The 62,056-nt window shown below is 52.0% G+C and overlaps 6 long non-coding RNA genes across 6 annotated transcripts; 1 reads left to right on the forward strand and 5 right to left on the reverse strand.

Annotated features, from left to right (window-relative positions):
- The first annotated feature begins 5,134 nt into the window (after positions 1 to 5,134).
- Positions 5,135 to 7,254, forward strand: LOC135307051 (uncharacterized). Its single transcript, XR_010367792.1, has 5 exons — positions 5,135 to 5,313; positions 5,515 to 5,586; positions 5,674 to 5,772; positions 6,217 to 6,330; positions 7,013 to 7,254. It is a non-coding gene; the product is annotated as an uncharacterized LOC135307051 (long non-coding RNA).
- Positions 7,255 to 27,291: 20,037 nt separating this feature from the next.
- LOC135307039 (uncharacterized) lies at positions 27,292 to 28,118 on the reverse strand. The gene is made up of 3 exons (XR_010367781.1): positions 28,035 to 28,118; positions 27,850 to 27,948; positions 27,292 to 27,405 (listed from the first exon to the last, which is right to left on the reverse strand). It is a non-coding gene; the product is annotated as an uncharacterized LOC135307039 (long non-coding RNA).
- Positions 28,119 to 46,331: 18,213 nt separating this feature from the next.
- Positions 46,332 to 47,397, reverse strand: LOC135307040 (uncharacterized). The gene is made up of 3 exons (XR_010367782.1): positions 47,284 to 47,397; positions 46,884 to 47,141; positions 46,332 to 46,439 (listed from the first exon to the last, which is right to left on the reverse strand). It is a non-coding gene; the product is annotated as an uncharacterized LOC135307040 (long non-coding RNA).
- Positions 47,398 to 48,448: 1,051 nt separating this feature from the next.
- LOC135307471 (uncharacterized) lies at positions 48,449 to 49,412 on the reverse strand. Its single transcript, XR_010368193.1, has 4 exons — positions 49,338 to 49,412; positions 49,178 to 49,249; positions 48,989 to 49,090; positions 48,449 to 48,541 (listed from the first exon to the last, which is right to left on the reverse strand). It is a non-coding gene; the product is annotated as an uncharacterized LOC135307471 (long non-coding RNA).
- A 316-nt stretch (positions 49,413 to 49,728) lies between these two features.
- LOC135307041 (uncharacterized) lies at positions 49,729 to 50,736 on the reverse strand. The gene is made up of 4 exons (XR_010367783.1): positions 50,633 to 50,736; positions 50,464 to 50,544; positions 50,275 to 50,376; positions 49,729 to 49,845 (listed from the first exon to the last, which is right to left on the reverse strand). It is a non-coding gene; the product is annotated as an uncharacterized LOC135307041 (long non-coding RNA).
- Positions 50,737 to 51,356: 620 nt separating this feature from the next.
- LOC135307290 (uncharacterized) lies at positions 51,357 to 52,485 on the reverse strand. Its single transcript, XR_010367994.1, has 4 exons — positions 52,385 to 52,485; positions 52,112 to 52,183; positions 51,923 to 52,023; positions 51,357 to 51,464 (listed from the first exon to the last, which is right to left on the reverse strand). It is a non-coding gene; the product is annotated as an uncharacterized LOC135307290 (long non-coding RNA).
- Positions 52,486 to 62,056: the final 9,571 nt, after the last annotated feature.

A 62,056-nucleotide genomic window follows, 5' to 3' on the forward strand; every position in this document is an offset into this window, starting at 1 on the left:
AGTGGATTCAATTTCATATACTTTTCAGCTACTTCATTAAAATTGCTGCAACATTTAATTTGCTTGGTTTTCTTTCATGATACAGTAATTGGAGAAATATAACAAAATTTTTGACTGTAATTCAGTCCTAGCAGTCAGTTTTATACCCCTCCCCTTATTTTCTATTGTTATAGCATATTTTATTAGCAATGGGTTGCTCCTTTCCCCCCTGTGATGTTGGTTTTGCCCCACTTGTCCATCTCTCCAAAGACCTGCCCTTTTGTTCACTGTTCCTCCTCCCATTGCATGTCAGTCCCTCTCCAAGCCTGCCCCTTGCTCTAGAAACTTCCCTATCAATTTTGTATCCTTCGGAACCCCATTGGTTTGTTTAAGTTCTTCCCCTCCCCTGTAATCCCCAATTGGTTTAAACCTTGTATTCCCGGCCTGGTGTTCCACCCTCAGTTTCTCCCAATTGGCTAAAGATTGTATCCTCCCCTGGGACCCTGCCAAGTTTGGAAGTTGGTGTATGCCTTTAGTGCAGTGTTGGCCTGCCCCTGATGGTCTGTAGAATAATCACCTTAGGAAAACATAGAGCAGACCTCACCCTGTTCCTTGTCCCTACCCTCAGGGCAGTCCTACCCCCAAGGCAGTCCACCTGTGCTGTAGAGCAGCTGTGCCCTGCAGCCACAGCCCAGATTCGACAGTTTTCTGGGGGCAGCCCAGTGCCACTGTGGGTGTGGGCAGCTAGTGGGGCTGAAGAAATGGGGCAGCACAGCACTTCCCAAATCAGCTCTTCTGTTGCAGTAGAGAGATGCAGCTGTGACCAGATTGTCCTGGTGGTAGCACCAGCAAAGCCCACCCGGCAGCAGCAGTGGCTGAGCTCCATGCCCAGGAGCAGCCGTGGATGGCCACGGTGTGGGCAGGCAGGAGCCAGGCAGGGGCTGCTGTGCAGGAGGGCCCCGAGGGGATGGGGGAGCCCATGCTGAGTGTCCCTGGGCTGAGGGCACATTTCCTTCTTTGGCATCAGCTGGGCCTGGACCTGAAGAGGCACAAAGGGATATTTTGAGGTCCCTGATGAGGGTTCCAGGAGTCCCGGATGTTTTAAATGAATTAGCTTTTTCTGATTAATACGGAGAATTTATTCCATAATTAAAATTCAGTCGTAGAAAATCTAGAAGCAAATATCAGATTGGCCCTGAAGCAGGCTGACAGCGTCAGGTGAGACAGGTGGGGCATTTCTCTCCCCTGTGCATCACGAAGGGACAGCTCTCTCAAAGTCTTTTTTGTCCATTTCCAAGCTCCAAGTGGTGTGGAGGGCAGGAGTTTTTCTGCTTTCTTATGGTTGTTTTTATCCTTTTTGCATATTCTTGTATTTTTTCCTTTCTTGCTGCAGCTCTTGCTGAGAGTTTCCCCAAAACTGGTAAAAAATTCACTTTGTTAGAGGAAAATCTCCTGGAATATGCATTCTAGGAGGCACACATTTATCTTATAGATGATGCAAATTGAATGCACATTGCTGAGGTTTGGTCAGAGAAATAATCTTCTGGAATCAGCATTTCTGGGGACGAATATTCAGGCTAGGATTTTGGTGCATGTTGATTGCCCTGAACCCTCCTTTGTTATGCTAGGATTTTCATTAGGCGAGATTACTGTAGTCTCAGCATGAATTTGTGCATACAATCTATCAGAATCCCTCCCTTTCTCTATTAATTTATTAAATTTGTACTTTTAGGATACACTTTGACAAAGCTTACTTATTTTCTAATTTTATGTTTAGTATTTATAAAACTTAACAACTACACTTTTATACTACTAGTCAGGGTATAAAATTAACAGCTCTTCTCATAAGGTAGATTATTCCAAATCTTTAATTTCTTTTCTTTGGATTGTCAATTATATTTTTTTATATCAATGCATGTGCTTATTGTACTTTAGATATATTTTGACTCCATAGTCGTTTAAGGCTGGTAATATTTGTAAAATAAGTTTTTCATGTTTTCTTATGTTGCCTGCTAAAATGTGTCTTTATAACTGTCTCATGTTCTTGTTTTCTAATTCTTGAGCAATTTGCTTTATTCTACTCTCAGGATTTATTTCTTCTCTAGCTCTTCCAGAAGAAAAAGTTTTAATATATTGCTTACAAATTTTGCCATTTTCTTCTTTTTGCTCTATTTCACATTTTCTTTATTGCAGTGTCTTTTACTACTCATAGTGCACCTTCTGAATTTGTTAAAATTATAGCGTACTACACTAACTTGGGAGTGTGCATATGGCTCATTCTTTTTGGGCTTGGATGACTAATACAGTGACAATAATCCTCTGCAGTTTTAACACTCTAGCTCTCTCAAAGCCCCTTTGGGTTGCAGCCAAAGGGCCAAGATGTGTATCTTCTTGGTAGCAGAGCTTACACCTTGGGATCTAGTCACTGGTGTCATTCGTCTCATTCTCAGTATTTACTTCATAAGATTTATAAGAGCCTTTTAAATTGTTTTTCAGGATTTAGGATAGCATCTGCTTATTTCTAATTGTTATAGTTTTATTTCTTTGACATTTTAGCTCTAAAGTTGTAATTAGTCTGTACACTTCTCTTTCTTTCAGCTATACTTGGCTTTTTTCCTTTATTTTAATTTGATCCTTATTAAATATCTAACGGCTTTTGTTATATCCTGTCTGATTTAATGTTACTTTTAGTGTTTCTTGGAACTTAAATCTGGTTTGTATCTTATATACTTATTTTTTTTTCCGATTTTTCACGAATCATATTATTGTTCTAATATATTCTTTACAGTGTTTCATTAGCTTTTACTTCTATTAATTTTGTCTGTTATAACAAAAGCACTAAAATATTTTATTTTTTGAAATAAATTTGCATATCACACCTTAAATATTCAGTTCACTTAAAACAACTTCATGAATAATACAGTTTAAAATAAAATATTTTACTTCTCATAACAATGGGTTTTACAGCTTACAAGCTTAGGTATTAACATGCATCAGTCTATTTTACTTCAAGGAGTAGTGGTGACTTTTTAGTGAGGTTTGGCTGGTGTTTCTGTTGGTGGATTTACAGGTCTTCTGTCCTGCCTTTCTTTGCAGCTGAACCTGCTGGTGAAGGTGGTGCAGCTTCCCAAGCCACGTCCAGGACTGAGGCACTGGGAGATGCTGAGGGTAGGTCAAGGCCTTTCCCCTGGGAGAGCTGCCAGCTCAGAGCCCAAAGCTGGGCCAGGGGGGCATCGCTGCAGGTGCCAGCACAGAACCATGCACGTGTGTGCCCTCGCCCTGTGTGATTCTCCTCACCGCTCCTGCGGCTCAGTGGTGCCCGTGCAGATCAGCAGAGATGGCAGAAGCTTCTGTGGCTGTTGAGTTACAGGTGTGTCTGCAGGGAGGACTTCTCCAGCTCCTTTGCTGATTCCTACACAGAAGCCTGGCTCCCATCGCAGGGGTGAGTAGTGTGTCCCTGCTGACCCCACAGGCTGAGCCTTGCTTTTGTAGGATCCATTCCTGGGAAATGGAATTCTGTTACTCTAAGGTCCTCCGAGGGGGAAGGACCAAGCTACAGAACACCCGAAACCCCTTGATGCATCCGAAAACATGAGGCAAATGCTGAAGGAAACGCAGCAGGCAGGAGAAGGTGGGTGCATTTCTCTCATGCTTCCCCTGGGACTCAGCAGCCGGGGGCTTTGGCTGCACATCTGGACACGCCGTGCCTGGCACAGCAGGAAGGGATCCATGGCAGCCTCGCTGCCCCGCTGCTGCTTTGACGCCCTGCAGGGCTGTTTCCCAGCCTGGCCTGGCTGCAGCTTGTGCCCAGCCCCTGCAGGAAGGCATTTGGCATCAGCTGACAGACAGCCCCAATTGCACCACAGTCCATGCCCACCCTCAGATCCCCTGCAAATTCCTTCTGTCCAGGCAGATCAGATGTTGGGGCTGTTTCTGGAAGGAAGCAGTCTTGGGTTGTCCCAATATCCTGGGTGTTTTCTGATCCTTATCCATTCCTTTCACAAGTGATGCCTCACCTTCCCCATTCCCAGTCAGGAATGTTTCCATCTGATCCAGCTGTCTCTTTTCCATTCTCCAGAAATGAAAGGAGAGCCTGTGCAGAAGGAAGCATTTGCCCGAGGAAGCAGTGGTTGCATGCCAGCCTCAGCTCCAGGAAGGGAGGCCATGCCAGGCACAGGCACAGGAGGTAATTGCTGTGCCTCTGGGCCTGAGCCCTGCTGAGGCTTGAGCTGCCCTCTCTGCTGCTTGGCAGTGCGGGCACAGCCTGGACTAGAGCGGCACAGCCCAGGGGAATTATCCCGAGCAGGCTCAAGGCACTCGGGTCCTGAGCAGTCCTGCTGGGGTCCCTCCATGGGAGACACGTCCTGAAACCTGGCAGTGACTGCATGGGGTGCCCATAGTGGGGAAAGGACAGAGGGGGAGAGCAAGGCTGCAGTGTGTCCTGAGAGGGCCTGGCTGTTTGCCCTTGGGATCTGGGAGCTGTCCCAGCAGAAGGAGGGCAGGAGGGAGTGTAGGAGGGAGGGATGGATAGCTGTGGCACTGCCTGCTGCAGTTTGCCCCAGGGCTTTAGGGAGGATTTTCTGTGAGTTTGAGGGAGAGAGCCCCAGGGCCCTGGGCTACTCCAGCCACCCCTCCCAGGGATGTTGCTGAGGGCAGGGAAAGAGTGTGGAGAGTGATCAGGAGCCAGCCCAGAGCTCCCCAGGCCCCTGGGCAGGTTTGGCCATGTCCATTCCCATCTGGGTCCCATAACCTTACCCGACCCCCTTGCAGTGCCCTTTTCCCTGTAGCATTAGGGGTTCCCAGCATGCCACAGATATGGTTGTGATCTCTGCTCCCTTTTAGACTGGAATCGTGACATGGTTTCAGGAAGTCCTGATGAAGGATGGTTTGAAGTTCCTGGAGGATGCTGGAGGCAAGTTTTCATTCTGCCTTTCCTGAGTGAATAATCAGGATCAATGCAACAAAAGCTCATTTATAGACCCTTTCCCTTAACATTATGTAAGGGCTGAAGGATTCTGAGAATCTTTCCCTGCTCCCTTCTGGAGGCCTGAGGAATCCCACAGGATCGCTGTCAGTGGGAGGAAGGAACATTGATCTTTCAGTCCTCCTCCCGTGTGCTGTGCCAGTGTGTCCTTCCGTGTGCTCTGTGCAGTCAAAGAGAAGAGCAGAGAGGGAAGGGGCCGGGCCCAGGGCTGTGCCCTTGGGCTGAGCCTTGTGGGCAGCCTGAGGATCTCCTGCAGTGCCACAGGAGCTCTTCTGTCCTGCCTTTCTTTGCAGATGAACCTTCCGGTGAAGGCCCCACATCCAGGACTGAGGCTCTGGGAGATGCTGAGGGTAGGTCAAGGCCTTTCCCCTGGGAGAGCTTCCAACTCAGAGCCCAAAGCTGGGCCAGGGGGACAGCGCTGCAGGTGCCAGCACAGAACCATGCACGCGTGTGCCCGCACCCTGCACGATCCCCTCACCGCTGCTGCGGCTCAGTGGTGCCCGTGCAGATCAGCAGAGATGGCAGAAGCTTCTGTGGCTGTTGAGTTACAGGTGTGTCTGCCGGGAGGACTTCTCCAGGTCCAGGGCTGGATGCTTGGCCCCAACCCAGCTCCCATGGCAGGGGTGAGTAGTGTGTCGCTTCTGACCTCACAGGCTGAGCCCTGCTTTTGTGGGATCCATTCCTGAGAAATGGAACTACTTTCTCTTAAGGTCCTGCAAAAGGAAAGACCCAAGATACTGCAGCCAAAACATCTCATGAGGCAGATGAATTCCTGAGACAAACACAGAAGCAAGCACCCCGAGGACAAGGTGGGTGCGTTTCCCTCATGCTTCCCCTGGGACTCAGCAGCCGGGGGCTTTGGCTGCACATCTGGACACGCCGTGCCTGGCACAGCAGGAAGGGATCCATGGCAGCCTCGCTGCCCCGCTGCTGCTTTCACGCCCTGCAGGGCTGTTTCCCAGCCTGGCCTTGCTGCAATTCCTCCCCAGCCTCTGCAGGATGGAATTTGGCATTAGCTGATAGGGTGCCCCAACTGTACCGTGGGCCTGAGATCCCCTGCCATTTCCCAGTCTCTGAGAAGATCAGGAGGTGCAGCTGTTTGCACAAGGGAGTGCACTGGCCCAGCCCCAGTTACCTGGGCTTTTTCCTGATCTTTACCTGTGACTTAGACAAGCATTGCCTCATGAAGGTGCCACCTCCCCAGTGGGGAATATTTCCATTTGATCCAGTTGTCCCTTTTTTCCTTTTTCAAGTGATGGACCAAAAGGCTGTTCAGGAGGAGGAACACTCAGGGAGAAGCAGTGGCTCATTGGCAGCCCTAGCTGCAGGAAGGAAGGTGATGGCAGAGACGGGCACAGGCACAGCAGGTAATTGCTGTGCCGGGCTCAGCCGTGGCCGGGGCTGTGTGGCAGCAGCTCTTCCCCCAGGGCCTGCCCTTGCCCGGCCCGGCAGCAGCCAAAGCTGGAGGCGCCTCGGCTTCCAGGCCTCTGGAGGTGGTTCAGAGCCCCGGGGAAATGGGACTGGTGCAGCAACATCCCTGGCGCTGCAGCTGCTGCGGAGCTGGCCCTGAGTGCCCAGAGGCCCAAGGCACAGGAGCAGCCCCGAGCGGGGGGCTGCAGCCAGAGCTGGCTCCCGACTGAGGCTGCCTGGCCAAGAGCAGCCCCAGGGGCACAGGACAGAGGCAGAGGGAGGTGGGGAGGAGAAAGAGCAGGGCCGAAGTTGCCCTTGAAAGGCAGAGGCGCTGTGGGGCCCGCTCCTGGCCAGGGATCCTGCCCAGAGCCGTGCCCTGCTGGCCAGGGCCTTGAGGGGCAGCTGTCCAGCTGGGCCCAGCTGTGCCAGCAGCTCCAGCCGTGCTGGGGAGCCTTGCCAGCTCTGGGCCCTGCTGTGCACGAGGGTCCCTGTGTGCCACTGGCAGCTGGGGCCTCAGCCACCTCCTCTCTGCACAGGAGCACCTCTCCCACTTCACAAGACCGGCCTAATACCTCAGCCATGGAGAACTTGGCCTGTCATCATGCATCTCCATGCCAGTATCCGTTGTCCCTTCCACAGGTGTATTACCAGCTCATAGCTGGAAGTATGCTACAACCACTGCCTAGAACAGATCCGTCTCTCCCTGAAGGGAATGACCTAGCTGCCCATCCAGGATAGGAGGTGCAGCCCTCTAGCCAGGGAATGGATTATTCGAAAAGTTATATTTACTTGTAAAAATTTTAGATGTTTATTAAAAACCTTATTAGAAATATAACAGGACACTGAATAAAGACAATGTTACTGTGCCGGGAGTAGAGGATTTTTCCCACCACATTCTCATGCACGCAATGGAGGTCTCACCTTTTAACTCTTTTGCTCTTCTTAAAGTTCTGTCTATCGACTCCTTCTTTGATGTCCAGTGCTGGAGTTTACTTCCTTACATCTCGATTGGAGGTCAGGTGCTGCTGTCGTAGCAAGGTGACCCTCTTAAATGTCTCAAACTCAGGTAATCCCAAGATAACAACACAACAGGGGGTAAAACATATCTATATATATATAAAACTTCTCTTAACATATATGCATGATATTTATCCTTTAATTGTGAGAGTCAACTGTCACTTTACTCATCTATCACAGGCTTGAGTCCAGCTTCAGCTCAGGTGTCTGTGTGCTACCACCAGCACTGGCGGAGCTGCTCGTCTGGGCACAGCCAGGCATGGGCAGGCAGCAGCTGGGCATGGGGCTCATCAGACCAACAGCACCCTCATGTTATCTTTGTCTTTCATTTTAAAACATTTAGATATATTTTTCCTTTGTAGCATTGAGAAGAGTTTTTCATAGAATACGGACACCAGATATTTGTTCCCCTTTCCTCCAACAGTTCTGCATTTGACAAAGTAGTTTTACAGTTAAGGAAACCTAGAATCTTCTGAGACTTGGGCAATAAAAGTATAATTGCCTTTAATTCTTAATGTTTAGTCTTACACAGCCCAGACAAGACCAGCACAGCTCAGGGGAATTATCCCAAGCAGGCTCAGGGCACTCGGGTTCTGAGCAGTCCTGCTGGGGTCCTTCCATGGGGGACACATCCTGAAACCTGGGGAGTGACTGCATGGGGTGCCCATGGTGGGGAAAGGACAGAGAGGGAGAGCAAGGCTCCAGTGTGTCCTTAGTGGGCCTGAGCCTGTCCCCTGGGGCTGGGGGAGCTGTCACGGGGCAGGGAGGGCCAGGGGTGGCAGTGGCTGCTCAGGGATGGCTTTGGCCCGTGTCCCTGGCAGCAGCCACTGCCCAAGCAGCTGCGCTGACCCCGGGCTCTCCTCCCGGCCTGCTGGGCTTTGTTGGCTGGCACAGCCTGTGCCAAGGGCCGGCAAGGTGCCTGCAGGCCCCAGCTCTGGGGGAAACAGAGGACGTCCTGCCTGTATCCGCCGTGCTGCCAGCTGAGCAGTGCAGCACAGCACGGGCTCACGCTCCCCATTGCTCCCACAGATGCAGCCGGCACCACAACACGTCTTCCCCATGCCCAGAAGGGAATTGGTTTCTGCCAGGGAACTACTCTGCCACTGCTGGCTAGAGTTAATGACAAGCCAGGCTTTTCTATGGCATGCCGGGCATTGGCCATGCCATATAAAAGCCTGTAAGGATGGCAGTAGGCCAGGGTCCCTCATGTGGCACACCAGCTGGAGGGGGGGTTTTGTAGGTGTTGGGTTTTGCAGGAAGGCATGCAGGGCTTTGCGTCCTTTGTAGAGTGGTGCATGGTGCTGGGGTTCCTCGTGAGGTTCTCAGGGGATTTGAGATCTCTTCTGTGGCATACAGGGGACTGGAGACATCCGTAAGGCTGGCAGGGGCTTGAGTTCCTCGTGATTAACGTGGTGGTTTAGTGCTTGCCGTCAAGGCCTGGAGAGGAGCTGAGTCCTTCCTAAGGTGGGCAGGAGGCTGTGGTCTTTTGTGAGGCACACAAGGCTGTCCTGGGGTCTCTGCATTGGTGTGCATGGATTCCCTGTGAGGCACACAGGGATATTTTGGGGTCTCTGCTGAGGGGTGCAGGGATCCCTCAGGAGGCATAAAGGAGTCTTGATGGTCTCTACGAAGGTGTGCAGGGATCCCTCATGAGATGTGCAGCGGGGTTTGTCAGTCTCCTCAGTGCAGCAAAGGGCCACTCTGGGTGGAGGCTGTGCAAAGTGGGCAGAAAGCTTCCTGCCAAGCCTTGCGGCCGGCGGGCGGAGCCCATCCTTGGGGGTCGGGCGGGGCCTCTGGAGCCGCCGCACCCTTGTCGGGCAGGTCCCGGCCCCGGCGGGGAAGGGCCGCGGCCCCGGGCTCCGGCGGCGCTGCCGAGCAGCGGCGGAGGCACAACAAGGGCCCCGCTCCGGCCTGGCCCTGTGCTGCAGCCGAGCACAGCGACAGCCACGGCCGCTCCCTGCGCCACAGGCGGCACCGGGCCTGCAGCTGAGGCCGTGCCTGCTGCCACTGAGGAAGGAGCTCCTTGCAATGCCCACTTCCCTAAAGCACGTGGGCAAGCCAGCACAGCATGGAAACGCTTCTGAACTGTGCTCCCATGGATACTGGGATCGAGAGATGGATTGACTGGAAGTCCTGGTCCGTCACTGTGTGGAGATCACGCTGCATGCTGGAGGCAACTTCTCGATGCCCCTTTGCTGAGAGAACAATCACGGATTAGCAGTTGTGGCCAAGAGCAGCCCCAGGGGCACGGGGCAGAGGCAGAGGGAGGTGGGGAGGAGAAAGAGCAGGGCCGAGATTGCCCTTGAAAGGCAGAGGCGCTGTGGCGCCCGCTCCTGGCCAGGGACCCTGCCCAGAGCTGTGCCCTGCTGGCCGGGGCCTTGAGGGGCAGCTGTCCAGCTGGGCCCAGCTGTGCCAGCAGCTCCAGCCGTGCTGGGGAGCCTTGCCAGCTCGGGGCCCTGCTGTGCACGAGGGTCCCTGTGTGCCACTGGCAGCTGGGGCCTCAGCCACCTCCTCTCTCCACAGGAGCGTCTCTGCAGCTTCACAAGACCGGCCAAAGAGTTCCATCAGGGAGACCTGTACCTGCACCTGCGCCTCTCATCAGCCATCCCTAAGCCATGTCCAACATCCCTGCCACAGCTGCATTATCAGCTTGTTGCTAGGGACATAGTGCCACCACCCTGAACAGGAGCCTCTGTCCCCAAAGTGCTGTCCCTGGTGTCTTTTGCAGTGAGTAAGGGAGTGAGGGAAGCCATGACAAACATTAGCAATGTCCGTTGCTTTTACTGTGGCCAACTTGGACATTTCCAGAAAGACTGTCCTCACCTTCCTGTTGGGCAATTTATTAACTATGTTCCACCTCCTAGGCCTCCTCCTTTCCAACAGCCCTATCGGCCCACATACAACTTTCAGCAGCAATATTATCAGCCGACCCAGGGAAATGCTTAGCAGAGCATGGGGCCACGCCGCGCGACAACAGCAAATTACCGGCCTTGCCTGCAAAGCCCACCTCAGCTGCCAGCCATCCAGGAGTCCCCCGCCCCAACAGGCTCCTCGCAGAGGACCGCAGTCATGAGGACGGACTCCAGTTGTTCCGCAGAACCCGGAACTTTCCCCAAAGCCTCCGACCAATGTTAGTAAGTTCTGTCCATCTGCTTTTCCCCAACGAAGATCTAGTTTGAGTTCCAGCTGGGTACCTTGAGCCCCCTTTTCACCCTCAACCAACTACAGTCCTGCTGTTTGGGGACAGTGAACACACTCCAGATCAGGTAAGTATATTACCAGAAGTTGTGACTGTAAATCCAGGCAATGAAATTACTGTGTCAGTTGTTTGTTACAATCCACCATTTACATTGTTGAAATTTGCACCTTTTGCACAAATGTTAATTTTAACCGGCCAGGATTCAGAGGTTGAACCTGATTCAAATTTTGATGCGTTTGCATGTCACTAGATTTGTAAAGACAAACCCCTGATTGATTCTTGTATTTCCAAAAATGGGAAATCCATTGAACTTCGTCTCATGGCTGACACAGGTGTGGACCTTACTATCCTCCCCAGGGCAAAGTGGCCCCGCGACTGGGCACTGGTGTCCCCTTGTGGCACAATCTCCGGTGTTGGTGGAGCTGTCAATTCCATGCAAAGTCCTCATCTTGTAAGCGTAGAGGGGCCTGAGGGGCAAGTCTCCACCATCCGACCATTTGTCGTGTCATCCAATATCTCCCTATTTGGCAGGGATGTTTTATCCCAGTGAGGTGCCTGCCTTTATATCCCTGACCCCAAGTGGGATTTTTGGCATGGGCCACTGCAGAGAGAATTTCCCCACCACTGAATTGGAAAACCGATGTTCCGATGTGGGTGGATCAGTGGCCCCTCCCATCAGACAAATTAAATGCGCTCATCGAATCAGTCAAGGAGCAAGAACAACTCGGGCAATTAGTTCCATCAACTAGCCCGTGAAATACCTCAGATTTTGTCATCCGAAAGCTGGCAAAAGCAGTTGGCATCTGCTCCAAGACCTTCAAAAAATTAATGAGGTTATTGAGGATATGGTCCCCTTCAGCCTGGCCTCCCCTCCCCTTCTATGCTTCCCCACGATTGGCAGCTTGCTGTCCTTGCTATCAAGGACTGCTTCTTTAACATCCCACTTTACCCAGGAGATGCCCTCAGATTTGCATTTTCAGTACCATCTCTGAACAGAAGTGAGACTTTTAAAAGGTATCAATGGGTATCAATCCTCAAGAATTGAAAAACTGCCCCGTGTTATGCCAAATGTAGGTTGCTCAGGTTTTATCACCTGTCAGGAATCAGTTTCCTGAAGCTATCATAGTCCATTACATGGATGACATACTTATTTGTGCTGCCACCAAAAGTTACCTTAGTGCCGCTCTCGAAAAGACTGTTTCTACTATTGAGAAAGCAGGTTTTGTAATTGCTCAGGACAAAATACAAATGTCAGCACTGTGGACATACCTTGGGTATCTCATCACTGGGAGAACTGTAACACCACAGATTTTTTCTATAAATGAACAGCCACAGGCTCTAGAGCACATTCAACGCATTTGTGGGATCATCACTTGGGTCCGGCCTTTGCTCGGCTTGACAAGGCAAGAGCTGGCTCCACTGTTCTCCTTGCTGAAGAAAGACACCGACCCCACAGCCCCACGGACCCTGACACCAGAGGCAGAGGAAACATTGCAGAAAGTAGCAGAGGCAATGAGGACACGACAGGCTGAACAGGTCAGAAAAAACCTTACGATTGAATTTGTCATCCTGGGAAAGTGCCCACACTTTCATGGGCTCCTATTTCAGTGGGACACAACACAGAAAGACCCACTCATCATACTCGAGTGGTTGTTTCTCCCACATCAGCCTGCGGAAACAGTGTATACACCATCAGAGTTGCTAGCAAAATTAATTGCCAGAAGTCACCATCGCCTCTGAAGCCCCGTAGGCTGTGATCCCTCATGCATTTACCTGCCTTTGAAGTTAGGTCAATTGGACGCCTTATTAAAAACAAATGAAAACATCCAAATTGCTTTAGATAGCTATCTCGTGAAAGTCTCAATTCACTACCCAAAGCACAAATTATTCAAAGATTCGTTCCATGTAGTTCCAAAAACTTTCCAAAGTCATCTTCCTATTAAAGGCGCTGTCACAGTGTTCACTGATGGGGCTGGCAGGTCCCACAGATTGGTATTTACCTGGAAAGACATGAACACTCAAAAGTGGGAATCTGATGTTCAGACCATCAAAGGTTCCCCCCAGATTGCAGAGCTTTTTGCAGTTGTGAGTGCCTTCAGGATATTCCAGCAACCATTTAACTTAGTGACTGATTCATCTTATGTTGCCGGGATAGCTGATGGAGCAGAGCATGCTCTGCTCAAAGACGTGCAAAACAAACAGCTGTTTTCCTTGCTTTCAGAATTAATCTGGCTCATCTCTCATGGAGAGCAACCCTATCATATTCTACATGTAAGATCCCACACTGACATGCCTGGCTTCCTTACTGAGGGGAACCAGAGGGCAGATGCATTGGCAATGACAGTCACCACCACAATTACTTCACCAACTTTACCTGACATTTTTAAACAAGCACAATTGAGCCTCCTGTTCTACCACCAAAACATGCCAGCCCTGGCACGTCAGTTGAAATTGTCACAAGAACAAGCCCGTGCCATTGTAGCCACATGTCCAAATTGCCAATCCCATGCCCTTCCAACAGTATTAACAGGTATCAGTCCTAGGGGACTGAATGCATTTGACCTGTGGCAGTCAGACATTACTCATTACCCATGTTTTGGGAAATTAAAATATATTCACGTATGTATACATACATTTTCTGGTGCAATCTTTGCATCTCTGCATGTAGGAGAGAAAGCCAAAGATGTCACCAAGCACTTTTACATGGCCTTTGCTACCCTAGGAGTTCCAAAAAAGATTAAGACAGATAATGAACCAAGTTACACCTCCAAAGCATTTCAAAATTTTCTCTCAGCTTTGGGAAATCCCCATCCCACCGGCATTCCTCGCAACCCTCAGGGACAATCAATAATAGAACGCACACACAAAGAAATTAACAACCTGTTAGGTTTACAAAAAGATTCTGCCCTTTTAATGACACCTCAAGAAAGACTCTGCAAAGCACTATATGTGCTCACTTTTCTTAACTGCCATTCAAAAGAGCCAAATCCTCCAATCCTTTGGCATTTGCATAACAACACATTTGCCCATCTCAAAGAACACCCACCTGTGCTCATCAGAGACCCTGAGTCCCACCAAATTAAAGGTCCTTTTCCACTAATAACCTGGGGCCAAGGGTACGTGTGCGTTTCAACAGAAACAGGGCCGAACTGGATTCCAGGCCACTTTGTCAAAACCTAACAGGATGCAAATCAGCCTGCTGACCCACCCAGGAAAAGCCAAGCTGCCTGATCTGATCAGCCAGACACCGCAGCAGATGCAGTCGCTTGGAAGCATCGGAAGAAGAAGACCAGAATTCCCAAAATTGTAGCACGAACTCTCATCACAAAAAAATATTTTCCCCTGTCATACCTTGCTGCAGAACCCCTCCTTTCCTCCCCAACTATCCCTATCCCTTTTCCCACATACCTTGCCCCCAACCCATCCCACAAGTCCCCACGCCTCTCTTTCCTGCTTGTGTCCTACGATTATTAGAAAAGGGGGAGGGTGAGGAGAGTGACTGAAAGAGTGTACAGAAATTTAATGTCATATGTTTCTCTTGCTATTTGCTACAGCAAAATCACCCTGGAAGGCCACCCTGGAAAGAATGAAATTCAAACAAGTGCTTTTCACTGCAATCACCATTCTGCTCCATCCGTGGATAGCAGAAGGGTGGGTGGTGCAACAACCAACAGAAAATGTATGGCAGAATCTGGCGAAAACTCTGAAACAAGATCTGCTTGTCAATGGGCAGCGTGGACAATCCTCTGTCTACGTGCCTGGTGGGAATGCCTCTGTCGCAAAAAGATTATCCATATGCGGGGAAGAAACCAAATCCGGTTGACACCTGGGACACCTGGACAAAGATTTGACCACATGCCAGACAAGAGCCTCAGGAGTTAGATCTCTTGGGCTCTGCTCCAGCTGCATACTGTGTTAGGTTTTTCTATCTACAAAACACACCCATTTGGCATGACTCTGCAGTCTCAGGCACAATAACTCAGAAAGATGTAACACCTAATAGCAGAAAGTATAATTCAGCCACATGGTGCAACTATACCTCTAGCACACCATCTGAGTCCAGTAATGTTCCCAGAGTGTCACCGAGAGGCGTGTTTCTTATCTGCGGCGACAGAGTGTGGGCAGGGATCCCATCAAAGATCAAAGGAGGTCCCTGCAGCCTCGAACAGCTGACTGTCCTCACCCCAAACACATCACAAATTATAAATTGGCAGAATCAAGAACGATTGGCATCAAAAAGAAATCTTACAGTCAATTCGACCCAAATTGCGATGACAAAATTTATAATTGGAGCGAATCCAAAAGAGTCTCTGTATCCATTTTTCTACCTTGGTACGCAGCTGCAAAGGCTCTCGGTGAAATTTCCCACCTGGGGTGTTGGCTCAGCCATCAGGCCAAAGCTGCCTCCGCAGCCCTGTCAGATCTGCTCACGGAAGAAGAAACCACCAGGCACGCCACCCTACAAAATAGAGCTGCCATTGATTTTCTCCTTCTGGCGCACGGTCACAGCTGTCAGGACTTTGCTGGTCTGTGCTATTTTAATTTAACATCTAAAAGCACCTCCATACATGGCAGCATTCAGCAAATTCGAAACCAAGTGCAAGACCTCATGACGGAGACCAGAGACATCAATGTAGTAGGTAAAGCACTCACACAGTGGGGAATCCCCGGGTGGCTTGTACCAATTCTCAAAAATTTGGTGTGGATTTTAGTTGTCATTTTCATGATAATGGTTGCCCTGAGTTGTTTGAAAAGAGTAATAGAAAAGTCACTTGGAAAAATTTATTTAATAAAGAAAGAAGGGGGAGATGTGGGGGTCATGGGTGAGAAAGCTATCTCAGGAATGCCCTGGGAAAGCACCATTGTCTAAGTCAGGGAAAATTCATTCCTTTCCCATGGTTCGAATGCTGTACTCCCTTTCCCACCACACTCATCCTGTACCCTTTGTATCTTTCATTAGTTACTCCCGTGAAAATTTTCCCCTCCCATCCCCCTCCATGTAGCTGTGCACAAAATCTGTAACTTTCCCCAGAGATCTCGCACTCGCCCTGGTATCCCTCTGCTGGTGTTACCATCCCTGCTGTCCCTTCGACTCACTGTGTGTCCCTCAGCCTACCCTCCATGTTTTCCTATCCTTTTTGGACCCTGCAATAAATCAGTTGAAATTATCCAGGACTCAAGCTGCCCTCCTTCTATCTAGTGAAGAGGAACATCTAGCCGGGGTCGAGCGGGTGAAAATCCTGACCCCGGCAACCTTGTTCTTATCAATTTCTATGACATCACACACACAGTCCTTAAACACACACAGCCATCACCTATATACACTAGTACCGTTTCTTGGTTGGTATCTGGGTGGATCTCAAAGTGGCAAATGCCTTGGTCATTGTCAAGGCATATGTCTTGAGCACTAATCACATTACTGTCACAGATGAATCCCTGTTGTTCTTGAGCAATGCAAGGTTCCAAGTTTACGGTTTGCCATCTCCCCTGGATTTTCCAAGCCCATACCCTGTATTCTGAGGGGTATAATGCTGGCTGCTCGTGACTGAGCCCTAAGGCAGCAATGGCGTGAATAGCGTGAACTGTGCCATTATGCAGAGTGAGCACGAAGGCTGGAGCTGTGTTAGTGGAGGGATTATATGTAAAATTACCATGGTCCACCAAGACTGGAAATCTTTCTCAATGTCTGTAGCACTGCCCCAGACCACCTTTTGCACTTCAGTGGGAAAGACTCCTTCACTTCCTTCTCTTATGATTAAAGCAGCTGTTGACTGTACCCATAATTGTGTTTGCATATAGCTGAGGGCTGAAGATATGTTATCCTGTGCCCCCTTTAATGTGTCTGCTAGCAAGCTATGGTCTTGATCTTCAATATCTCTCCATTTCGGCAGCACCCTCAAGACTTGCCACTGACTGTTTTCCTATGCCAAAAGAGATGACTGTAAAGGCTGTTTTAATTTTATTGGATGGCTAGCTGCTACAGCTAATTTGTTCATTAATATTTCTGAGTCAATCCTATTCAAAACCCCTAGCCCAGTCCCTAACATCTTGGTTAAATCCCTTTGCATTCTGTCTCTGAAGTGTGCGTGTTTTTGTAGCCATCTTGTCCATCCCTCGAAGGATGACCTTATGAAGGAGGAACAAGCTGGCTGAACTGTCGAGATAGTAGTTTGCATTAACAGTTCGAAATGTCATAATCCTGGATTAAATAACTGTTGTTGTTGACCCATATTCCTTATTATGTATGGGCCAATTTCATAAACTCTAGGTTCAAGCTTCAATGGCATATTTTGGGTTTGTCCTTGAGTGCTGGCGTGGGTTGTAACAGGCTTAGCTATAGCATTTATTTTAAATTTGAAAGACAGCCCAATAGTGTTGCAGGCCCAGAGGCAAACCATGTTGACAGTTTGTCTTAATGTGAAGTTGTGCCAACAGTCCAATTCATTTGGACGATTACAAATCTTCCAGTGCTTATTTACACTGATTTGGGTTGCTTTACTATAGGTAGTCCCAATAATCATTCTACACCCTATCTTAATTACCTCCCCCATGGTCCCTTGAAGTCACCACAACCTCTGTTTCTGCCACTGCAGCGTTTTTTATATTTGCTTTTTGCACATGACCACAGTTGTTAGGTTTAAACCTTTTAAATGGGAAGGTTTACCCATGGATCCGGTCTATTGAGTAAGGGCTTGGGACCAAGGCCATTCAGCATTGTTCTGGCTAGGAGTACTTTCTAATTTTTGGATTACAGCAATGATTGTAAACAACACTTCAGCACAAATCCCCACCCACCATGATGCATTCATTTTGTGCAGGTAAGTTTCAGTTTCAGTTTACCATCACCCAGTGTTATTCTCCAAGGGGCTTCTGGAGCTTTCTTAACATGGCTGTGGTGGATCCAAGCACTTTGTTCCTTAGTCTTGATTGCAGTGAAGGTAGTAAGGAGCACTTGGTATGGTCCCTCCCATTGTGGTTCCAGGGCCTTCTCTGTAAGAGACTTAACATATACATAGTCTCCAGCCTGCACATCATGTACTGGTGCATCGAGCCCTGTACCCCGAGTACCGGGGGTACCTCCAGGCGGTCATGCTCCACTGGCTCCCCTTGGTTTCCACTGAGGAAGGAGGCTGGATTGACAATATTAGTCACCACAATGTCCACAGCATCTTGCTCCACCATAATAGCTTGGTATCTCAGAAATCGTTGTGGGAAAAGCCAATGTCCGCCTTTCACCTCCAGCACTGCAGACACCGTGTGAGACACTGGCACAGTCATTTTGTGGCCCAGGGTGAATTGACTTACCTCTTGGATATTCAGTACAACTCCTGCAGCAGCTCTGAGGCATCCAGGCCAGTCTTTAGCTGCTGCATCCAATTGCTTAGAGAAGTAAGCAACTGGTCTCCGGTATGGGCCAAGGTCCTGTGCTAATATTCCCAAGGCCATTCCTTGCTTCTCATTGGAGAACAAGAGGAAAGGCTTACTCACGTCTGGCAATCCCAGAGCTGGAGCTGACATGAGGGCTTTCTTCAGCTGGTGGAAGGCCTGCATAGCTTCCTTTGTCCATTGGATTTCCCTGCTTTCAGTTGCAATAAGTTCATATAAGGGCTTAACAAACAGTCCATAGTAACAGATCCATAACCTGCACCACCTCGTCATCGCCAGGAAAGTTCCTAGTTCTTTTGCAGTCTGAGGTTTTGGGGTCTGGCATATTGCCTCCTTCCAGCTTTGGCCCAGGGTACATTGTCCAGTACTGACTTTGTATCCCAGATAAGTTAATGTCTGTTTTACTGCTTGAGCCTTTTTCTTTGATACTCGGTACCCTTGGAGTCCCAGAAAGTTCAAGAGGGTTACCGTCCAGGCCACGCATGCTTCACTCGTCCGTGTGGCTATGAGGATGTCATCTTTGTAGCAGCTTCGCTTCCTCTGGAGGGGCTTCCCAGGCCTCTAATTCCTTTGCAAGTTGTTCTCCAAACAAAGTGGGTGAGTTTTTAAATCCCTGTGGGGGTACTGTCCATGTAAGTTGAATTCTTTGCCCACTTTTAGGACTTTCCCATTCAAATGCAAAAATTTTCTGGCTGGCTAGGTGGATAGGAAGGCAGAAGAAGGCGTCTTTTAAACCTGAAATGGTAAACCAAGTTAGTTCAGGTGTTAAGCAATTTAATATCGTGTAGGGATTGGCCACCACAGGATACAGATCCTCAGTTACCTTGTTCATGGCTTGCAGATCGTGTACTAACCTGTATGACTCATCAGGTTTGCTGGCTGGTAGGATAGGGGCATTAAAATCAGATTGACATTCTTTTAATAATACTAGATGCAAAAAGTTCTCAATTACTGGGCTAATTCCTTCCTTATCTTCCTTCCTCAGGGGATACTGTTTAACTCTGACAGGTTGCATTCCCTCTTTTAGTCTGATCTGAACAGGCGGAGCATTTTTTGCTCTCCCTGATACATCAGAGGCCCATACCCCAGGGAACACCTGATTCTTTACGTCTTCATCGATTTCAGTTTCCCTTGTGACTTGACTAGTGGTTAATATCAAACTCAATATTTCTACATACTCTTGATCATTTCCCTCCAGAGTAATTTCCCCATTTTTGAATGCAATAGTTGGCGGTCATTGTCCCAGCAAATCTCTGTCCAGAAGTTGCTCAGGGGAGTTGGGCATATATAGAAATTTGTGGATCCCCCACTGTTTTCCCAGTTTGTATTTTAGTGGCCTAAAGAAAAATGCCTTTTCAGTTTGGCCAGTCGCTCCCGTAACTGTAGCATAATCATCCCCTACGGGCATCAAGGCTGTATTTAGAAGCGAGTACCTTGCCCCAGGAAGGTACTCGCTTTTAAAGGTTGACTAGGAATTTCCCTTCTTTTTCCATTTCTCCCAGCTTTAGTTTGACAACCAGAGAGCCTGCTGGGGTAGTCTCCTCCAGTCCCCCTAATCGTCTTGCACATGGGCAACCACCCCTCCTCTCCTTTGATTCCCTTCACCATTCTCTTTCTGCTCTGGACAGTGCTTCTTCCAATGGCTCTGTTTCTTACAGTTTGCACATTGATTTCTGCCGGATCGAGGAGGGCCTTGCCTGGGTGCTCCCTGCCCGCTTTCACGTCTTTCTTTCCATTCCTCCTGCACTATTGCTATTAAGTTTTTCATCCCTTGTTTATCCCCTTCTTCTCTGTTGCTAAAGACTCTCCAAGCCTCCACCAATAAAGTTTCTAAATTCCGTATATCTTCTTCTCAGACTTTTTAGAGTTTGCACCAAATATCCCCCTTGGACTGTCCCAAAAATAGATTAATTAGTTGTTGTATCCCTCTCGGGTTTCCTGCAGTCAGGATGACCCTCCCCGAGGGTTCTTTTTTCCCAGCCGGATGGTGGAAGAAAGAGTCGCAATTCTTCAGCTCTGGTTCACAAGGTTGTTTATTGTCTCTTATCTAAACCATTCTTTTTCAGACCTGCAGAGGTCTGATCTGCCGGTCTGTCATGGGCACGCTGCCCGCCCCTGGGCTGGTGTCTACATTTTATACGAGGAATTACATGTACTTCATTGATCATTATTTTCCAATACCAATCACCTCTGATAGACTGTCTACTTCTAGTCTAAACCAATCCAAATGTGCCACCATCACCAAGAAGATGGAGGCTAGGAAGAAGAAGGAAGAAAAATAGGACAACGCCCAAATCCCTCCATCTTGCCTCCTAGACCCCCTCTAGTAAAATCCCTGAAATTCCACTTTTCACCTTAGGATTAATTCATTATCAATCTACTTAAACTTCTGTGACTTGTGATTCTTCATACAAGGTTGGTAATTTGCTCTATGGGTTAAGATTCAAATCCCAAGTGTCTCTGGCTTCCTGCTAGGGCTCCCCAGCCCTCTGCCAGGGGCACGTGTCATCCAGGGCACCCAGAGGGGTGTCCTGGGTTCCAGCATATCCCCACATCAGATGCAGGGTCCAGTGGTGCATAGCGTCGCATTGTGTTTCTCAGGTGGTCTAGGAACTCTCTGGGGGATTCTGAGGGTGCCTGTTTAATAGCATATAAAGCTGACCAATTTATAGTTTCAGGTGTTGCTCTTTCCACTCCCAATAGAAGCCAATCCTTATAATTTTTTAGCCTCTGTCTTTGTACTGGTTGGTTCAGGTTCCAGCCTGGGTCCTGAAGTGGAAAATGTTCCTTTAGGTCCACTAGTTGTTGTCTAAAGTGATCTGCTCCCTGGTTCCTGGCTGTTTTTAAAACCATCTAGCTTTCTGTTTCAGTGAATGTGTCTAATAACAATTGAATAGCACCCCAGTCTGGATTGTGCTGCTTCATAATGTTTCCTAGATGTTTAGCAATGTTTATTGGGTGATTTTGGTAATTTCCTGCAACCCTTTCCCATGCTTCCAAACCAAGGGTGGAGAAGGGCACCTTAACTAATATCTTTTCTCTGCCTGGTTTTACTGTCACCTGCAAAGGGGCCTGCAGTATTTGTCCTCTGGTTTGGGATGCTATTGGGCTGCCTGGAGGGGTTGGAGCTGGTGTCTTCTCCAAAGGAGGAGGAGTAGGAGTAGGAGTAGGAGTAGTAGTGGAAGAGGTCGACTTGCTGGTGTAGGTGGTGTAGATGGAGCCCCTCCCAAGTCTCTACCCCTTCCCCTCTGCCCTCCCAAATGAGGGCTAAATAGGTCAGCTAGATCTTGTTCTTGTTCCTCTAGTGCTGTGCGATAAACTTTATCTGTCCTGCTGCATCTCTGTCTTATGCTACAGGCCGAGCAGCCCCATTTCAGTTCTCCCATTTTGCTTCTGTTTTCTCTTTCAAGAGCCAAAACGAGGGGGTCAGAGGGGGCTCTGATGCCACAGTCCCTTTGCCAATCAGGGTTATTTTGGAGGGAGAAAAGCATATCAAAATAAGAAACCTCCTCCCATTTCCCTTCCCTCCATAGAAACAACATTAGCTGTAACAGGGTATTCTATTCCAATGTACCTGTAGGAGGCCACCTTGCCCCATCCTCCAGGTGATAGAATGGCCACCAATGGGAGCAATATATAATTAGGCTTTTTAAAATTTTGAGTGCCCCCATTTCCTGCTATTTCTCTCCAATGTGCTAAGACACACCCTAATGGGCTGGCTTTAGGTACTTCCTTACTCTGCCTTGTTCCCATTATGTTATTTTAGAGCAAGCTTTACCTTACTCAGTTCCGAATCTCCAGATGTGAGTCTCAAATCAAAACTCCTTTTTTTCCCCCTTCTCCTGAGTTATTTTTAAAAAGTAATAATTAATCAAATAATCAATGTATAGAAATATTTATAACCCATTTAACAATCAATAATACTTCAAATAATTAAATGTTATTAACATTAAATACTAAGTAATTTAATAATTAATATATAACAATCCACCATTAACTTTTACTTGTTTGTTGTTTTCTCAGTCCCACACAAAGTTACAAACTCTTACGGGTACAATCCAAACCACTGGGGAGAAAAGAAAAGAAAAAAAATTCCTTAATTCTTCCTTTTAATACGGCTGTGCCTGGATGGATAGGATGTGCCTGGAAAGGATAAAGGAGTTGATCCTTTCCCAATCCTCTTCAAAGATGTCTTCCCATGTCTTAGGGTCTAGGTGACTTTTTCCACAGATTAAATTCACTATTTCACACCTTGTATGTACCTCTTGGTTATGGTATCTTGGCAGTTCAGGGGTACATGCACGGCATGCAGGTCTCCGTCTATATGAAACACAATACCACCTCCTCTGACACTTTCTGCACTGAAGGAGAACCCAAGCTGTGTGCCAGTCTGACTCCCAGTGAAAAGCTGTCAGTCTGCACACAAAACAGGGAATCACCCCTTCAAGCCCCCAGGTCAAGGCGTTTCTAAGCAGTCTTTCAGCTGCGGGTTGTTCCCAGTCAAAGGCTCGATAGCAACGTGTTGAACTGCGGTATATCCCTCCCAAGAACACTCTGTCTCTCCCTCCGTCCTCCCGTTCTATGACTCCCCAGCACCTGACGGATGAAGAGACTGACTTGGTTCAAGCTGAAACCACCTGTGTAGAGCATGTCTCGGAGGCCGGGCTCTCCCAGCCCAGGCTTGAAGTTAGGCAGCCACCATGGGCAAATCACCTCTCGCTTGTAGAAAAAAAAAAAAAAAAGGCAGCAAACCCCTTAATGCAAAGGCTCTCCTAGTAACAGCTGTCAAGACTGAAGGGCAGTGTTATCGCACTGCAAACACTTAACTCTTAGCCCAGGCGGGCTTGCTGGCTGCCTTCAGGTGGTTCCTGCCCCTTACCAACCAGCGGCGCTTGCTTGCAAATGCCGACTTGTACCGTGCTCCTGCTAGCTGTGCTATCAGCTAGCGGTGTCCAAAGCAACCCTACAAACCGCGGCTTATGCCCCGAGTGCCTGCCAGCCGTGCTGTCGGCCCGCTGCGCCGAGAGCAATTTGGCAAGCCCCGGCTCATGGCCCTGCACCGCGCTGGCGCCGCTCGTTAGAGCCGCCCTGCACCACGCATGTGCTGCCGGCCAGGGGCTGCCTGCGCTGGGCATGCGCTGCTTGCTCTCCCAGGCGCTGCCGGCTGGCCGCCGCTGCCCCGGCTTTGCGCCGCCTCTGCCCGCCGCACCGACCTGCGCCACGCTCACGGCGACCCAGTGCCCTTGAAATGTTCTTTGCAAAACCACAGTTACCAGAGAAACTAAACCAAGACCTCACTCCCCGCAGCGTGTTTCACCGTTCACGCACACCCACACACACACACAAGCACGCACGTCCAGACGTGATAACCATACACAATCACAGGTTCAAACCAACGCTCCGCCAGCTGCTCTGTCAGCTGGGGACCCCCCACCACCGGCCTCTCCCCGGCAGACGATTGCTTGCAAACTGCTTGTGCAAAACTGCACACAAAGGCATCTCTTATGTGACTTATCAGTAGCCAACCCTAAAAAAAGGAAAGGAATACATACCACTTCTGTCCATCAGCTTGGAGACAGAGGAGCTCCTTAGTCTAGGTTTCTTGCATTCCCTGGTCTTCTCCTGGAGTTATGAGTAAAAGTTACCTGTAGCTATCATATTTTATTAAAAATCCTTTTCTAGGATTTTTCCCCTCCTGAGGAGCTGAGGGCCTCAGGAAAGAAATGCAAACAATAACTATCTGCTGCTGTGGAATGCAACAGGTGCATCTTCCATTGGTCCATGTGGATTGTTTTCACTTGATGACCAATCACAGCCAACTGTGTTGAGCCTGTGAGCAGTCACAAGATTTTTGTTCTGCATTCCATTCTGTTCTTCTTCTTTGTAGCCTTCTGGTCATTTTTTCCTCTCTGTTGTTTTAGTATAGTTTTAATGTAGTATTTTAATAGAATATATAATAAATCAGCCTTCTGAAATGGAGTCAAGCCTCGTGTCTCCACACCTGGGGTGTTCTCCCCAACAAATTATCCATTTTTTTTAAGGTTGCAAAGTTAAACAGGTTGGGCCAGTTGTTGTGAGTTGAAATGTTGACTATTTGTTGTTGATAGCTTCATGTTGCAATCACCTCTTGTTAATAGTTTTTCTTCAATTACCTGTTAATGGTTAGAAATCAAGCGCAATTGTCCCCCTGCTGCTTCCCCAGAGCCTGCAGATAGCAGGGTGGGGGGGGTGACATCAGAGCTAGTATGCAGATGAGAATGCATTTCACTAAAGTTTGCAATTTTCCAGGAAAAAAACTCCTAAAAACAACAACCCAACATGGAATTATGAAACCTAAGCAATGTCTAAAGATGAGGAACTTAATCCAGTATCTGCTAAGATCCTTTTTACTTTTCACCCTAACCTGAAAGGATGTCAGCAAGAAAGAGGATCTGGAATGTTAGACCAAAAAAGCAGAATTCCCACTACTCCCTCGAGGACGGAAGCCCCAGCTCTGCCTCCATACCAGCGGGCACAGCTGCATCATCCTCTTCCTCCGTGCCACTCCTGGGAGCAGCGGGGGTGCGGGCGACCTGTCGTTTCCCACAACCTGAGCTGAATTTTTTTAATAAAGGCATTAAAAAGGAGAAAGATCTCCTGCCCTATTTATGACACTGGTATTGTCCTTCATAGCATGAAGCTTCAGAAATTTGCATTTTCCTATGCCCTTTGTACCATGGCAGAGGTTTCTTAAGTAAAAGGTTAAAATTCAACACATAATTCTACAATTTAAAATTTAAATGCTTAGTCCATATATTGCTAACTTAATTGAACCCCCCCAAAAACCTCCATTTCAACAGCAGCCGCGGCCTGGCTTCTGCCTGCCCACACCGTGGGCATCCACGGCTCCTCCTGGGCATGGAGCTCAGTCAGTGCTGGTGCTGGGTGGGCTTTGCTGCTGCTGCCACCTGGACACTGGGGTGACCGCTTGTCCTAGGTTGCAGTGTAAAGATGTATTCTAATGCCATCCTCAAGAGCTGCTGAAACCAGGAGGGGCATTGTTTCTTCCTTATCTCCTGTTAATGGGCCCATCAATGTCTTGCCACATGACTCAGAGATACTTCCCTCCCAGAGCCATTTCTGTTTCATGGCTAATCAAGGACCCACAGCATGAGGCAGAATGATATCAGCCCACTGTGAGATGCTCTGCCCATGGGGGAGGAGCTAAGCATCCCCAGCTGGATATAATCTGGGTTTTGGGACACAACAAGCAGTCTTTCCACTGGATTCCCAGAGGAACTGTCGCCCTTACCCACTGCTTTTCCAGAGGATGAGAGCTACCAGATTGTTTCTACAAGATCACCACTTCCACAAGTCCATTTCATCTGGACTGCTACCACCACCCTAACTAGCAGGGTGTCAGCAGGCTGTGTTCTGACCCTGTCAGTGGTTTTTCTTTTGTATCATTGCATGTGTTTTGATTTTTTTCCCTTTTTCTAATAAATTGTATTTCTGACTTGGAGTCTCTCACTGGTTTTGCTTTCCAACCAGAACAAAGATCCTTCTCTTTATTTAAACAGAAGGATGGGCCATTGCTTACCCTGCAAGCGGGGGGGGGGGGTGGGGGGGGGGTGGGGTGGGGTGTCACCTTCCGTGATTCCTAGAGGGCAAGGCCAGGGGGCTCAGGGGCAGAGGGAGGGATGTGTTGTTCTCAGGAAGGGCTGGAGGGTGCTGGGCTGCTCCTGGGGTCCCTAGAGGTATTCAAGTTGGCTGGGATGGGACAGACAAAGATAAAAAAAGGGATGAAGGCAGCTTGGGGAGGCCCATGGGGAGAGCAGGTGGCAGTGGGATCTACGGGGTAAAAGGAGGTTCCCTTGTAGACTGTTGTTCTGGGGTCCTCTTCACAGAAGACTTGAGAGGGCTGTCCGGGCCGTTCCTGCTGCTGGAGGAGCTGCCCACGCTTTCTGGGTGTGAGGTGCAGCCACCGTCTTCCAACTCCTGTCCCGAGGTGCTCCTGTGGAGAGAGGAGGTGGCTGAGGCCCCAGCTGCCAGTGGCACACAGGGACCCTCGTGCACAGCAGGGCCCAGAGCTGGCAAGGCTCCCCAGCACGGCTGGAGCTGCTGGCACAGCTGGGCCCAGCTGGACAGCTGCCCCTCAAGGCCCCGGCCAGCAGGGCACGGCTCTGGGCAGGGTCCCTGGCCAGGAGCGGGCCCCAGAGCGCCTCTGCCTTTCAAGGGCAATCTCGGCCCTGCTCTTTCTCCTCCCCACCTCCCTCTGCCTCTGCCCCGTGCCCCTGGGGCTGCTCTTGGCCAGGCAGCCTCAGTGGGAGCCAGCTCTGGCTGCAGCCCCAGCGGGCCCCCAGGACAAGGCCCAGCAATTGAGAGGCCACTGGAAGCACTGGGCAGCAGCAGAACCCTCAGCAGAGTTATTTGGACAATCATGGGCTGGCCACAACTCCACTGCAGCCTCAATGGGAATGCTCCCTGTCCATGCTGGATTTTGAAAAGAAGCTGTTGGAGGGGGCAGGCAATAAAACACTCACTGTTTTCTGTTCCAGGAATACCAGATTCCAAAGCAGCACAATAGGAAGACAAGCTCCAAATAAAGCATGCCTGCCAGAAACCCTAGCCAGCAGCCTGTTCCCTGACAGAAACCCCTTCCGAGGCCATCCTGGGCATCGGGAACAGGTCTTGTGGTGCCGGCTGCATCTGTGGGAGCAATGGGGAGCGTGAGCCCGTGCTGTGCTGCACTGCTGAGCTGGCAGCACGCTGGATACGGGCAGGACGTTCTCTGTTTCCCCCAGAGCTGGGGCCTGCAGGCACCTTGCCGGCCCTTGGCACAGGCTGTGCCAGCCAACAAAGCCCAGCAGGCCGGGAGGAGAGCCCGGGGGCAGCGCAGCTGCTTGGGCAGTGGCTGCTGCCAGGGACACGGGCCAAAGCCATCCCTGAGCAGCCACTGCCAGCCCTGGCCCTCCCTGCCCCGTGACAGCTCCCCCAGCCCCAGGGGACAGGCTCAGGCCCTCTCAGGACCCAGCGCAGCCCCTGCCCAGTCGGGAGCCAGGGCTGGCTCTGGCCCTGGGCTGGCGGCAGGGCTCCCGCTCGGGGCTGCTCCTGTGCCTTGGGCCTCTGGGCACTCAGGGCCAGCTCCGCAGCAGCTGCAGCGCCAGGGACGTTGCTGCACCAGTCCCGTTTCCCCGGGGCTCTGAACCAGCTCCAGAGGCCTGGAAGCCGAGGCGCCTCCAGCTTTGGCTGCTGCCGGGATGGGCAAGGGCAGGCCCTGGGGGAAGAGCTGCTGCCACACAGCCCCGGCCACGGCTGAGCCCGGCACAGCAATTACCTGCTGTGCCTGTGCCCGTGTCTGCCATCGCCTTCCTTCCTGCAGCAGGGGCTGCCAATGAGCCACTGCTTCTCCCTGAGTGTTCCTCCTCCTGCAGAGCCTTTTGGTTCATCACTTGAAAAAGGAAAAAAGGCACAACTGGATCAAATGGAAACATTCCCCACTGGGGATGTGTCATCGTCATCAGGAAATGCTTGTCAAAGTCACAGGTAAAGATCAGGAAAATGCCCAGGTAATTGGGGCTAGGCCAGTGCACTCCCATGAGCAAACAGCTACACCGCCTGATCTTCTCAGAGACTGGGAAATGGCAGGGGATCTCAGGCCCACAGTACAGTTGGGGCACCCTATCAGCTGATGCCAAATTCCATCCTGCAGAGGCTGGGGAGGAATTGCAGCCAGGCCAGGATGGGAAACAGCTCTGCAGGGTGTGAAAGCAGCAGCGGGGCAGCGAGGCTGCCATGGATCCCTTCCCACTGTGCCGGGCACGGCGTATCCAGATGTGCAGCCAAAGCCCCCAGCTGCTGAGTCCCAGGGGAAGCATGAGGGAAATGCACCCACCTTGTCCTCCGGGTGCTTCCTTCTGTGTTTCTGTCAGGAATTCATCTGCCTCATGAGACATTTTGGCTGCAGTATCTTGGGTCTTCCCTTTTGGAGGACCTGAAGAGAAAGTAGTTCCATTTCCCAGGAATGGATCCCACAAAAGCAGGCTCAGCCTGTGGGGTCAGCAGGGACACACTACTCACCCCTGCCATGGGAGCTGGGTTGGGGCCAAGCATCCAGCCCTGGAGCTTGAGAAGTCCTCCCTGCAGACACACCTGTAACTCAACAGCCACAGATGCTTCTGCCATCTCTGCTGATCTGCACGGGCACCACTGAGCCGCAGGAGCGGTGAGGAGATCGTGCAGGCCGAGGGCACACACGTGCATGTTTCTGTGCTGGCACCTGCAGCGCTGCCTCCCTGGCCCAGCTTTGGGCTCTGAGCTGGCAGCTCTCCCAGGGGAAAGGCCTTGACCTACCCTCAGCATCTCCCAGAGCCTCAGTCCTGGATGTGGGGCCTTCACCAGCAGGTTCAGCTGCAAAGAAAGGCAGGACAGAAGAGCTCCTGTGGCACTGCAGGAGATCCTCAGGCTGCCCACAAGGCTCAGCCCTGGGGCACAGCCCTGGGCCCGGCCCCTTCCCTCTCTGCTCTTCTCTGTGACTGCACAGAGCACACGGAAGGACACACTGGCATTGCACACGGGAGGAAGATTGAAAGCTAAATGCTCCTTCCTCCCACTGACAGTGATACTGTGCGACTCCTCAGGGATCCAGAAGGGAGCAGGGAAAGAATTTCAAAATCCTTCACCCCTTACATAATGTTAAGGGAAATGGCTTATGAGTGAGCTCTTGTCACTTTGATCCTGATTATTCTGTCAAGAAAGGCACACGGAGGAATAGCCTCCAGCATCCTCCAGGAATTTCAAGACATTTTCCAGCCGGGCTTCCAAAAAATTCAAGCCATGATTCCAGTCTTGAAGGGATCAGAGATCAGAACGATATCTGTGGCATTCTGGGATCCCCTTCTGGCACAGGGAACTGGGCACTGCCAGGGGGTCGGGTAAGACCGTGGGAGCCAGATGGGAATAGACATGGCCAAAGCTGCAGAGGGGCCTGGGGAGCTCTGGGCTGGCTCCTGGTCACACTCCACACTCTTTCCCTGCACTCAGCAACATCCCAGGGAGGGGTGGCTGGAGCACCACAGGGCCCCGGGGCTCTCTCCTTCACATACAAAAGAAATCCTCACAAAAGCCCTGGGGAAAACTTGAGCAGGCAGTGCCACAGCTATCCATCCCTCCCTCCTACAGTCCCTGCTGCCCTCCTTCTGCTGGGACAGCTCCCAGTTCCCAAGGGCAAACAGCCAGGCCCTCTCAGGACACACTGGAGCCTTGCTCTCCCCCTCTGTCCTTTCCCCACCGTGGGCACCCAGTGCAGTCACTGCCAGGTTTCAGGACATGTCTCCCCCAGAGGGACCCCAGCAGGACTGCTCAGTACCCGAGTGCCCTGAGCCTGCTCGGGATAATTCCCCTGGGCTGTGCCGCTCTAGTCCAGGCTGTGCCCGCACTGCCAAGCAGCAGAGAGGGCAGCTCAAGCCTCAGCAGAGCTCAGGCCCAGAGGCACAGCAATTACCTCCTGTGCCTGTGCCTGGCATGGCCTCCCTTCCTGCAGCAGAGGCTGGCACGGAACCACTGCTTCTGCTGAGAAATGCTTCCTTCTGCACAGGTTCTTCTTTCATTTCTGGAGAATGGAAAAGAGACAGATGGATCAGATGGAAACATTCCTGACTGGGAATGGGGAAGGTGACAACTTCAGGAAGCATCACTTGTGAAAGGAATGCATAAGGATCAGAAAACACCCAGGATTTTGGGACAACCCAAGGCTGCTTCCTTCCCCAAACAGCCCCAGTATCTGATCTGCCTGGACACCAGGAAATTGCAGGGGATCTGAGGGTGGGCATGGCCTGTGGTGCAATTGGGGCTATCTGTCAGCTGATGCCAAATGCCTTCCTGCAGAGGCTGGGCAGAAGCTGCAGCCAGGCCAGGCTGGGAAACAGCCCTGCAGGGCATGAAAGCAGCAGCGGGGCAGCGAGGCTGCCATGGATCCCTTCCTGCTGTGCCAGGCACGGCGTGTCCAGATGTGCAGCCAAAGCCCCCGGCTGCTGAGTCCCAGGGGAAGCATGAGGGAAATGCACCCACCTTGCCTTCTCTGCAGACATTCCTTCAGCATTTGCCACATGACTTCTAATGGGTCCTGGAATTTCTTGCCTGCCATATCTTTGGTCTCTCCTGTCGGAGGACCTTAAGAGAAAGTAGTTCCATTTCCCAGGAATGGACCCCACAAAAGCAGGGCTCAGCCTTTGGGGTCAGCAGGGACACACTACTCACCCCTGCCATGGGAGTTGGGCTTTTGTGCAGCATCCGAGGTAGGAGTTGGTGAAGGCGTCCCTGCAGACACGCCTGTAACACAACAGCCAGAGAAGCTTCTGTCACCTGCTTCTTACCAGTCAGTCAAACATTACACCTTGGTGGGACAGTGAGAACATACCTGCAGAATGCTCGGAGGGCTTCACAACTTCAGAGCGCCAGGCTAATGGAGAATCCTTCCCAGCATCCCAGTCTGGAAGCAAACCAAGATGAGAACTGTTTCCATTGTGTGCTAGGTCTGGCTCTGGCCCTGGGCTGGCAGCAGGGCTCCCGCTCGGGGCTGCTCCTGTGCCTTGGGCCTCTGGGCACTCAGGGCCAGCTCCGCAGCAGCTGCAGCGCCAGGGACGTTGCTGCACCAGTCCCGTTTCCCCGGGGCTCTGAACCAGCTCCAGAGGCCTGGAAGCCGAGGCGCCTCCAGCTTTGGCTGCTGCCGGGCTGGGCAAGGGCAGGCCCTGGAGGAAGAGCTGCTGCCACACAGCCCCGGCCAGGGCTGAGCCTGGCACAGCAATTACCTGCTGTGCCTGTGCCCGTGTCTGGCTTTGCCTTCTTTCCTACAGCAGGGGCTGGCACCGAAGATGGAGTGCTTCCTTCAAGAAATGCCACCTTCCACTGAAGCACTATGTCCATCTCTTGACAAAGGAAGGGAGACAGCTGCATCAGATGGAGCTGTTCCCCACTTGGGCGGTGGCATCAGAGGTAATATTTGTGAAATTTATGGAGCAGGAAAATGGCCAGATTACAGTAGTGTGATGTGAGCACTTCCACCTCCAAACAGCCACCCTTTTCCTAATCTGCAGGGCTGGATATAGTGGGGGATCTCAGGGTGTGTTACAGTTTGGACTGCCTGTCAGCTGATGCCAAATGCCTTCCGGCAGAGGCTGGGCAGAAGCTGCAGTCAGGCCAGTCTGGGAAACAGCCCTGCAGGGCGTGAAAGCAGCAGCGGGGCAGCGAGGCTGCCATGGATCCCTTCCCGCTGTGCCAGGCATGGCGTGTCCAGATGTGCAGCCAAAGACCCCGGCTGCTGACTCCCAGGGGAAGCATGAGAGAAATGCACCCACCTTCTCTTGTCTGCAGGGGTTCCTTCAGCTCTTGCCTAATCTGTTTGGATGGTTGCAGGGACATCTTATCTGTTGTATCTTGGATTTTCCCTGTTGGAGTAACTTAGAGAAAAATATTTCCATTTCCCAGGAATGGATCCTACAAAAGCAAGGCTCAGCCTTTGAGGTCAGCAGGGACACACTACTCACCACTGTGATGGGAGCTGGGCTTGCGTATAGCATCCAAGGTAGCAGCTGGAGAAGCTGGAGAAGTCCTCCCTGTAGACACATCTGTAACACAACAGCCACAGAAGCTTCTGTCACCTGGTTCCTGCCTGCTTGTCTACAATTCTTCCTTGGTGGCACACCGAGAACATACCTGCAGGAGGCTCCAAGGGCTTCAAAACTTTATTCATCCAAGCTGATGGAGAAGCAACCTCATCTAGAACGGAGCACAGATGAGAACACTTTCCAGGGTGTGCTGGGATCCCCTTCTGCCACAGGGAACTGTGCACTGCCAGGGGGTCGGCTAAGGCCATGGGAGCCAGATGTGAATAGACATGGCCAAAGGTGCACAGGGGCCTGGGGAGCTCTGGGCTGGCTCCTGGTCACTTTCCACACTCTTTCCCTGCCCTCAGCAACATCCCTATGAGGGGTGGCTGGAGCAGCGCAGGGTCCCGGGGTTCTCTCCGTCAGACACAGAGGAAATCCTCTCTAAAACCCCGGGGAAAACTGCAGCAGGCAGTGACACAGGTATCCATCCCTCCCTCTGTCCCTCCTGTCCTCGTTCTGCTGGGACAGCTCCCAGATCCCAAGGGCCAACAGCCAGGCCCTCTCAGGACACACTGGAGCCTTGCTCTCCCCCTCTGTCCTTTCCCCACCGTGGGCACCCCGTGCAGTCACTGCCAGGTTTCAGGACATGTCTCCCATGGAGGGACCCCAGCAGGACTGCTCAGGACCCGAGTGCCCTGAGCCTGCTCGGGATAATTCCCCTGGGCTGTGCCGCTCTAGTCCAGGCTGTGCCCGCACTGCCAAGCAGCAGAGAGGGCAGCTCAAGCCTCAGCAGGGCTCAGGCCCAGAGGCACAGCAATTACCTCCTGTGCCTGTGCCTGGCATGGCCTCCCTTCCTGCAGCAGAGGCTGGCATGGAGGCCCTGCTTCCTCTGGGAAATGCTTCTTTCTCCGCAGGCTCTCCTTTGATTTCTGGAGAATGCAAAAGAGACAGATGGATCAGATGGAAACATTCCTGACTGGGAATGGGGAAGGGGACAATTTCAGGAGGCATCAATTGTGAAAGGAATGGATAAGGATCAGAAAACACCCAGGATTTTGGGACAACCCAAGGCTGCTTCCTTCCCCAAACAGCCCCAACATCTGATCTGCCTGGACACCAGGAAATTGCAGGGGATCTGTGGGTGGGCATGGCCTGTGGTGCAACTGGGGCTGCCAGTCAGCTGATGCCAAATGCCTTCCTGCAGAGGCTGGGCAGAAGCTGCAGCCAGGCCAGGCTGGGAAACAGCCCTGCAGGGCGTGAAAGCAGCAGCGGGGCAGCGAGGCTGCCATGGATCCCTTCCCACTGTGCCGGGCACGGCGTGTCCAGATGTGCAGCCAAAGCCCCTGGCTGCTGAGACCCAGGGGAAGAATGAGGGAAATGCACCCACCTTGCCTTCTCTGCAGACGTTCCTTCAGCATTTGCCACATGATTTCTAATGGGTCCAGGAATTTCTTGTCTGCCATGTCTTTGATCTCTTCTGGTGGAGGACCTTAAGAGAAAGTAGTTCCATTTCCCAGGAATGGATCCCACAAAATCAGGGCTCAGCCTTTGGGGTCAGCAGGGACACACTACTCACCCCTGCCATGGGAGCTGGGCTTATGTGCAGCATCCAAGGTAGGAGTTGGTGGAGTTGTCCCTGCAGACACGGCTGTAAAACAACAGCCAGAGAAGCTTCTGTCACCTGGTTCTTACCAGTCAGTCAAACATTACACCTTGGTGGGACAGTGAGAACACACCTGCAGAATGCTCGGAGGGCTTCACAACTTCAGAGCGCCAGGCTAATGGAGGAACCGTCCCAGCATCCCAGTCTGGAAGCAAACCAAGATGAGAATTGTTTCCATTGTGTGCCAGGGCTGGCTCGGGCCCTGGGCTGGCGGCAGGGCTCCTGCTCGTGGCTGATCCTGTGCCTTGGGCCTCTTGGCACTCAGGGCCAGCTCCACAGCAGCTGCAGCGCCAGGGACGTTGCTGCACCAGTCCCGTTTCCCCGGGGCTCTGAACCAGCTCCAGAGGCCTGGAAGCCGAGGCGCCTCCAGCTTTGGCTGCTGCCGGGCCGGGCAAGGGCAGGCCCTGGGGGAAGAGCTGCTGCCACACAGCCCCGGCCAGGGCTGAGCCCGGCACAGCAAGTACCTGCTGTGCCTGTGCCCGTGTCTGGCATTGCCTTCCGTCCTGCAGCTGGGGCTGGCACCGAAGATGGAGTGCTTCCTTCAGGAATTGCCACCTTCCACTGAAGCTCTATGTCCATCTCTTGACAAAGGAAGGGAGACAGCTGCATCAGATGGAGCTGTTCCCCACTTGGGCGGTGGCATCAGAGGTAATATTTGTGAAATTTATGGAGCAGGAAAATGGCCAGATTACAGTGGCATGATGTGAGCACTTCCACTTCCAAACAGCCACCCTTTTCCTAATCTGCAGGGCTGGATATAGTGGGGGATCTCAGGGTGTGTTGCAGTTAGGGCTGCCTGTCAGCTGATGCCAAATGCCTTCCTACAGAGGCTGGGCAGAAGCTGCAGCCAGGCCAGGCTGGGAAACAGCCCTGCAGGGCGTGAAAGCAGCAGCGGGGCAGCGAGGCTGCCATGGATCCCTTCCTGCTGTGCCGGGCACGGCGTGTCCAGATGTGCAGCCAAAGCCCCCGGCTGCTGAGTCCCAGGGGAAGCACGTGGGAAATGCACCCACCTTGTCTTGTCTGCAGGAGATCCTTCAGCTCTTGCCTTATCTCTTTGGGTGATTCCAGGGATATCTTGTCTGTTCTGTCTTGGATCTTCCCTGTTGGAGTACCTTAGAGAAAAATATTTCCATTTCCCAGGAATGGATCCCACAAAAGCAAGGCTCAACCTTTGGGGTCAGCAGGGAGACACTACTCACCACTGTGATGGGAGCTGGGCTTGAGTGCAAAATCCAAGGTAGGAGCTGGAGAAGTCCTCCCTGTAGACACATCTGTAACACAACAGCCACAGAAGCTTCTGTCACCTGGTTCCTGCCCGCTTGTCTACAATTCTTCCTTGGTGGCACACTGACAACATACCTGCAGAAGGCTCCAAGGGCTTCAAAACTTTCTTCTTCCAAACTGATGGAGAAGCAACCTCATCTAGAATGGAGCACAGATGAGAACACTTTCCAGGGTGTGCTGGGATCCCCTTCTGCCACAGGGAACTGTGCACTGCCAGGGGGTCGGCTAAGGCCGTGGGAGCCAGATGTGAATAGACATGGCCAAAGGTGCACAGGGGCCTGGGGAGCTCTGGGCTGGCTCCTGGTCACTTTCCACACTCTTTCCCTGCCCTCAGCAACATCCCTATGAGGGGTGGCTGGAGCAGCGCAGGGTCCCGGGGTTCTCTCCGTCAGACACAGAGGAAATCCTCTCTAAAACCCCGGGGAAAACTGCAGCAGGCAGTGCCACAGCTATCCATCCCTCCCTCTGTCCCTCCTGTCCTCGTTCTGCTGGGACAGCTCCCAGATCCAAAGGGCAATCAGCCAGGCCCTCTCAGGACACACTGAAGCCTTGCTCTCCCCCTCTGTCCTTTCCCCACCGTGGGCACCCCGTGCAGTCACTCCCAGGTTTCAGGACGTGTCTCCCATGGAGGGACCCCAGCAGGACTGCTCAGGACCCGAGTGCCCTGAGCCTGCTCGGGATAATTCCCCTGGGCTGTGCCGCTCTAGTCCAGGCTGTGCCCGCACTGCCAAGCAGCAGAGAGGGCAGCTCAAGCCTCAGCAGGGCTCAGGCCCAGAGGCACAGTAATTACCTCCTGTGCCTGTGCCTGGCATGGCCTCCCTTCCTGGAGCTGAGGCTGGCATGCAACCACTGCTTCCTCCGGGAAATGCTTCTTTCTCCGCAGGCTCTCCTTTCATTTCTGGAGAAGGAAAAGAGACAGCTGGATCAGATGGAAACATTCCTCATTGGGAATGAGCCATGGATCCCATCCCGCTGTGCCGGGCACCATGCGTTCAGATGTGCAGCCAAAACGCCCGGCTGCTGAGTCCCAGGGGAAGCATGAGGCAAATGCACCCACCTTTTCCTCCCTGCAGGATTTTCTTCAGCACTTGCCTCATCTGTTTGGATGGTTCCAGGGATATCTTCTCTGTTGTGTCTTGCATCTTCCTCTTCGGAGGAACTTAGAGAAAAATATTTCCATTTCCCAGGAATGCATCCCACAAAAGCAGGGCTCAATTTGTGGGGTCAGCAGGTTCACACTACTCACCCCTGCCATGCAGACTGGTCTTGTTGGCAATAACCACCAACGTACGTATGAATCTCCTCCCTGCAGACACACCTGTAACTCAACAGCCACAGAAGCTTCTGCCATCTCTGCTGATCTGCACGGGCACCACTGAGCCGCAGGAGCGGTGAGGGGATCGTGCAGGGCGCAGGCACACGCGTGCATGGTTCTGTGCTGGCACCTGCAGCGATGCCTCCCTGGCCCAGCTTTGGGCTCTGCGCTGGCAGCTCTCCCAGGGGAAAGGCCTTGACCTACCCTCAGCATCTCCCAGAGCCTCAGTCCTGGATGTGGGGCCTTCACCAGCAGGTTCAGCTGCAAAGAAAGGCAGGACAGAAGAGCTCCTGTGGCACTGCAGGAGATCCTCAGGCTGCCCACAAGGCTCAGCCCCAGGGCACAGCCCTGGGCCCGGCCCGGCCCCTTCCCTCTCTGCTCTTCTCTGTGGCTGCACAGAGCACATGGAAGGACACACTGGCACAGCACACGGGAGGAAGATTGAAAGCTAAATGCTCCTTCCTCCCAATGACAGTGATCCTGTGGGAGCCCTCAGGGCTCCAGAAGGGAGCAGGGCAAGGTTTCCAGATTCTTTCAACCTTAAGATTATGTTAAGGGAAATGGTTTGTAAGTGAGCTTTTGTTGCATTAATCCTGATTATTCACTCAGGAAAGACAGAATGAAAACTTGCCTCCAGCATCCTCAAAGAACTTCAAACCATCCTTCATCAGGACTTCCTGAAAACCCATGTCATGATTCCAGGCTAGAAGGGAGCAGAGATCAGAACCATTTCCATGGTGTGCTGGGATCCCCTTCTGCCACAGGGAACTGGGCAATGCAGGGTTGTTGGGTAAGGCTGTGGGAGCCAGATGTGAATGGACATGGCCAAAGCTGCACAGGGGCCTGGGGAGCTCTGGGCTGGCTCCTGGTCATTCTCCAACCTCTTTGCAGGCCCTTTGCAACATCTCTGGAGGGGTGGCTGGAGTAGCCCAGGGCCCGTGGGGTCTCTCTCCCTCCCACAGAGGAAACCCTCCCTAAAGCCCGGGGCAAAACCAGCCCCAGCGCTTCCCAGGGAGCAGGGAGTGCTGTCCCGGGAAAGGGCAGCCAGGCTGCCGGCTCACCTGCTCGCCGCGCTTGCAGCGGAGCAGCCTGGGCAGCCCTGGCAGGCAGGGCCGCAGCCAGGAGCAGCAGGAGTAGGAGGCGCAGAGCAAGGGCCATGGTGCCTTGTCCTCCGCCAGTCCCGCAGCTCTTGCTGCCACCGCTGTCCCGACACCGCTGTCCTAACGTCAGCACCGCTGCTGCCACCGCCGCTGCTGCCGCAACAGTTGTGCTCCAGGACTGACTGCTGGCTCCTTGTGCTGCTGTGCAACCACGGGGCTCTGGCACCTCTGGCACCTCTGTGACCTCAGGGCCTGCTGAGAGCTCAGCCTGCTGTGACCCCAGAGCCCTGCTGTGACCTCATGGCCTCAGCTGTACCCCCAGAGTGTGTGCCCGTCCGCATGAATGGACTGCCCTGATTGTAAATGTTTTGCTTCATCAAAGGGCCATTGCTCAGCAAAACCTTTCTTTTGCCTGCTGACGTTGCTGGTCAGGCTGCGTCCCTCAAGATGCCCTTGATTGTTGCAGTTCAAATTTATTTTATTGATTCCATTTTAAGTGTTGTTTAAGGGCTCTGTTGTGCCCCCATTTTTTTCCTGAGTTGGTTTACCTGTGGGTTTTACCCTCCCTCCAAACTGTCCCTTGTGTCCTTCCCCACCCCTTGTTCCAGCTCTTTCCCTGCCTGTCAAGGCAACCCAGCCCCTTGGTTCCCCAACCTTTGGGCCAATCCCTGACTGCAACTCCCCTTTGGCATTCCCCTACTCCTGGGAGCCCCACTGGCCCTTGTGACCCATCCTCTCCACCCTCCTACCCCAATTGGCCCCAGACACTTGATGTAATCCCCTCACTCCTCTCCTGAGGATTCCCTATTGGTTCATTGTTTGCATCCACCCCATGACTTGTATGTGTACAAAACCCCTTGGGCAGTACAGCTAGGGGCTTCTCATCCTGTTCTCCTCACCTGGAGTAAGGTGTTCCTTGCAGAACCTGAAGACAGGGAGCCTCCTCCTTTCTCCTGTGCTTCGTTCCTGTCGTGGCTTGTGTCTGGCACTGGAGAGCAAGTGGCACTAAAGGCTCTGTCTCTGGTAAATCCCCATAGCGAGGCAGTTCCCGACTCCTGCCGTAGTGCCGGAGTTCTAAGAGCTAGCCCAGGTTCCAGCACTCACTTCACTAATGTACCGAATGCCCCTTCTTCAGTGCCTGCTCTGGTGCTCTGCCAGCTCACACAGCAGAGTGTGATTCACATACTGCAGCCCAGAGTTAGGTTGTTGCAACATTGAAATGGGTGTGGTTGGCAGGATGGCTGGGCATAAATCACTACAGAACTAAAGCAAATGTGTGCACTGTCCCAGGCTGGACTTGAATAGGCACAGGAATTGTGGAAAGATGAGGACAAGATAGCAGAGAACAATGGAAAAAACAGCTGAAAGGAGGACGTGCTAAAGGAGTTATTTGTGCACATTTGGGGCTATATTTTTCTTGGGTGCAAAGCAAAATGAAAAGCTCCTAAATGCCCAAAAGATGAGAACTGTGTGTGGTAAATAGGTATGATTCATGCTGACAAAATTGAAAGAGTAATCAATACTGATACAGTAATTAATATTTGGAAATAATAAAACAGTTAAAGGTGTAATGCCAAGCAAGAAAGGGAGAGGAGGGGTTATCCCTCTCCCCACCGTTCTCCTGCAGCTGTTCAGAACAGGAAGAAGCAAGAGATAACAATGACTGAATTTAGTTGGAAGAGAGGAGAATTTGGTTGGACACCAGGCAAATGTTGATTATATGAGATTCACTGCTTTAATGTTAGAACACAATATTGGTTTATACAATACCAGCTTGGTGCGCATGTGTAATCCAAAAGATGAACTCCAGGACATGGAGGAAGAGGAGAGGCCTTCCTCAAAGAAGATCCCCAAAGAGTGGTACAACTTACTTAAAGAAGTGTGGAGCATGCGTGGTAAAGGTGATGATGAGGGCGGTGATACAAGTGTGACGAATCGAAAATGGGAGGAGATGGTAATGACATACAGCATAAAAAGGGGAATTTTGTCTTCACAAGCTAGTCCGTGAGGTGACGGGGGTCCAAAAGCCCTGCACTCTGTACCCCATGCATATCCCGCATGGTTAGTTTTGCTTATACGCTATTATCAGGACCAAATTATTCGTAATTTAAAGCAAATTATATAGTCAGTGTTTCGAGTTTATTCAATTGTATATATATTAAGTTACATAATTAAAATTGCTGTTTTATTTAATTTTGTTTGGGTTTGTTTTTTTGGTTTTTTTGATTGGAAAATTTGGCAAATATAACATGTGGAATGTTCTCCACAGCAGAGTGTCAGACCTCTGAATCTTTTTAAACAATTTTATCAAGGTGGAACTGTGGCAGCTTCAGCTGGTGCCTCTGGAGGACCTTGAACAAAGAACGCCTGAGCTTTTCTACCCTCCCAGGTGAAGTGTGATAATCTCAGGTCTTCCTGCTGTGTCCGAGTGCCGGGCCACTGGCTGGCACCACAGGTCCCCAGACCCTCTGCTGAGGCATCCCTTTCCTAGAGTCAAGTTTAGTCTGTCACATTTGGCTTTTCTCTCTGATCCACCACCAGGACCAAAGATCACACGGTCCTGAGGATGTAAAAATGCCTGTTCCTTCTGGAACATTGCTGTTGTGTGACAGCCGTGCAGGCAGAGCGGGCAGCTGTAGGGATACTGACTCGTTTCCCTGGTGCCAGCCGTGCTGCATACATCGAGCTGCTGGGTGTTGGTGCTCGCTGGGACGCGGACTGGCCCGGCACCACGGGAGTTAGGAAGGGTCTTGAAGGAATCCCCACGCGTTAAAGCAGACGATTTAGCCGGGGATTTTAAGTTGTTTCTCAGTTAACCTTATAAAAGGCCAAAACAAGTCTCCTATGAATTCTGTCCCTGTCAAGTTCAGTTCTGCCCCGAAAGCCCCTCAGCATTCTCAGGGCAGTGGCAGGAGCCGGGTGCTGGCCCGTAGCCCCGCTGGCCGGGGAGAGCACGGCCCAGAGCGAGCCCCTGCTGCCCGGGATGTCCACAGGCCTGGGGGAGCCTGGCGGGCAACGCCAGGGCCCTGTCCAGGGCTCCTGGGGCTCCTCTGGCATCTGTTCCGTCCCCTCGGGCGCTAAGCGGTGCCCGTCCCGCGGGGCTGTCTGTGCCCGGCCCCAAAAGAGGCAGGGCCGGGGCTGTGGCCCCTGGGCTGGCGGTGCCACCTGCCCGGCGCTCAGCACTGCCCGTGCCGTGCCGGTGCAGCGTGACCCGGCGGGGCAGCTCCGCCTTGGCGCCTCGCCACCGCCATCCCGGCACGGCAGCTGGCCCTGGGCCGCGGCAGCCCTGAGCCGCACGGGCCCGGGAGGGACTGCCGGAGCTCCCCGTCCCCTGCGTGCCTCAACAGACACTCCAGCCCCACTGCGTGCAGCAGGAGGGACACAAAGCACCTGCACGCTTACGAGAGTCCACAGCCCTTTCTACATGTGAAATGTGACCTCAGAACCGTGACATGTGCCTCAGGAGAGATCCCAGCACCCTGCACACCTTGGGAGAGATCCCAAACCCTCTGCATGCCTCACACAGGATTCCAAATCCCTTGCATGATTTGAAGTGGACCCCAGTGCCCTCCATGCCTCAGAGGAAACCTAAAATATTCCTGGGTGTGTCACAAGGGACCCCACTCCCTCGTGCACCTTAGGGGGACTCCAAAGCCCCCACGTGCCCTACAGGGAAGTCCAGGCCAGCTACGCCGAGTGTTTTGACCTGGAAAACAAGCCTGGTTTCACCTGGGTTGTTGTGTCTCTGGGGCTGCTCACCAGCCCTGTCGGACCCTGAGGCTACACAGCCCTTCCCTTCCCTTCCCTTCCCTTCCCTTCCCTTCCCTTCCCTTCCCTTCCCTTCCCTTCCCTTCCCTTCCCTTCCCTTCCCTTCCCTTCCCTTCCCTTCCCTTCCCTTCCCTTCCCTTCCCTTCCCTTCCCTTCCCTTCCCTTCCCTTCCCTTCCCTTCCCTTCCCTTCCCTTCCCTTCCCTTCCCTTCCCTTCCCTTCCCTTCCCTTCCTTCTGGCCCTGGCTGAGAGCAGCAGACCCTGTGCAGCACCCTGCATTGGTGAAGGCTCATCAATTAGGTCCTATCCAGTGTGTGTTAATTAGGGAGGAGCTTTGTTTTGCCTGCTGACATTGCTGGTCAGGCTGTGTCCCTGGAGATACTCTTGATGGCTTCCCTCTTTTCCTGGCCATGGCACTGGAGGAGGTCTGGGCCCAGATGATCCCACGGAAGGAAATGTCCCTCAGCCCAGGGACGCTCAGCATGGGCTGCCCCATCCCCTCGGGGCCCCACCGCTGGTCACAGTGAAGCGATCTGCAGAATAAATAGACTCCACTGTCACCCTGGTTTTAATGTTCTGTCCTGGATTAGGGTCAATCTGGGAGAAGACCTCCAAAGGGGGCCCCCCCAGAAAGCAACCCCACATGGCCCCTTCCCCCCAGCAGGTCGGGAAGGATTCCTTGGAGAGTAGTGGAAAGAACCTGTTTATTTGACAGGCAAAACACCCCCAGCACACAAAATGAACAATAGCAGATGACAATGCTTTCACCCATCTGAAAAAGATGACAAATTCAGAAAGTCTTTCCTGGCAGTGGTGGCTCTGCTGTCGCTCCCTCCGGCGCTGGGGATAGCTGCTGCAGCCACAGGATGCAAACTCTCGGTGTTTCCCAGGTCCCAGTCCGGAGCAGGTGTGAGTGGTTCGAAAAAGGGAAAGGAAAAACAGTCCAGGGAAAAATCTGGACTGCTTAGCTAAACTGACTAACAAGCAGAAGCCAAAAAGCAAAAGCAAAGCAGGAGCAGAGCAGAAGCAAGAGCAAAGCAAGCAACAGAAAGCAAAGCAAAAAGCAAAAGCTGCACTATGTACTGCGCCGTCTGTCTGTCCTGCCAGCCGTGGGGGAGCAGGCTGATAACAAACCAAAACAAACCTTGCTCTTCAGCGCCAGTCGTGAAGGCACAGTACGTAATATCCAGCATTAACAGAACACACGACTGGGGATGCAAGCATCATAACCTCACCCTAGGACAAGTTCTTCTAAGCCTTCTGATGTTTACATTCTTGTAGCAAACTTTCTCACGCATTTTATGCAAACAGCTTATTGTTATGCATTCTTTTCTGCAGGAGGAGAAATTTGATGGACTGTTGGTTTGTCCAGTGTCATTGGAGAGGTGGCACTTTCACCCTCCAATCCACTGTCACTTTTGGAAATCTGTAAATGTTGGAGTCAGAAATTCAACTGCCCTCTTTTCTACCTTGGAGAGATGCATGTCTGTGTTGTTTTATTTCATGTCCTATAGTGACACTCCACAACCTGATGTAGTTATGATGTGGGTATGCGTGTCAGGGCCTGGCACAGGCGAGATGGCTCTTGTGAAAACTTGTGCCCCGAGCCCTGGTCTGAGCCACATCTTTGTTCACAAACATGTTCCATATGCAATGCATTACACAATCTCTTCATGCACATTCAACCCCTGGCCCCGCCTGTCCTCCCCTCACATGGCGATGAGATCCACGGCCTTCAGGGCATGCGTTGTTTCCTGTGGTGGTCACACTGGGGTCTTTGGTGGTCTCTGAGGCCGAAGGCTGTGGTCTTGCTCATGACTGAACTTTTGAACTTTTCTCCTTTGTGCGTGCACTGTGGTCCCCTGGTGCTTATCTGAGTAGGTCTGTTGGTTTGGATCAGCTTGGAGACAGAGGAGCTCCTTAGTCTAGGCTACCTGCATTCCCTGGTCTTCTCCTGGTGTTATGAGTAAAACAGTTATCTGTAGCTATGATATTTTATTAAAAATCCTTTCCTGGGATTTTTCCCCTCCTGAGGAGCTGAGGGCCTCAGGAAAGAAATGTAAACAATAACTATCTGCTGCAGTGGAATGCAACAGGTGCTTCTTCCATTGGTCCATGTGGATTGTTTTCACTTGATGACCAATCACAGCCAACTGTGTGGAGCCTGTGAGCAGTCACAAGATTTTTGTTATGCATTCTATTCTATTATTCTTCTTTGTAGCCTTCTGGTCATTTTTTCCTCTCTGTTCTTTTAGTATAGTTTTAATGTACTATTTTAATAGAATATATAATAAATCAGCCTTCTGAAATGGAGTCAAGCCTCGTGTCTCCACACCTGGTGTGTTCGCCCCCACAAATTATCCTTTTTTTTTTAAGGCTGCAAAGTTAAACAGGTTGGGCCAGTTACTGAGAGTTGAAATGTTGACTATTTGTTGTTGATAGCTTCATGTAGCAATCACCTCTTGTTAATAGTTTTTCTTCAATTACCTGTTAATGGTTAGAAATCAAGCGCAATTGTCCCCCTGCTCCTTCCCCAGAGCAAGCAGGTAGCAGGGGGAGGTGACATCAGAGCTAGTATGCAGATGAGAATGCATTTCACCAAAGTTTGCAATTTTCCAGGAAAAAAACTCCTAAAAACAACAAGCCAACATGGAATTATGAAACCTAAGGAATGTCTAAAGGTGAGGAACTTAATCCTTAGTATCTGCTAAGATCCTTTTTACTCCTCACCCTAACCTGAAAGGATGTCAGCTAGGAAGAGGACCTGGAATGTTAGACCAAAGAAGCGGAATTCCCACTACTCCCTCGAGGATGGAAGCCCCAGCTCTGCCTGCATACCAGCGGGCACAGCTGCATCATCATCCTTCTCCTCTGTGCCACTCCTGGGAGCAGCGGGGGTGTGGGCGACCTGTCCTTTCTCCCCAACCTGAGCTGAATTTTTTTAATAAAGGCATTAAAAAGGAGAAAGATCTCCTGACCTATTTATGACACTGGTATTGTCCTTCATAGCAAGAAGCTTCAGAAATTTGCATTTTCCTATGCCCTTTGTACCATGGCAGAGGTTTCTTAAGTAAAAGGTTAAAATCCAACACATAATTCTACAATTTAAAATTTAAATGCTTAGTCCATATTGCTAACTTAATTGAAGCCCCCCCAAAAACCTCCATTTCAACAGCAGCCCCTGCCTGGCTTCTGCCTGCCCACACCGTGGGCATCCACGGCTCCTCCTGGGCATGGAGCTCAGTCAGTGCTGGGGCTGGGTGGGCTTTGCTGCTGCTGCCACCTGGACACTGGGGTGACCGCTTGTCCTAGGTTGCAGTGTAAAGATGTATTCTAATGCCATCCTCAAGAGCTGCTGAAACCAGGAGGGGCATTGTTTCTTCCTTATCTCCTGTTAATGGGCCCATCAATGTCTTGCCACATGACTCAGAAATAACTCCCTCCCAGAGCCATTTTTGTTTCATGGCTAATCAAGGACCCACAGCATGAGGCAGAATGATATCAGCTCACTGTGAGATGCTCTGCCCATGGGGGAGGAGCTAAGCATCCCCAGCTGGATATAATCTGGGTTTTGGGACACAACAAGCAGTCTTTCCACTGGATTCCCAGAGGAACCGTGGCCCTTACCCACTGCTTTTCCAGAGGATGAGAGCTACCAGATTGTTTCTACAGGATCACCACTTCCACAAGTCCATTTCATCTGGACTGCTACCACCACCCTAACTAGCAGGGTGTCAGCAGGCTGTATTCTGACTCTGTCAGTGGTTTTTCTTTTGTATTATTGCATGTGTTTTGATTTTTTTCCCTTTTTCTAATAAATTGTATTTCTGACTTGGAGTCTCTCACTGGTTTTGCTTTCCAACCAGAACAAAGATCCTTCTCTTTATTTCAACAGAAGAATAGGCCATTGCCTAACCTGCAAGCCGGGGGGGTGGGGGGGGTGTCACCTTCAGTGATTCCTAGAGGGAAAGGCAAGGCGGCTCAGGGGCAGAGGAAGGGATGTGTTGATCTCAGGAAGGGCTGGAGGGTGCTGGGCTGGTCCTGGGGTCCCTAGAGGTACTCGAGTTGGCTGGGATGGGACAGACAAAGATAAAAAAAGGGATGAAGGCAGCTTGGGGAGGCCCATGGGGAGAGCAGGTGGAAGTGGGATCTACAGGGTAAAAGGAGGTTTGCTCGTAGACTGTTGTTCTGGGGTCCTCTTCGCAGAACACTTGAGAGGGCTGTCCGGGCCGTTCCTGCTGCTGGAGGAGCTGCCCACGCTTTCTGGGTGTGAGGTGCAGCCACCGTCTTCCAACTCCTGTCCCGAGGTGCTCCTGTGCAGAGAGGAGGTGGCTGAGGCCCCAGCTGCCAGTGGCACACAGGGACCCTCGTGCACAGCAGGGCCCAGAGCTGGCAAGGCTCCCCAGCACGGCTGGAGCTGCTGGCACAGCTGGGCCCAGCTGGACAGCTGCCCCTCAAGGCCCCGGCCAGCAGGGCACGGCTCTGGGCAGGGTCCCTGGCCAGGAGTGGGCCCCAGAGCACCTCTGCCTTTCAAGGGCAACCTCGGCCCTGCTCTTTCTCCTCCCCACCTCCCTCTGCCTCTGCCCCGTGCCCCTGGGGCTGCTCTTGGCCAGGCAGCCTCAGTAGGAGCCAGCACTGGCTGCAGCCCCAGCGGGCCCCCAGGACAAGGCCCAGCAATTGAGAGGCCAATGGAAGCACTGGGCAGCAGCAGAAGCCTCAGCAGAGTTATTTGGACAATCATGGACTGGCCACAACCCCACTGCAGCCTCAATGGGAATGTTCCCTGTCCACGCTGGACTTTGAAAAGAAGCTGTTGGAGGGGGCAGGCAATAAAACACTCACTGTTTTCTGTTCCAGGAATACCAGATTCCAATGCAGAACAACAAGAAGACAAGCTCCAAATACAGCACGCCTGCCAGAAACCCTAGCTAGCAGCCTGTTCCCTGACAGAAACCCCTTCCGAGGCCATCCTGGGCATTGGGAACAGGTCTTGTGGTGCCAGCTGCATCTGTGGGAGCGATGGGGAGCGTGAGCCCGTGCTGTGCTGCACTGCTGAGCTGGCAGCACGGTGGATACGGGCAGGACGTTCTCTGTTTCCCCCAGAGCTGGGGCCTGCAGGCACCTTGCCGGCCCTTGGCACAGGCTGTGCCAGCCAACAAAGCCCAGCAGGCCGGGAGGAGAGCCCGGGGGCAGCGCAGCTGCTTGGGCAGTGGCTGCTGCCAGGGACACGGGCCAAAGCCATCCCTGAGCAGCCACTGCCACCCCTGACCCTCCCTGCCCCGTGACAGCTCCCCCAGCCCCAGGGGACAGGCTCAGGCCCTGTCAGGACCCAGCGCAGCCCCCGCCCAGTCGGGAGCCAGGGCTGGCTCTGGCCCTGGGCTGGCGGCAGAGCTCCCGCTCGGGGCTGCTCCTGTGCCTTGGGCCTCTGGGCACTCAGGGCCAGCTCCGCAGCAGCTGCAGCGCCAGGGACCTTGCTGCACCAGTCCCATTTCCTGGGGCTCTGAACCAGCTCCAGAGGCCTGGAACTCGAGGCGCCTCCAGCTTTGGCTGCTGCCGGGCCGGGCAAGGGCAGGCCCTGGGGGAAGAGCTGCTGCCACACAGCCCCGGCCAGGGCTGAGCCTGGCACAGCAATTACCTGCTGTGCCTGTGCCCGTGTCTGCCATCGCCTTCCTTCCTGCAGCAGGGGCTGCCAGTGAGCCACTGCTTCTCCCTGGGTGCTCCTCCTTCTGCACAATCTTTTGGTCCATCACTTGAAAAAGGGAAAAAGGGACAACAGGATCAAATGGAAACACTCCCCACTGGGGAGGTGGCACCTTCATGAGGCAATGCTTCTCTAAGTCACAGGTAAAGATCAGGAAAAAGCCCAGGTAATTGGGGCTGGGCCAGTGCACTCCCTTGTGCAAACAGCTGCACCTCCTGATCTTCTCAGAGACTGGGAAATGGCAGGGCATCTCAGGCCCACGGTACAGTTGGGGCACCCTATCAGATAATGCCAAATTCCATCCTGCAGAGGCTGGGCAGAAGCTGCAGCCAGGCCAGGTTGGGAAACAGCCCTGCAGGGCGTGAAAGCAGCAGCGGGGCAGCGAGGCTGCCGTGGATCCCTTCCTGCTGTGCCGGGCACGGCATGTCCAGATGTGCAGCCAAAGCCCCTGGCTGCTGAGTCCCAGGGGAAGAATGAGGGAAATGCACCCACCTTGTCCTCGGGGTGTTTCCTTCTGTGTTTGTCTCAGGAATTCATCTGCCTCATGAGACGTTTTGGCTGCAGTATCTTGGGTCTTTCCTTTTGGAGGACCTTAAGAGAAAGTAGTTCCATTTCCCAGGAATGGATCCCACAAAAGCGGGGCTCATCCTGTGGGATCAGCAGGTACACACTACTCACCCCTGCCATGGGAGCTGGGTTGGGGCCAAGCATCCAGCCCTGGAGCTTGAGAAGTCCTCCCCACAGACACACCTGTAACTCAAAAGCCACAGAAGCTTCTGCCATCTCTGCTGATCTGCACGGGCACCACTGAGCCGCAGGAGCAGCGATGCCTCCCTGGCCCAGCTTTGGGCTCTGAGCTGGCAGCTCTCCCAGGGGAAAGGCCTTGACCTACCCTCAGCATCTCCCAGAGCTTCAGTCCTGGATGTGGGACCTTCACCGGCAGGTTCAGCTGCAAAGAAAGGCAGGACAGAAGAGCTCCTGTGGCACTGCAGGAGATCCTCAGGCTGCCCACAAGGCTCAGCCCCGGGGCACAGCCCTGGGCCCGGCCCCTTCCCTCTCTGCTCTTCTCTTTGACTGCACAGAGCACACGGAAGGACACACTGGCACAGCACACGAGAGGAGGACTGAAAGATCAATGTTCCTTCCTCCCACTGACAGCGATCCTGTGGGATCCCTCAGGGATCCAGAAGGGAGCAGGGAAAGATTCTCAGAATCCTTCAGCCCTTACATAATGTTAAGGGAAATGGTTTATAAATGAGCTTTTGTTGCATTGATCCTGATTATTCACTCAGGAAAGGCAGAATGAAAACTTGCCTCCAGTATCCTCCAGGAACTTCAAACCATCCTTCATCAGGACTTCCTGAAAACCCATGTCACGATTCCAGTCTAAAAGGGAGCAGAGATCAGAACCATATCTGTGGCATGCTGGGAACCCCTAATGCTACAGGCAAAAGGGCACTGCAAGGGGGTCGGGTAAGGTTATGGGACCCAGATGGGAATGGACATGGCCAAACCTGCCCAGGGGCCTGGGGAGCTCTGGGCTGGCTCCTGATCACTCTCCACACTCTTTCCCTGCCCTCAGCAACATCCCTGGGAGGGGTGGCTGGAGTAGCCCAGGGCCCTGGGGCTCTCTCCCTCAAACTCACAGCAAATCCTCCCTAAAGCCCTGGGGAAAACTGCAGCAGGCAGTGACACAGCTATCCATCCCACCCTCCTACAGTCCCTCCTGCCCTCCTCCTGCTGGGACAGATCCCAGATCCAAAGGGCAAACAGCCAGGCCCTCTCAGGACACACTGGAGCCTTCCTCTCCCCCTCTGTCCTTTCCCCACCGTGGGCACCCCATGCAGTCACTGCAAGGTTTCAGGACGTGTCTCCCATGGAGGGACCCCAGCAGGACTGCTCAGTACCCGAGTGCCCTGAGCCTGCTTGGGATAATTGCCCTGGGCTGTGCCGGTGCAATCCAGGCTGTGCCCGCACTGCCAAGCAGCAGAGAGGGCAGCTCAAGCCTCAGCAGGGCTCAGGCCCAGAGGCACAGCAATTACCTCCTGTGCCTGTGCCTGGCATGGCCTCCCTTCCTTCAGCAGAGGCTGGCACGGAACCACTGCTTCCTCCGGGAAATACTTCCTTCTGCACAGGCTCTCCTTTCATTTCTGGAGAAGGGAAAAGAGACAGCTGGATCAGATGGAAACATTCCTGATTGGGAATGGAGATGGTGAGGAATCACTTGTGAAAGGAATGGATAAGGATCAGAAAACACCCAGGATTTTGGGACAACCCAAGGCTGCTTCCTTCCCCAAACAGCCCCAACATCTGATCTGCCTGGACAGAAGGAATTTGCAGGGGATCTGAGGGTGGGCATGGACTGTGGTGCAATTGGGGCTGTCTGCCAGCTGATGCCAAATGCCTTCCTGCAGAGGCTGGGCAGAAGCTGCAGCCAGGCCAGGCTGGGAAACAGCCCTGCAGGGCGTGAAAGCAGCAGCGGGGCAGCGAGGCTGCCATGGATCCCTTCCTGCTGTGCCAGGCACGACGTGTCCAGATGTGCAGCCAAAGCCCCTGGCTGCTGAGTCCCAGGGGAAGAATGAGGAAAATACACCAACCTTGTCTTCTCTGCAGACATTCCTTCAGCATTTGCCACATGATTTCTAATGGGTCCCGGAATTTCTTGCCTGCCATGTCTTTGGTCTCTCCTGTCGGAGGACCTTAAGAGAAAGTAGTTCCATTTCCCAGGAATGGATCTCACAAAAGCAGGGCTCAGCCTGAGGGGTCAGCAGGGATACACTACTCACCCCTGCCATGGGAGCTGGTCTTTTGTGCAGCATCCAAGGTAGGAGTTGGTGAGGTCGTCCCGGCAGACACGCCTGTAACACAACAGCCACAGAAGCTTCTGTCACCTGGTTCTTACCAGTCAGTCAAACATTACGCCTTGGTGGGATAGTGAGAACATACCTGCAGAATGCTCGGAGGGCTTCACAACTTCAGAGCGCCAGGCTAATGGAGAATCCTTCCCAGCATCCCAGTCTGGAAGCAAACCAAGATGAGAACTGTTTCCATTGTGTGCCAGGGCTGGCTCTGGCCCTGGGCTGGAGGCAGGGCTCCTGCTCGGGGCTGATCCTGTGCCTTGGGCCTCTGGGCACTCAGGGCCAGCTCCGCAGCAGCTGCAGCGCCAGGGACGTTGCTGCACCAGTCCCGTTTCCCCGGGGCTCTGAACCAGCTCCAGAGGCCTGGAAGCCGAGGCACCTCCAGCTTTGGCTGCTGCCGGGCCGGGCAAGGGCAGGCCCTGGGGGAAGAGCTGCTGCCACACAGCCCCGGCCAGGGCTGAGCCCGGCACAGCAAGTACCTGCTGTGCCTGTGCCCGTGTCTGGCTTTGCCTTCTTTCCTGCAGCAGGGGCTGGCACCGAAGATGGAGTGCTTTCTTCAAGAAATGCCAACTTCCACTGAAGCACTATGTCCATCTCTTGACAAAAGAAGGGAGACAGCTACATCAGATGGAGCTGTTCCCCACTTTGGCGGTGGCATCAGAGGTAATATTTGTGAAATTTATGGAGCAGGAAAATGGCCAGGTTACAGTGGCATGATGAGAGCACTTCCACCTCCAAACAGCCACCCTTTTCCTAATCTGCAGGGCTGGATATTGTGGGGGATCTCAGGGTGTGTTACAGTTTGGGCTGCCTGTCAGCTGATGCCAAATGCCTTCCTGCAGAGGCTGGGCAGAAGCTGCAGCCAGGCCAGGCTGGGAAACAGCCCTGCAGGATGTGAAAGCAGCAGCGGGGCAGCGAGGCTGCCATGGATCCCTTCCCGCTGTGCCGGGCATGGCGTGTCCAGATGTGCAGCCAAAGACCCCGGCTGCTGAGTCCCAGGGGAAGCATGAGGGAAATGCACCCACCTTCTCTTGTCTGCAGGGGTTCCTTTAGCTCTTGCCTCATCTGTTTGGATGGTTGCAGGGACATCTTGTCTGTTGTATCTTGCACTTTCCCTGTTGGAGTAACTTAGAGAAAATTATTTCCATTTCCCAGGAATGGATCCTACAAAAGCAAGGCTCAGCCTTTGGGGTCAGCAGGGACACACTACTCACCCCTGTGATGGGAGCTGGGCTTGCGCATAGCATCCAAGGTAGGAGCTGGAGAAGCTGGAGAAGTCCTCCCTGTAGACACATCTGTAACACAACAGCCACAGAAGCTTCTGTCACCTGGTTCCTGCCCGCTTGTCTACAATTCTTCCTTGGTGGCACACTGAGAACATACCTGCAGGAGGCTCCAAAGGCTTCAAAAATTTCTTACTCCTAGTTGATGGAGAAGCCTTCCCAGCACCCTCATCTAGAACAGAGCACAGATGAGAACACTTTCCAGGGTGTGCTGGGATACCCTTCTGCCACAGAGAACTGGGCACTGCCAGGGGGTCGGGTAAGGCCGTGGGAGCCAGATGTGAATAGACATGGCCAAAGGTGCACAGGGGCCTGGGGAGCTCTGGGCTGGCTCCTGGTCACTCTCCACACTCTTTCCCTGCCCTCAGCAACATCCCTGGGAGGGGTGGCTGGAGCAGCGCATGGCCCCGGGCCTCTCTCCTTCACATACAAAAGAAATCCTCACAAAAGCCCTGGGGAAAAATGCAGCAGGCAGTGACACAGCTTTCGCTCCCTCCCTCTGTCCCTCCTCCCCTCCTTCTGCGGCGACACCTCCCGGATCCCAAGGGCCAACAGCCAGGCCCTCTCAGGACACACTGCAGCCTTGCTCTCCCCCTCTGTCCTTTCCCCACCGTGGGCACCCCATGCAGTCACTGCCAGGTTTCAGGACATGTCTCCCACGGAGGGACCCCAGCAGGACTGCTCAGGACCCTAGTGCCCTGAGCCTGCTCGGGATAATTCCCCTGGGCTGTGCCGCTCTAGTCCAGGCTGTGCCTGCACTGCCAAGCAGCAGAGAGGGCAGCTCAAGCCTCAGCAGGGCTCAGGCCCAGAGGCACAGCAATTACCTCCTGTGCCTGTGCCTGGCATGGCCTCCCTTCCTGCAGCAGAGGCTGGCATGCAACCACTGCTTCCTCTGAGGAGTGCTTCCATCTGCACAGGCTCTACTTTCATTTCTGGAGAATGGAAAAGAAACAGTTGGATCAGATGGAAACATTCCTCACTGGGAATGGGGAAGGTGACAATTTCAGGAGGCATCACTTGTGAAAGGAATGGATGAGGATCAGAAAACAACCAGGATTTTGGGACAGCCCAAGGCTGCTTCCTTCCCCAAACAGCCCCAACATCTGATCTGCCTGGACAGAAGGAATTTGCAGGGGATCTGAGCGTGGGCACGGACTGTGGTGCAATTAGGGCTGCCTGTCAGCTGATGCCAAATGCCTTCCTGCAGAGGCTGGGCAGAAGCTGCAGCCAGGCCAGGCTGGGAAACAGCCCTGCAGGGCGTGAAAGCAACAGTGCTGCAGCGAGGCTGCCATGCATTCCTTCCCACGGTGCCGGGCACGGCGTGTCCAGATGTGCAGCCAAAGCCCCCGGCTGCTGAGTCCCAGGGGAAGCATGAGGGAAATGCACCCACCTTGTCCTCCCTGCAGCACTTGCTTCAGCATTTGCCACATAATTTCTAATGGATTCTGGAATTTCTTGTCTGCCATGTCTTTGATCTCTTCTGGTGGAGGACTTTAAGAGAAAGTAGTTCCATTTCCCAGGAATGGACCCCACAAAAGCAGGGCTCAGCCTGAGGAGTCAGCAGGGACACACTACTCACCTCTGCGATGGTTGCCAGGCTTCTGTGTAGGAATCAGCAAAGCAGCTGGAGAAGTCCTCCCCACAGACACATCTGTAACACAAAAGCCACAGAAGCTTCTGCCATCTCTGCTGATCTGCACGGGCACCACTGAGCCGCAGCAGCGGTGAGGGGATCACACAGGGCGAGGGCACACACGTGCATGGTTCTGTGCTGGCACCTGCAGCAATGCCCCCCTGGCCCAGCTTTGGGCTCTGAGCTGGCAGCTCTCCCAGGGGAAAGGCCTTGACCTACCCTCAGCATCTCCCACAGCCTCAGTCCTGGACGTGGCTTGGGAAGCTGCACCACCTTCACCCGCAGGTTCAGCTGCAAAGAAAGGCAGGACAGAAGACCTGTAAATCCACCAACAGAAACACCAGCCAAACCTCACTAAAAAGTCACCACTACTCCTTGAAGTAAAATAGCCTGATGCATGTTAATACCTAAGCTTGTAAGCTGTAAAACCCATTGTTATGAGAAGTAAAATATTTTATTTTAAACTGTATTATTCATGAGGTTGTTTTAAGTGAACTGAATATTTAAGGTGTGATATGCAAATTTATTTCAAAAAATAAAATATTTTAGTGCTTTTGTTATAACAGAGAAAAGAAATAGAAGTAAAAGCTAATGAAACACTGTAAAGAATATATTAGAACAATAATATGATTCGTGAAAAATCGGAAAAAAATTAAGTATATAAGATACAAACCAGATTTAAGTTCCAAGAAACACTAAAAGTAACATTAAATCAGCTAGGATATAACAAAAGCCATTAGATATTTAATAAGGATCAAATTAAAATATAGGAAAAAAGCCAAGTATAGCTGAAAGAAAGAGAAGTGTACAGACTAATTACAACTTTAGAGCTAAAATGTCAAAGAAATAAAACTATAACAATTAGAAATAAGCAGATGCTATCCTAAATCCTGAAAAACAATTTAAAAGTCTCTTATAAATCTTATGAAGTAAATACTGAGAATGAGACGAATGACACCAGTGACTAGATCCCAAGGTGTAAGCTCTGCTACCAAGAAGATACACATCTTGGCCCTTTGGCTGCAACCCAAAGGGGCTTTGAGAGAGCTAGAGAGTTAAAACTGCAGAGGATTATTGTCACTGTATCAGTCATCCAAGCCCAAAAAGAATGAGCCATATACACACTCCCAAGTTAGTGCAGTACGCTATAATTTTAACAAATTCAGAAGGTGCACTATGAGTAGTAAAAGACACTGCAAAAAAGAAAATGTGAAATATAGCAAAAAGAATAAAATGGCAAAATTTGTAAGCAATATATTAAAACTTTTTGTTCTGGAAGAGATAGAGAAGAAATAAATCCTGAGAGTAGAATAAAGCAAATTGCTCAAGAATTAGAAAACAAGAACATGAGAGTGTTATAAAGACACGTTTTAGCAGGCAACATAAGAAAACATGAAAAACTTATTTTACAAATATTACCAGCCTTAAACGACTATGGAGTCAAAATATATCTAAATTACAATAAGCACATGCATTGATATAAAAAATATAATGGACAATCCAAAGAAAAGAAATTAAAGATTTGGAATAATCTACCTTATGAGAAGAGCTGTTAATTTTATACCCTGACTAGTAGTATGAAAGTGTAGTTGTTAAGTTTTATAAATACTAAACATAAAATTAGAAAACAAGTAAGCTTTGTCAAAGTGTATCCTAAAAGTACAAATTTAATAAATTAATAGAGAAAGGGAGGGATTCTGATAGATTGTATGCACAAATTCATGCTGAGACTACAATAATCTCGCCTAATGAAAATCCTAGCATAACAAAGGAGGGTTCAGGGCAATCAACATGCACCAAAATCCTAGCCTGAATATTCGTCCCCAGAAATGCTGATTCCAGAAGATTATTTGTCTGACCAAACCTCAGCAATGTGCATTCGATTTGCATCATCTATAAGATAAATGTGTGCCTCCTAGAATGCATATTGCAGGAGATTTTCCTCTAACAAAGTGAATTTTTTACCAGTTTTGGGGAAACTCTCAGCAAGAGCTGCAGCAAGAAAGGAAAAAATACAAGAATATGCAAAAAGGATAAAAACAACCATAAGAAAGCAGAAAAACTCCTACCCTCCACACCGCTTGGAGCTTGGAAATGGACAAAAAAGACTTTGAGAGAGCTGTCCCTTCGTGATGCACAGGGGAGAGAAATGCCCCACCTGTCTCACCTGACGCTGTTAGCCTGCTTCAGGGCCAATCTGATATTTGCTTCTAGATTTTCTACGACTGAATTTTAATTATGGAATAAATTCTCCTTATTAATCAAAAAAAGCTAATTCATTTAAAACATGCGGGACTCCTGGAACCCTCATCAGGCAACCCAAAATATCCCTTTGTGCCTCTTCAGGTCCAGGCCCAGATGATCCCACAGAAGGAAATGTGCCCTCAGCCCAGGGACGCTCAGCATGGGCTCCCCCATCCCCTCGGGGCCCCGCCGCTGGGCACAGCAGCCCCTGCCTGGCTCCTGCCTGCCCACACCGTGGCCATCCACGGCTGCTTCTGGACATGGAGCTCAGCCAGTGCTTTTGCCAGGTGGGCTTTGCTGCTGCTACCACCCAGACATAACTGTGAAAACTCCAACTCTTTATTTGAATATAAAATGTGGGCCACGCCCTGCCCTGCCAGGCAAGGGCTGCCCACCTTCAGTCCTGGCCGGGGAACAGGACCAGGGGGCTCAGGGGCAAAGGTTCTCATTGAGGAGCGGTGGGTTTTGGGATGGCCTCGTGACACTGCTGCAGCCGTGGCAGGGCAGATAGGGGCAGAAGTGGAGAGCTGAGGTCATGGCTCAAATTCTCGCTGCCTGCGTTGTTAGGCTGCTCTTCTGGAGATGGAGAGGAGCACCTGTGTAGAGAGGAGGTGGCTGAGGCCCCAGCTGCCACTGGCACACAGGGACCCTCCTGCACAGCAGGGCCCAGTCCTGGCCTCCACGGCTGCTCCTGGACATGGAGCTCAGGCAGTGCTGCTGCCAGGTGGGCTTTGCTGGTGCTACCTCCCAGGCACTCGCGTGACAACTGCATCTCTTTATTGCAGCAGAAGAGCTGATTTGGGAAGTGCTGTGCTGCCCGATGTCTTCAGCCCCACTAGCTGCCCACACCCACAGTGGCACTGGGCTGCCCCCAGAAAACTGTCGAATCTGGGCTGTGGCTGCAGGGCACAGCTGCTCTACAGCACAGGTGGACTGCCTTGGGGGTAGGACTGCCCTGAGGGTAGGGACAAGGAACGGGGTGAGGTCTGCTCTGTGATTTCCTAAGGTGATTATTCTACAGACGACCAGGGGCAGGCCAACACTGCACTAAAGGCATACACCAACTTAGAAACTTGGCAGGGTCCCAGGGGAGGATCCAATCTTTAGCCAATTGGGAGAAACTGAGGGTGGAACACCAGGCGGGGAATACAAGGTTTAAACCAATTGGGGATTACAGGGGAGGGGAAGAACTTAAACAAACCAATGGGGTTCCGAAGGATACAAAATTGATAGTGAAGTTTCTAGAGGAAGGGGCAGGCTTGGAGAGGGACTGACATGCAATGGGAGGAGGAACAGTGAACAAAAGGGCAGGTCTTTGGAGAGATGGACAAGTGGGGCAAAACCAACAAATGGGGTAAAGGAGCAAGCCCTTGGTAATAAAATATGCTATAACAATAGAAAATAAGGGGAGGGGTATAAAACTGACTGCTAGGACCGAATTACAATCAAAGACATGAACTGCAGTGCCGAAGCTCTGAGTCGAGGTTCAGTTGAGCACTTCCAAATAATTTCCTGCCAGAAACAGATAGCCAGACTTGCCCTTATCACATGCAAACAGAGGGTTCCCCAACAGCAACCCATTCTGAGGCTCTTCTGGGCATGGGAAACACGTGTTGTGGGGTCGGCCGCATCTGTGGGAGCAATGGGGAGCGTGAGCCCGTGCTGTGCTGCACTGCTGAGCTGGCAGCACGGTGGGTACGGGCAGGACGTTCTCTGTTTCCCCCAGGGCTGGGGCCTGCAGGCACCTTGCCGGCCCTTGGCACAGGCTGTGCCAGCCAACAAAGCCCAGCAGGCCGGGAGGAGAGCCCGGGGGCAGCGCAGCTGCTTGGGCAGTGGCTGCTGCCAGGGACACGGGCCAAAGCCATCCCTGAGCAGCCACTGCCAGCCCTAGCCCTCCCTAACAAATTCTAGGTTACATCTGTAAATTGCATGCTGCACTTTCCTTCATGTTTTTCCCAATACCAGGAAGTTTCTATATATAGTAACGCCCTTGAGAATCTCTGATTATTTCCAGGTTTTCTTTTCTTTTTTTTTTTTTTTTTTGAGACAGATGAAACAGTCTTATTGGTTTTAGTTTTGGCAGGTCTGTTTTTTTTTCTCAGCATGATGGTTTACTTATTATCTACATTTAAACTTGTTTTTATTTATGGTTATTTTTGGTCCCCAAGCAATTATTTTCACAGTCTTTTGTTCACTTCTTACTTGATGTTCCATAGATGAACAGTTTGGACTCTCTTTTTATAGGAATATAAAAATCTGAGAAAGCTCTATTTTTAATTTTGATAACATTCTCTCTCCCCGCTCCTAGCTTTCACAATGATTGTTTTTGAAACATCACGGAGGATAGATAGAGTTATTTGGGAAATAACCAATAGGCTTGGCTTAACCTGGGTATTGGATTATTATTTTCAGTGCTATAAACCTACATTCCTTCAAGGTTCACACCATGGTCCTGATTTGTGGCTCACTGCATGGATGACTGTCTGAATTAAAAGAATGTTTGTGAGGCAGCTGAAGAGCTTAGACCTCAGAGATTAAAATTCCTGGGAGGAGGAGGTGGAGGAAGAAAGGATAAAATCCTGATTCAAAGGGTTTTTCTCACTTCTAGTATGCCAGAAGTATGGTAGACTACACCTGTCTTCAAATGTCATTTACTTACAGAACAACTCTCTACAGTGTCAGACTCCAGGAGAAATGACTCAACACTTTGCCTCCCAATGCATCAGCTTTAATTCTAGTGAGAGGTAGCCTTAATTACAGTCCGATTAGAGCAAATCAACACAGCAGTCTTGCCATTGTGAGAGTGGCAAGAGGAATTTGCTTGTGAACAGATGAATATGTCCCACACAGTAATTAACAAAATTTGCCCTGACTTGGAAGAAAGTAGACAAGGAGCAATGCAGTATTTGGGTTTTATTCAGGGATAAATGGGGCAAGAAGCTGTAACAACTTACCTGTTTTACAGAACACAAGTACTGATATGGCAAGTAATGCACCCACATGAAGGGATCTTCAGGACATTCCTTTATTTCTCTAACCAGGAATGGGCAGCAAAATGCTGGCATTTATCTGAACTGGAAGCCGTGTTCCTCTCCTGTTTCTCCTAGAGCACACTGAGTGTTATTTGCAGACTTCACTGTCCAGCCCATCAATCCTCTCGTGGCCAATTGCTAAATGGCACAAGTACCAAAATACAGGTGCCAGCATAATCAGCCCAGCACTAATGCAGCACTGCTTTGATGGTGCACAGGAGCACAGAATGGCTTGGGTTGGAAGGGACATTTAAAGGCCATCTAGTCCCAATGCCCTGCAGTGAGCAGGGGACACCTTGAACTAGGTCAGGTTGCTCAGAGCAGGAGCTTGAATGTCTGCAGGGATGGATGTCCACCTCTCTGGGCAACCTGTGCCAGGGTTTCAAAAGCAAATGTGTAAAAAATGTGTTTCTTTCATCTAGTCTGAATTGACCATCTTTTAGATTAAAACCATTCCCTCTCTGTCTGGTCACAAAAGGCTCTACTAAAAATTCTGACCCATCTCTTTACAAGCCCCCAGAAGGCACTGAAAGGCAGCAATCACGTGTCCCTGGAGTCTTCTCTCTTCCAGGCTGAACACTGCCAGCTCTCCCAGCCTGTCTCCAAAGCAGAAGGGCTCCAGCCCTCAGAGCATTTTGTCCCTCCTCTGGACTAGATCCAACAGGTCCATGTCCTTCCTGCCTTGGGGACCCAGAGCAGGATGCAGTACTCTGTCGTGGGAGAGATCGAGACACTACAAAGCAACACAGTCCATTTCCAGAAGGCTTCAAACCCTGTTTTTATTCTACCCTGCATGCTTTTTCTCCATTCTTACAAAGCTCTTAAGTTTAGACTTTACACATTGGTCACGAGATACAAACAAAATACTCATTGAAATAGGGAGTTGCAGGTTTCTCTTATTTATCCTTCTTTCTTTCTTGGTTTCCATGTCAATAACCTTGGTAGAAAATTCTTTCAGGGGTTAGCATGGATCCTCTTATCAAACTTCTCGATGGCTCACAGAGGTCACTGTAAAACCTCTTCCACAGTACTCCAGGTGGGGTCTCACCAGAGCAGAGAGGTGGAATCACCTCCTTCAACCTGCTGGGCACTCTCCCTTGGACGCACATGGCTGGCTCATGTCCAGCCTCTCTTCTAGCAGCAACCCCAAGTCCTTGGTGGAGCTGCTCTCCATCCCTTCATGTCCCAGCCCGTGAGAAATCAGCTGAGCTGGGACTGTGTCACAGCCCTTGGGCAGAGCAGCTGGGCAGGATGAGCTCGCTCCCGAAGAAGGCAGATCCAGCTCCCGAAACAACTGCACCCTGGCCATGATGTCAGAGCAGGCTCTGAGGTCCCAGAGGTGCCAGAGCCCCGTGGTTGCACAGCAGCACAAGGAGCCAGCAGTCAGTCCTTGAGCACAACTGTTGCGGCAGCAGCGGCGGTGGCAGCAGCGGTGCTGACGTTGGGACAGCGGTGACAGGACAGCGGTGGCAGCAAGAGCTGCGGGACTGGCAGAGGGCAAGGCAGCATGGCCCTTGCTCTGCGCCTCTTCCTTCTGCTGCTCCTGGCCGTGGCCCTGCCTGCCAGGGCTGCCCAGGCTGCTCCACTCCAAGCGCGGCGAGCAGGTGAGCCGGCAGCCTGGCTGCCCTTTCCCGGGACAGCGCTCCCTGCTCCCCGGGAAGCGCTGGGGATGGTTTTGACAGGGCTTTGGGGAAGGGTTCCTCTGTGGGAGGGAGGGAGACCCCAGGGGCCTGGGGCTTCCTCAGTTTCCACTCCAAGGATGTTCCACAGAGCTAGGAAATAGTGCGGAGAGTGACCGGGGCAAGGCCATAGCTCCCTCGCCCCTGGTACTGCTTTGGTCATGGTCATTGACATCTGGCTCCCATGGCCTTATCCGACCCATCCTCGTGAAGAGGAACTACCTTTCTCTAATGTCCTCGAAGAGACAAGACCCAAGACACAGAAGACAAAAAATCCCTGGAGGCAGCCAAACATCTGGACCAGATGATGAGTGCACAGGTGAGACGCCATGGTCAGTGCATTTCCCTCCCTTGGTCAGTGCATTTCCCTCCCTTTCAGTGCCCAGATCCCTAAGGCAGAAGGAGATTCCAGTACACCATGGAAACACTTCTGATCTGTGCTCCCTTCTAGGTGAGGGTGCTGGGATGGCTTCTCCAGGAGCGGGGATGGAAGATGATTTGGAGCCCTTGGGAATTTCTGCAGGTTAGTTCACCAGTTTCCCTCAGAGAAAAATTATTGTAAGCCTGGAAGAACAAGGTGACAGAAGCTTCTGTGGCTGTTACAGGTGTGTCTGCAGGGAGGACTTTTCAAGCCCCAGGGCTGGATGCTGCACACAATCCCAGCTCCCATGGCAGGGGTGAGTAGTGTGTCCCTGCTGACACCGCAGGCTGAGTCCTATTTTTGTGGGATCCATCCACATGAACTGGAAGTACTTTTAATGTCCTCCAACAGGCAATACCAAAGAGGAGACAGTAAGTTCCTGGAGTCAGCAAAACATCTGGGCCAGATGCTGTGTGATCTGGAGAGACGCCGTGGTGGGTGCATTTCCCTCATGCTTCTCCTGGGACTCAGCAGCCGGGGCCTTTGGCTGCACATCTGGACACGCCGTGCCCGGCACAGTGGGAAGGGATCCATGGCAGCCTCGCTGCCCCGCTGCTGCTGCTGCTTTGACGCCCTGCAGGGCTGTTTCCCAGCCTGGCCTTGCTGCAGCTTCTGCCCAGCCCCTGCAGGAAGGCATTTGGCATCTGTTGCCAGGGAGCCCAAACTGCACCATGGGCCATGCCCACCCTGAGATCCCTTGCAATTTCCCAGTCTCCAGGCAGATCACAAAAGGTGGTGGTTTGGAGAAGGGAGGGTCCTGTCCAATCCCAAAAGCTCATCTGATTTCCTGATCCTTGTCCATGACTTTCACCAGTGTTACCTTCTGAAGATGGCACCTCCCCGATGGGGAACCGTCCCATCTGATCCATCTGTCCCTTTTCTTTCTCAAGTGATGACCCTAAACTTGGCACAGAAGGTGGCTGTTCCAGGAAGAAGCAGTGGCTCAGTGGCAGCCTCTTCTACAGGAGAACAGGCGGTTCCAGGCACTGGCACAGCAGGTGATTGCTCCAGTGTCTCCTGAGAGGGCCTGACTCTGTCCCCTGGGGCTGGGGGAGCTGTCACGGGGCAGGGAGGGCCAGGGGTGGCAGTGGCTGCTCAGAGATGGCTTTGGCCCGTGTCCCTGGCAGCAGCCACTGCCCAAGCAGCTGCGCTGCCCCCGGGCTCTCCTCCCGGCCTGCTGGGCTTTGTTGGCTGGCACAGCCTGTGCCAAGGGCCGGCAAGGTGCCTGCAGGCCCCAGCTCTGGGGGAAACAGAGAACGTCCTGCCCGTATCCACCGTGCTGCCAGCTCAGCAGTGCAGCACAGCACGGGCTCACGCTCCCCATTGCTCCCACAGAAGTGCTTGGCAAATCAGACACAAACGCCTGGAATCCACGGAACAACGCAAGAATTGTCTGCCCTCAGGACGTGCGCAGGTCCTGCATGATAGGCACGGTGGTGACACTGTTCACTGTGCCACTTTCCATGGTGCTGTGCAATGTTGGGTTTCGGTGGTGGAAGGAAGAGAAACAGTAAGTTGTTGCTGATCTGTCCTCTCTATCTTTTTAAAGGCTGCTCATAGTCAGGGAACATTACTAGTGAGGCTGCAGTTGAGTTGTGGCCAGTCCATGGTTGTCCAAATAACTCTGCTGAGGGTTCTGCTGCTGCCCAGTGCTTCCATTGGCCTCTCAATTGCTGGGCCTTGTCCTGGGGACCCATTGGGGCAGCAGTCAGTGCTGGCTCTCACTGAGGCTGCCTGGCCAAGAGCAGCTCCAGGGGCACAGGGCAGAGGCAGAGGGAGGTGGGGAGGAGAAAGAGCAGGGCCGAGTTTGCCCTTGAAAGGCAGAGGTGCTCTGGGGCCCGCTCCTGGCCAGGGACCCTGCCCAGAGCCGTGCCCTGCTGGCCGGGGCCTTGAGGGGCAGCTGTCCAGCTGCGCCCAGCTGTGCCAGCAGCTCCAGCTGTGCTGGGGAGCCTTGCCAGCTCTGGACCCTGCTGTGCACGAGGGTCCCTGTGTGCCACTGGCAGCTGGGGCCTCAGCCACCTCCTCTCTCCACAGGAGCGCCTCTGGACTGCAGCTGAAGGACAGTGGCTGGATCTCACTCCCAGATAACTTGAGTAGCTCCTCCAGGAGTGATAAGAACCTGGGCAGCCCCATCAAAAGCCCTCAGAGGACAATCCCAGAGCAGCTGGCCTCGAGGAGGAAATCAATCAATCCCTGTGGAAATTGCAGTGGAAATCCCAGTGCCACCTCCACTCCCTACAGGAATCCCTGAGCTGCCTCTGCTACCCATGGGGATCTTCAAGATGCCTCCACACCCTCCCAGTCCATCCCCACCTGTGGAGCAACCCAGAACCAGTTTAGCACCTTCCATACCCACCTAGGACCAGCACATCCCACTCCTGCATGCCCCAAATGCTCAGACCAGGCCTCCAAAAGACAATGAAAGAGCCTCAATCCCACACCACCTATTCCAGGGCAGGGCTTGGTCCATATCTTCTGATGCAATAACGTGATGGAGCTGTCACTCCAGTGTCCA

The sequence above is a fragment of the Passer domesticus genome, chromosome 9 (assembly GCF_036417665.1).
Source record: "Passer domesticus isolate bPasDom1 chromosome 9, bPasDom1.hap1, whole genome shotgun sequence".
Classification (NCBI taxonomy): Eukaryota; Metazoa; Chordata; class Aves; order Passeriformes; family Passeridae; genus Passer; species Passer domesticus.